We start from the raw sequence: 53,905 nt of genomic DNA, 5'->3' as shown, positions 1-53,905 counted from the left end.
AGGCCATACCAGGCCATGCCAGGCCACACTGGGCCACCTCCCCACCAAACCTCTTGCCAGGTAAAACCCCCACAGGCTAACTGGTACTCAGCCCACAGAGTCCCACTGTCTGGGCCCTGTCAGGTCTCAGAAAATAAACTTGACATACAAAACGGATTCTGAGGCCTGGGGGCCCCTTCAGTTTCTGTCCCTCGGCAGCTCCTGTGACAGGACCTGATGTGCCGGCAAGATGGACACGTGCGGCCAGACACCTGCAAGCCTGACGCCATGGTCTGCGCCTGCCTGGCCCCTCCCACGATGCCTGCACTGCATGCCACCCCATCCTCTCGGTGCGTTTTCTCCTTTAAAACCACGAGCCATTAGAAAGAGAGTTGGAGCCATTTTTCCTTTCCTCTTGCCAGCAGGTTTCACTGGCTCCTGCCTGCCTGCTCTCCCTCTGCTCTCAGTCTGTTTCTCTCTCTTTCTCAGTAAACCTATTAAGCTTTACTCACAGTCTCGTGTGGAATCCTAAATGATGCTGTGCCTAGCATAAATGGTGCCGAAACTGGGGCGCGGGTCTAAGGCTTAGCTTCCCCGCTCGTTGGGCTACAGGGGCAGCCTTCCAGCCACTCCGTTCTTCAAACTGGCACACTAACTATGGTTTCCATGTAACTGATGGCTTGAGTTTCCGGCTCAGACCACCTTAGCATGATGCCAGCTCACATCCACAGCCCTCAAATGCCTACAACCAATTCAGCCCTGGGTGAGTGATGCCTTTCAGCCTAGATCCTCCCCTGGAGAGTTTTGTGTCCTGTGGACAGCTGCCCTGTGGCGTTCGGGTCTGCTTTAACGTGGTTTCCCAGCTTGCTCCCCAAGCATTTTTTATTGGCCTGAAAAATCTAAGCACTTAGTCAAAACTCTCCAGCTTCAAGAGTGCTTTTCCCCATTGTAGCAGTCAAAAGTAACAGGGGATGCCCTGAGTGAAAGACTGCATGCGCTCTTCTGGTTCCAACAACAGACTGGGGATGCCTTCTTTGTTGTGAGTGGATCATAAACCTGGGCAGTTAGTCTTATTTAAAGCTGTCTTGGGTAGCTCCATAAGCCTGCAAGGAAGCAATAACTCATAAGCCTGCCACAAGCAAACCTCCATAAGCTTTCCCGATGGTCTTTAAAACAACACAAACGTTGCCCACAGGATGGCACTCTCCACTAGCAAATGGTCTGACAGTTCCTGCTGGCACTCTTGACACCTTCTCCCTCTGCCTCTATCGCTTTGCCTCCTTCATAAAAAAATATCCTAAGCCTCCTACCCCACTAATCACTTCTAAAGTGGTGTCATAAGTGTTTTATGTGGGTTTAATTGTTAAATAATATATTTGGCGTGTTAAATATTTAGTGCCTGTTTGTTAGCTACTGTGTTTGGTCTAACTATTAATTGGTATGTTCCTACATTTATATCAGCCAAATATTCATAACTGGTTACTAATTACAGAAATTCTTTTAAAAAGGGAACCTTTTGGCTGTATCAAAAATTAAAAGCGTTTTAGTTATAAATCTATAAAAAGGTTTTATTTCTGTGACATAATCTGGTCCTATTATGATTTAAAATTAAAAAACTACTATTATAGTTGAAGTTAAAGATGCTGTAGTTAAAATCACTTTGCAAACAGTAGAAATGGAATCAATCCTTTACTTGTCCATCTCAAAACTATTTAGTGAAATGAATCTAATAGTTTAAAATAGTTGAGGGAAAAGCATAAAAACTCTCAAAATTCCACAGCCCTTACCTAAAACTTTCAAACCCAAAAAGCCTAATATCTTTCTCTCTGTGCAACCAATTAAAAAGTTTTCCTAGATTTAAACTTGGGACAAATTCAATGAGCTCAGTATATTTCCCAGAACCTAATAGTCAATGTACTTTTAAAGTTCTTCACAATTTTAAAATATTAAAAAAACAATAAAAGGAATTGAATGATGAATTTTTGAACAAATGCAATTTTATTCTGCTTAAACGCATTCTCCTTAAATTTAAAGAAACTTACTAATAAATAAACTGATATTATAAGTACATTTTCAAAATTCCGCTTAAAGTAGCCTAACAGGTTGTATAAACTGAGCAATGTACCTAATAATTATAACACTTATATAAACTATAATAAAATTAAAAATATGCTAATACTTCAAATATTCTATTTAAAAAATCAAGTTCAATAAAATATGAATGGATTTTTTTAAAAAACTTTAAATAACTGAATTTTTAAAAATCTGACTTTGCTTACTTAGTCATTTGTTTCCTCAATATGTACAAGAATTTGAAGTTATAATAAGTTTACTAATTCCAGTCTGTCATAAATAAAAAGACATAAATCTTAGCTGCTAAGGGTTTATATTCTAGTTAAAATATACACCTATTAAGTGTATATTTTGTTATTACCATATATAAAATGGTGGTAACAAAAAAAAACTGAAAGAATTTAAAAAGGAAAGAAATAAAAAATGACCTAAGAAGACATCATAGAGATAACATATATAAAACCTTTAAATAAGAAGGCAACATTTAAACAAATAAAACTCTAAACTAGTTTTAAAAATAACTGTAACTTGATTCCATAAATGAACACATTCCTGGCATTATTTATTAGTTAAAAATGTTGTTAAGAAAAATTTGAGTTTTTTGCTAAATTTAATTAAGAGATTTAAAATATATTATAAAATAATCATTTATGTGTTCTTAATATAAAGTACATAAATGCCTGGCCATGTTCTAAACCCCAACATAAATTTCTTCTCTTCTCTATTATTATATAAATCTCTGGCTCTTCTTCCCTTCATAAATACTATTATTTAAAAAAAAAGTATACAGGTTCAAAAGCTTTATAAGTATATTATCAACTTTATTCCTGATTATATGACTATAGGTAAAATAATACAGAACACAATAAAGAGTTGAAAGAGATGAATTTTATTTGCTATAGTCATTTTTTTTTTTTTGCATGGGCAGGCCCCAGGAATCGAACCCAGGTCTCCAGCATGGCAGGTGAGAACTCTGCCTGCTGAACCACTGTGGCCTACCCTGTTACAGTCATTTTTATCATTATTTTTTAATTTTTTTATTATTTTTTTTCACATGGGCAGGCACCAGGAATCAAACCCGGGTTCTCTGGCATCGCAAGCAAGCATTCCTGCCTGCTGAGCCACTGTGGCCTGCCCATGTTACAGTCATTTTTAAGTATGAGTTCTGAATGATTGTAAAAGTTCATGAAGAAGTTGTTTATGAAAGTGAATTCTGTCTGTCATAATCTGCACTAACCAAAATTTAATAGGTCTGTTTATCATATACTAAAAAAAAAGGAAAGCTTTTGTGTTCAGCTGAGTATTCATACAAAACTAAAGTTTAGTTTTCTCTGTGTTCTATTAACATAGATTGTTGGTATGCTCTTAATATAAAGTATTTTGAAAAACATTTTTTCTTAATCATCCAAATACTGTGTCTAAAATATTTTACATCAGAATAATATCTTTATTAATGTTTATGCTGGCATTATCCTTTATTTCAGAAAACCAGTCTCCTCACTGTTAGGAAAAAATTGTTACAGATAATTTGTCCTTTCACCTTGTGTAAATAAGGTACTAAGGCACTAAAATAGCTTAACCTATTGCCTAAGAAGTATTTGAGACATATCACAATGGTTAAAAAGAATTTTCTATTTTGTTACTAATTAAATTTAAATATATTAAATATTCATATATTTGAACATTGTATAATACCTAAAACTTTGACAATAGTCTCACTATCAATGTTATATTCTGATACTAATCTATATAACATTAAGCAATGGTATGATGTTATTAATAATTTTATTTATTATTTTAAAAAGGTTACAGATCATAGAAGCAGCCAAATTGTCAGTTGCACTGCTTTGCTGTAATACTTCTCTAAAAATATATGTGCTCAACTTAAAAAGAAAAGTTAACAAATATATATATGATATTTTATCTGTTAAATAACATAACTCTGGTAAATGTGTAAAAATATAATAGAAGAAAACCTCTATTATGACTTCTTAATATAAAGCAACAGTCTAATGTTTATTTCTAAAAAAAAGCTTCATTTCAAAATATTTATACAAATTAAAGCTCAGATTATAAGCATTAACTATTATCATCAAATTCTGAGATACTTTACTCTTTATAAACTCAGTAATTCCCTGAAACTTAAAGTGTCTGTACAACATCTAAAACTCAAATTTAGTTCTCTGGCTCTGAAAGTTAGCATGGGTCCACACAGCAATGATTAAATAACAAGAAATCAAACTCCAATTAAGATGTAATGAAGCTGATATGGTTGAAACCAAGATAAATCAATAGACAAGGTAAAAAATAATATCATCTGTATTTTAAAGCTGTAACTTTTGTGAGAGCTTAAAAATGTTTATTTTGTCCAAAATTTGCACTATCTAATTTAATCTGTCTAGTAAATTAAGCAACCTAATTCATTTCTATTTTAATATAGAACCTGGAATAAGGGACAAAATCTTAATGTTTTGTACAAGTTAATGTTTTATACTCTACATTTCACAGTGTTTGGGGCAAAAAATGAAAAAGTGTGTGCAAAATCCCTTGAGGGACTGGGAAAAATAAAACTATTGGAAATTTCCCAGGTAGCCAAGGCCTCAATTTTAAGACTTGCCCTTATGAAACTTATTTCTATAACAGTAAACTAAACCTACTTAGAATTAGTGCCTTAGAGCCATCTCCAGAAGATCTGTGCTGTTGCTCAAATGTGGTCTCTCGAAGCTGAACTCTAAGCTTCCCCCCAGTGTGGGACATGTTTTCCAGGAATATAAACCTGACACCTGCAGCATGAAACATAAGCTCCAAAAAACGATCCTGCCCTGACATGGATGAACTGACTGAAGTGGGGGAAAGAAATAGCATTTCAAGGGCTAAAAGATTTCAAATTGAGTCGAGAGGTTGTTCTGGATGTTACTCTTATGCAAGCTTCAGCCAAATATTACAAACTGCCACAATATGGCAAACCCTAACCAACAATGTTCCTAAAAACCCTAAAAAATATCTAATGCTCTATAAAAATTTTACTTATTAATATTGAATTACTGAATTAGACTTCTCATCAGCAATGGTGGCATAACCCCATTAAAAAAAAAAGAACTGTTTCAAGTGACTTTGAAAAATATTGAAAAAAAAAACTTCAACCATTTTCTCAGTATGAACTCGTGATGTTTTTTGTCTTAAAAAAATATGTGTTTTCTAGCTCTCTACATTGAATAGCCTAAACATTTTAACCAACCTAGTAGCAATTAGCACCCAGACTATGATCTCTAAATACCGTTTCCCACTAGAAGGAAACAGGGCTCCTTGGACTCCTTGGAGAAGTGGCTGATTCCAAGGTCAGGGATAAGAAATGTACAAATTAAGTCTTGAACATCTCATAGCAGAAAAGAAGGCAGCTCAGAAAGCAGCCAGGGCTGCTATGACACATACCACAGACTGGCTGGCTTCAACAGCAGGAACTTCTTGTCTCTCGGTTTTGGAGGCAGGCATGGAAGGCATTGGCAGGCTGTGCCTTCTCCAAAGTCTGTAGCTGGTGGGGGCTCACTGACAATCAGTCTCTGCCTCTGTCACCTTTAATCTCCACCTCAGGCGTCTGTTTCCTTGTCCAAAATGACTGCCTGTACGCAAAGGACAGTCACATTGGGCTTTGCTCCACTCAACTTGGCCTCATCTTAATAGACTCTTTGAAGGTCCTGTTTATAGATGAGTCCACACCCAGAGGATGGGGGATTAGGCCTTGACAGTGGACCTCTAGAAGGAATCAGCCCTAATGCTCCCATTGATTTTAGCCCCATAAAGATATTTTTGCACTTCTGACTTCCAGAACTGTAAGACAATAAATTTGTTATAAACCACCGAGTTTGTGAAAATTTGTTAAAGTTGCCCTAGGAAATGAATATATCCCAGGGATACTAGGAAGAGCCTGGACAGGGGTTGCCCTTCCTGGCAATATCTTAGCTCTAAGTCTGGAAAAATGGGCCCCACAATACCTGGATGTCAGTCTGAAGCTGACGTACCCCAGAAAAGGCCATGTTATTATTATTTTTTTTCAGGTGCATGGTCCGGGAATTGAACCTGGGTCTCCCTCATGGAAGGTGAGCATTCTTCCACTGCCCCACCATGCACCCCATGTCCTCTTAGCCCATTCCTGTGAGTGTAGACACTGGCCATGTGCCTTCCCATGTGACCAAGATGTCCCAGATACTGGCAGCATTCTATTGGTGCCTTGAGTTGGACATTTTCATGGCCTAAGAAATGCAAATTGTAAGCTAATAAATCCCCCTTCAAAAAGTCAATCCATTGCTGGTATACTGCATTCCAGCAGCTTTAACAAAAACTGAAACAACTAGCACATATTGCGAGAATTAGGTAAACTACCCCACCCAGTACCTGGCTCAGGTAATGAGTTAGTGAATATTTGTTCCTCTGCCTTTCTTTGTCTCTTCCTTCCACCTTCTCCCCCTCCCCAATCTGTAATCACACTAATAGTTAATGAGTGTGTGTATTTTATACAAGAAAAAATATCCTAGAAAAACAATACCTTGGGTTATAAATCAAAGGGGGAAGAAAAACAGTGCTAACAGTCAAGGTCTTCGACGTATTTGTTAACATAAATATGTCATTGTTATCTCAGAGAACTGACCTTGACAAGATTATTAGTCCTTACTAATGCCAAAGGGTAAACTTTTTTTTTTTAGGTCTGTTTTTCTACCAGGGCATTTTCATAGCTATTTTTAGGTTGAGATTATCATCAGACCAATAAATTCACTCAACTGATATTTTTTCAGGTAGAAGTGAGCATTTCAAACTAACAGAATGAAAGTATGTTAAACTGGAAAATGTAGAGGGAGGGAAGAAAGGGAGAAATGAAGGAAGGAGGGAAGGAAGGGAGGGAGGGAGGGAGGGAGGAAGGAAGGAACGAAGGAAAGAAAGGGTAAATTTATCTAGAAGCCCTCAATTAAAAAAAAGTTATGTCAAGATGTAAAATCCTTCCCTAAACCCCACCCAATCTCCTAATTTCAATCCATAGCCTTAATTATTATTTATATAAAGCTGTTGACTTTTAGGAAAGTTTATAAATTTTTGAAAACCTGCACTTGAGTAATACATACCCAACATCTTTATTATATTATATTAATCTTTAGAGTTAGAGTCAGTGCTGTGGAGTTATTATTACTTCTTCTGTGAGAGAAGCTACTGATAAATGGAGCTCAAAATTTACAAGGAAGGGGTAACAAATTTGCAAGAAACAGAAAACAATAAAGACCCACGCCCTCGTCCCTGGGGCTCAGAGATAGAGAAAAGGGACATTAATGACCCAGACCAAAGTCCAGTGTCAGGGCAGGGCAACAATCCTCCAGATTCATATCACCAAGAAGTGGACAGAGGTGGACCAGGGCTGGCCTCTCGGCCAAGCTGAGACATGGAGAGACATCCGTGGTTCTGAATCTGAGATGAGGGACCTTGGGGTCCTCCCTGCCCCAGGAATCCTGGCGCCACGTCATTCCCCATTGAACGGTGGCATTGGGAGCTCCAGACAGTTTTGGCACGGAGTCGCTGTTGTCTAAGGGGTCACGAGGCAGAAGGAGTGGTGCTCCGGTTCAGACAGCAGTGGGAACAAGTGCTCCTGGGACTTCCCTTGGGGTAAGCGTCATTCTAGGGGTTTGGTGCCACTGACTGCGGCTCATGTTTATCCCAAGTTCCTGTCCCACGTCTTGGGGTGGTGGCCACAGGAGAGGCAGGATAGACTCCCGCTCACCTGCACAGGTGAGCCACTGTAAAGGTGCACTGCAGCCACCAAGAGAAATGCCTTCCTGCAGTGTAAATTCCAGCAATTTCCTCTCTGGAAAGAGGCGACTGACTTAAAGTTAATTGTGTTTTGTTTGTTTCTTGAAACTGGCCCTTCTTGTTTGCAGTGTTTATTCTGTTTGTTTACAGATCTTTTAAAGGTAAATTTTACATACAGTGAAAGTACAAGTGTACAATTCAATGGGTTTTGAAAAATGCATACACCCACATACCCAACCCCTGTAGAGAAATATAGAATGTTTATCACCTCAGAGTTCCACTGCTTCTTTCCAGCCAATCGCCACTCACCTTCAGAGGAAACCATTTTTCTGATGTTGTTGTTGTTTTTCTTATAGTTTGGCCTGTTCCAGAATTTCACATAAATGGAATCACACAGTATGAAGCCGTTTGTGTCTGATTTCTTTCCTTCAAAGTGGTTGTACTAATTTGTATTCCTATTATCAATGTATGAAATTTCCAGCCCACATTTGTCACTGTTAATCTTTTTAATCCAACCCATTTTGTTTATTCCGACCCATTGTGTTTGATATCTTTTGGTCTTATTTGCATTTAACTGGTGACTAATGACACCAAACACTTTTCCATGTGCTTATTGGCTATTTGCATTATCTTTTCTTTGTGAAGTGTCTGTTCAACAGAATTGCCTATTTTTAAATGGGGTTGTTTGACTTTTTGTCATCAAGTTGTATATTCTGGATACAAGTTCTTTATAAGATATATAATTTGTAAATATTTTCTTCCAATATGTTGCTTGCTTATTCATTTTCCTAATTGTCTCTTTGAAGGATAGAAATTTTAAATTTTGGTGAAATATAATTTTCCCAATATGTTGATTTCTATTTTCTAAAAAGCTTCTGGGATTATGATTGTGGTTGCATTGAATTTATAGATCAATTTATGGTCAATTGACATTTTAATGATACTGAATTTTTCCAGCCATGTTTTAGGTCTTCTTTAATTTCTCTCAGTAATATTTTGCAATTTTTTTCAGCCTTCTACATCTTTTATTGATTTTATTTCTATGTATTTTATGTTTTTGAAACTACCAGAAAACATATATAATTGTGTCAAAGAATATAAATTGCACTTGAAAAGAATGTGCATATTGCAGTTGTCTGGTGCAATGTTCTATACAAGCAATTAAGTAGAGATAATTGATAGTGTTGTTTCCATCTTCTATACCCTTTCAGATTTTTTCTGTCTATTATTCTATCAACTACTGACAAAGTAGTATTAAAAATCTCCAACTTTAATTAGAAGTTTTTCTTTCTCCTTTTAGTTCTGTAAGTTTGGGCTTCACGTGTTTTTAAGCTCTTTTATTAAGCACATACAGATTTTTTATTGTTATATTTTCTAACGAAGTGAACTTTATTTATCCCTGGTAATATGATGTGCTAGGTGTGGTTTTCTTTCTATTTATTCCCTTCGGAGTTTGCCAACCTCTTGAATCCCTTGTGCTGGTTTGAAGATATTATGTACCCCAAAAAGGCCAAGTTATTTAATCCTTTTGGTATTGCTTCTTTAAAATCTTTTTTATTGTTTCCATAGAGATGACACACCCAATTGTGGGTGGTAACTTTTTTTTTTTAATCATTCCATTCTACATATATAATCAGTAATTCTTAATATCATCACATAGTTGCATATCATCATTTCTTAGAACATTTGCATCAATTTAGAAAAAGAAATAAAAAGACAACAGAAAAAGAAATAAAACGATAATAGAGAAAAAAAGGTTATACATACCATACCCCTTACCCCTTGCTTTCATTTACCACTAGCATTTCAAGCTAAATTTATTTTAACATTTATTTCCCCTATTATTTATTTTTATTCCATATATTCTACTCTTTTGTTGATATGGTAGATAAAAGGAGCATCAGGCACAAGGTTTTCACAATCACACAGTCACACTGTGAAAGCTATATCATTGTTCAATCATCATCAAGAAACATGGCTACTGGAACACAGCTCTACATTTTCAGGCAGTTTCCCCCAGCCTCTCCACTACATCTTGAACAACAAGGTGATCTACTTAATCTGTAAGAATAACCTCCAGGATAACCTCTCAACTCTGTTTGGAATCTCTCAGCCATTGACACTTAGTCTCATTTCACTCTTCCCCCTTTTGGTTGAGAAGGTTCTCTCAATCCCTTGATGTTAATTCTCTGCTCATTCTAGGGTTTCTCTCAGCCCCCTGATGCTGAGTCTCAGCTCATTCCAGGATTTCTGTCCCACATTGCCAGGAAGGTCCATGCTCCTGGGAGTCATGTCCCACGTAGAGAGGGGGAGGGTGGTGAGACTGCTCATCATGTTGGCTGGAGGGAGAGGCCACATCTGAGCAACAAAAGGGGCTCTCTTGGGGGTGACTCTTAGGCCTAAATTTTAAGTAGACTTGACCTATCCTTTGTGGGGTTAAGTTTCATATGAACAACCCCCAAGACTGGGGGCTCAGCCCGTAGCTTTGGTTGTCCACACTGCTTGTGAGAAAATCAAGAATTCGACTTGAGGAAGTTGAATTTCTCCCCACTCTCACCATTCCCCGAAGGGGGCTTGCAAATACTTTTCCAGTCACTGGTCAAATCACTCTGGGATTCATCGGGGCATCACTCTGGACAAACCAACAAAATCTCATGTGCTACCTGAGATTCCAAGTGCTTATGACATTCAATCAAACTATCTACATAAGTTATATTAGGAAATGCTCTAGTCAAAATGTAAATATTGAAACAAATAAACATTTTTTGCCTTAGTCTCACACATAAGGTGACATTTTAAAATATTATCATCTATTTTCAGCAGCCTGCAATAATGACATTCCTTTATTCCTTCTCATGCAAAAACATTTTTAAAATTTGTACATTGTACATTTCACTATTGTTATACACTCTAGGCATTCTTAGATTATACCATCTCAATCTTTAACATCTATCTTTCTTTCTGATTTCATTTATGTCCCCAGCCCTCCTCCCTTTATCATGCTCACATGCAGCTTCATTCAGTGTTTTAACATAATTATATTACAGTTAAGTAGTATTGTGCTGTCCATTTCTGAGTTTTTATATCCAGTCCTGTTGCACAGCCTGTATCCCTTCAGCTCCAATTACCCAATATCTTACCCTATTTCTATCTCCTGATGATCTCTGTTACCAATGACATATTCCAAGTTTATTCACTAGTGTCAGTTCATATCAGTGAGACCATACAGTATTTGTCCTTTAGTTTTGGCTAGTCTCACCCAGCATAATGTTCTCAAGGTCCATCCATGTTGTTACATACTTCATAAGTTTATTCTGTCTTAAAGCTGCATAATATTCCATCGTATGTATATTCCACAGTTTGTTTAGCCACTCATCCGTTGATGGACATTTTGGCTGTTTCCATCTCTTTGCAATTGTAAGTAATGCTGCTATAAACATTGGTGTGCAAATGTCCGTTTGTGTCTTTGCCCTTAAGTCCTCTGAGTAGATACCTAGCAGTGCTATTGCTGGGTCATATGGCAATTCTATATTCAGCTTTTTGAGGAACTGCCAAAACTGCCTTCCACAGTGGTTGCACCATTTGACATTCTGTGGGTGGTAACTTTTGATTAGATGGTTTCCATGGAGATGTGTCTCCACCCATTCAAGGTAGGGTTGCTTACTGGAACCCTTTAAGATGGAACCATTTTGGAAAAGCCTGAGAACCAACAAAGCCCACACAGCCAGAGTCCTTTGGAGATGCATAAAGAGACTGCCCCTGGGGAAGCCATTGAAGATGCCTGGAGAGAAAGCTAGCAGACATAGCCATGTGCCTTTTGAGCTGAGAGAGAAACCCCAAGCATCATTGGCCTTCTTGACCCAAGGTATCTTTCCCTGGATACCTTAATTTGGACATTTTTATAGTCTTGCCTTAATTTGGGCATTTTCATGGCCTTAGAACTGTAAACTTACAACTTAATAAATTCCCCTTTTTTAAAACCCATTCTGTCTATGGCATATTGCATTCTGGCAGCTTTTACAAACTATAACATCCCTAAAGCTATGTTTTCACTAAATTTGAACAATTTTAAGCCATTGTTCTAGTTTGCTAGCTGTCAGAATGCGATACACCAGAAATGGAATGGCTTTTACAAGGGGAAATTTATTAAGTTGCAAGTTATATTCTAAATCCATAGAAATGACCAAATTAAATCAAGCCTATAGAAATGTCCAATCTAAGGCATCCAGGAAAAGATATCTTGGCTCAAGGAGACCGATGACATTCAAGGATTCTCTCTCAACTGGAAAGGTACGTGGCTAACATAGCAGCGTCTGCAAGCTTTCTCTCCTAGCTTCTTGTTTCATGAAGCTCCCCCAGGGGCATTTTCCTTCTTCATCTCCAAAGGTCTCTGGCTGCATGGGCTCTCGTGGTTCTCATGACTCTCAAGCTTTCTCCAAAATCAAGCTTTCTCCAAAAAGTTTCCTCTTTTAAGGGATTCCAGTGAACTAATCAAGACCCACCTGGAATGGGTGGAGTCACATCTCCCTCTAAACAAAGGTTAATACCCACAATTGGGTAAGTCACATCTCAGTGGAGATAATCTAATCATGTTTCCAACCTACAGTGCTGAATAGGGTTTAAAAGAAACAGCTGCTCCCACAAGATGGATCAAGATTAAAACATGGTTTTTCTAGGATACATAATCCTTTCAAACCAGCACAGCCATTATTTCTCCAAATCTTTTTTTCTGCCCCATTCTCTCTTGCTTGCCCTTTGGGACTCCATTTACACATATATAAGGCTGCTTGATAGTATCCCACATATCATAGAGCCTCTGTCCTTTTTAAAAATCTTTTGTTCTCTTTATTTTTCAGATCAGATAATCTCTAATGATCTTTCCTCAAGTTGTCAGATCATACCTGCAGCCATGTCCAATATTATGTTAAGCCCATTTAATTCATTTTTCATTACAGATGCTGTGCTTTTCATGTTTAGACTTTTCATTTGATTCTTTTTTATGGTTTCCATTTCTTTGCTCAGATTCCCAATTTTTTTTTCATTAATTCTAGCCATGTTTTCCTTAAAGTCTTGGACATACTTATAATGATAATTTTAAGGTCCATGTCTGCTAATTCCAATAACTAGATTATCTCAGATCTGGTTTTTAATGACTTCCTTTTCTCTACACCAGATGTCGCATTTTCCTGTGTTTGTATTTACAGTGATTTTAAAAAATTTTATACTAGATATTGTGGATGATATGTTTTAAGGAGTCTGGATTCTATCATCATCCAATACCAGAATCTAGTATCTAGCAGGCAGTTGGCTCATGCTTCTTCACTTAGTCACTGGGTAAGAAGACACAGGTCTTCTTGAGGTCTTGGCCTAGAGCTACAATTTCTCAATAGTTGCACTGGCCAAAGCCAAAAAAACAGTCACAAAGCCAGCCTGTATCCAAGGGGTGGAGAACTTGCACTCCATGGTTTGATGTGGTACAAAGTCCCGTCGCAAGAAGCATACATACGGGGAGAAGAATTGTAGCCATTTCTGCAATACACCACACTTATGTCGCTTTGGGGAGTGTCAATTGGTATCGATTCTTTTCAAAATTGTTCAGCTATAATCTATTAAAGCTAAACTTATGTGTTCCCAATGTCCCATCAATTCCACACCCAACGTATTCACAAGAGGAATCTGTGCTATGTCCACCAAAGGCATGAAAAAGAATGTTCATAGCCACTTTAATCATAATAACCCCAAACAGGAAACAGCCAAATGCTCATAAACAGGAAATGGATAAATAAAACTATAGGATATATATTTGATAGAATGCAAAACAGCAAAAAAAATAAAAAAGAGAGAGAGAGCAAATACTGCTATATGCAACGATATGTTGACTGAAAGACACCAGACACAAAAGGGTATATGTTGTATTATATGATTCTACTTATATGAACTTCAAAACTATACAAAACTAATCTATGGTGATAGAGGTTAGAAGAGTGTTTTTCTTGGTGTGTGTATACATGTGGGGGTGATATTGGCCAGTAGGGAACATGAGGGACCCTGATGGGGTGTGGGAAATGTTCTCCATCTTGATCTGGATAATGGTGTGTGTATAAAATATTCATCAAGCTGGATCCTTAAGCTTTATTTATTGTGAGTTGTACTGCAATTTTAAAATAATTTTTAATAAGCAGCTTTATTCACATACAAACTGTACAGTGTCTCTTCATATAATCATATAGTTATGCATCCACCACTACAATCAATATGAGAACATTTTCATTTCTTAAAAAAAATCTCATATCCCTTATATACCCCCGTAGTGATGCTTAGCTTTGGTATAATGCCTTTGCTACAATTGATGAGAGACAATGTCACTGTCAACTAGAGACCTTAGTTTGCCTTAACTGTTTTTTTTTCATATGCCACCTTATTATTTTAACACCTTGTAATAGTGATGTGCAATTGTTCTGGTTCATGTAAGAATTTTCTTCTGTTTGTACAATTAACCAGTCATCACACTGTATAGATTCTGCTATTCTAAGTCCCATATTTTATCCTGTAGCTTTTCTTCTAGTGACATACATGACCCCTGCCTTCCTCTTTCAATCATACCCACACTCAGTATTGTTAATTACACTCACAGAATTGTGCTTCCATCACGTGTTATCATGTTATCCATTTCTGTATAGTTATAATCAACCTTATTAAACATTCTTTACAGATTAAGCACCATCTCTCCCATTCTCTACCCTCTGTCTGTCTCCTATAACCTATATTCTAGATTTTAACTCCCAGAGTTCATTAAAAAAAATATTTTAAAGGCTACTGGCAACGAGAAATGCAAGTGACTGGGATTAAGAGGAGGGAGGGCACTGAGGTAGGTTCTGGAAGTTGTCTTTAGCTACGTGGAACTTAAACTTGAAAGGGAGGAAGGTTTGAATGGGCAGAGGGAAGGGTAAGCTGGGCTCAAATGTTCTCACATCCAGGTCTACACCTTATGCCAATTTTCCAAATCCCCTTGACTCCAACCTTGTCTGTTTAGAATGAAAAGAGAAAAAAATTATAGTGAACTGAACAGATAGGTTTTATATATGTGGCAGATTATATATATAATATAAAATCTATATTATATGTACATGACAAATATTGCCTAAAAGTATAAAAACATGTACAGTCCAGTTTAAGGCAGAACCAGTAGCATAACTGTTGTGTTTCAACAAATTCTCAAAGTCAGAGACCCTGCATCTTTATCTTGTTATCAACATGGTCTCACTCAATTTTGAAATGGAACCTCTCCTTGGTCACGTTTTTCTGTTGCTAATATTCTACGTCAACTAATTCGACCTTCGATTCCCAATTGAGATGGAGTCCTTATCTCTTCCTCCTCTCTAAATGCATATGTGCCTGTGTCTAACAAACATAAATTATTCCTTACCAACTGCTCTCCCTAAGACATGTCCATGTCTAACTAATTTCCCACTGAAGAATGTCCGGTGCTCTGGAGAGTTGATTGGATTGGGAGTTGGGAGACCTGAGTTCCAATCTCGACTCAGTCACTGATTGGCTGAATGAGCTGGAACAAGCCACACTTAAGTCTCTGAAACCTACTCTGTGTGTGTGTGTGTGTGTGTGTGCGCGCACGCACGTGCATGTGGTAAGGGATAGAGAGTGTACTGTGTGTGTGTGTGCGTGCGTGTGTGTGTGTGCGCGCACACGCATGTGGTAAGGGATAGAGAGTGTACTCTGTGTGTGTCTGTGTGTGTGTGTGTGCACGCGCGTGCATGTGGTAAGGGATAGAGAGTGTACATACAGGCTGGTAGATGGTTATAGTAACGAGATTGGGGAAACTGAGAGCCAGAGAACATGAATAGTTGAAGGCAAGGAGTAAAGGGACTTCATTAACATCTAAAGCTGGCATTAGGGGAGAAAGGAGAGCTAGAAGAGAAGATGGGCAAGACAGAGAGTGAGAAATGGGAGAAGAATGTTGAGATAGAAAGTCACATTTGCTGGCAAGTAACAAGAAGGCGTGATATTTATGAGTGCCTGCACTGGGCAAGGCATTACTATAGGTGTGAAACATGGCTTTTCTCATTTAAATCTCCCAGTCACCCCATGGAGCCCATGTGAAATCATCCCCATTGCACAGATGAGGAAAACAAACAGTAGAGCAGGTAAGTCACTTGTCCAGGGCCACACTGCTACTAAGGAGGAGTCAGGAGTCAAACCCGGTCTGGCTTCCCTTCCTCATTGCACTATACCGCTCTTCAGTAATCTACACAGCAACATCAGGAAGTTGGTATTTTATGGGGAAAGGTCCCATAAATCTGGACGTTTGGTGAAACTGTCTCTAGTTCTGGTATTCTATCTTCCTAATTCTCAAAGGCCAAAATATAGGGTTGTCCTCACATTCACTCCAGACATTGGAAAATATAGGGTTGTCCTCACATTCACTCCAGACATTGGAAAATATAGGGTTGTCCTCACATTCACTCCAGACATTGGAAAATATAGGGTTGTCCTCACATTCACTCCAGACATTGGAAAATATAGGGTTGTCCTCACATTCACTCCAGACATTGGAAAATGAAAGAGCTGAGACTTCAGGAGTACTATGAAGCTATGATGCACCCCAGGAAAAGCCATGGTCTTTTAGTCCATTCCTGTGGGTGCAGACCTATTGTGGGTGGGACCTTTTGATTAGGTTATTTCAATTGAGATGTGACCCACTTCATACAAGGTGGGTCTTAGTCCCCTTACTTAGTTCTTACTTAGTCCTTACTTAGTCCTTACTTAGTCCTTACTTAGTCCCTCACAAGAGGAAAAAGAGCACACGTAGAGAAGACCCAGAGATGCTAAGAGATGAAATTAAGAGAAGCTCACAGAGAAGAGCACCAGAGAAGATGGTGAGGGAGCCACTGAAGCCAGAAGCTGGAAGCAATGAAAACTGGGAGAGAAGGACCTGCAGATGTTGCCATGTGCCTTCCCATGTGACAGACGTGTTCCAGGTGCTGGCAGCCTGTCTCCAGAGTCCGGTTACCATCTTGTTGTTGCTTTGAATTGGACATTTTCACAGCCAAAAGAACTGTAAATTGTAAGGAAATAAATCCCCGTCATAAAAGCCAACCCATTTTTGGTATGGCACATTTCAGCAGCTTTAGCCAACTGAAACACCTAATCCTGTTCCTCTCGATAGTGTCTGGATCTTAGAAGAGTGAGTGTCGTTTGGACTCCAGCTGCACAGAAACCCAGAAGGATCCTCTCATGCTGACTGACGTCAGCCAAGAGCTGGCTGAGCCCTTGGGCCTGTTTCCCAAAAGCTTAATATTTGTGGCCGCCCAGCCCAGATAAACAGCCTCTTCAGTCTGAACAAATACAGTGGATTGGTTGGCTCTTTGAGGTCTCAATGGGGCAGGCAGTTCTTTTGGTTTTAATTGATGGGATATGTGCACACGAAAGAGAGATCATCAAGTTCAGGGCTGACATCACTCAATTTCTGCCCTCCCATAGAAATCTAAGCCAGGCAGTAAATCTTGCTGGTTGCTTAACAGCTTCAAGAGCTGCCCTAATGGAAGTCAAGGGCATTGGTAAAACTGTCTTAAATTTTATGAACTTCATAAGCATTTAAGGCAAAAAGATCCTTTCTAGCTTGCTCGGCATCTTCTCTTTCAAGGGGCCTGGTGTACCCGTTTTCCCACCCAGATTCCTGCTATGGAGCAGAGGGGCAAGTTAGAGCTGTGCTGGAAATACATTCTCCCTGCCTTTCAGCTCTGTTTGTTTTGGAGTTTTATCAATCAAGGGAGTGTGTGTGTGTGTGTCTGTGTGTAGCGCGAGGGAAGCTGTAATTGTCTGCTGAAGATGTCAGTCACATTCCCCTGGCCTTCCATCCAAGTGGCTCTGATAAGGGGACAGTCCTAGAGCCTGGAGACCCACAGGCACACTTGGATGATTCCTACAGGAATCAGCTGAGCCAGCTCAGATACCAACCCACCGGTTCCACAGCCACGTGCTCAGATACCAGCCCGGTGCTCGCTGCAGACAATGACCAACAGAACGGACGCCTCTGTGCCCTCCTACAGCTACGAGTACTACTTGGACTACTTGGACCTCGTTCCCGTGGACGAGAGGAAGCTGAGAGCCAACAAACGTGAGTCCTGAGCCGGGGAAGCCGACCAGGCGGAGGATGGGGTTGGCCCAGATGGCAGGGGCACCCCCAGACTTTGCCCCCATGCACTGACTGATTCTGACAGATGCCCTGGGCAAACAAGGATGTGTGCAGGGCTCACACGAATATAAATAAAAGGTGGGGGGTGGGGGTGGTAAATGGCACCTGTTACCCTCTATGATAAGTTTAGAATGACCCTCCTAAGATGCTTTTGAAGCAGAATATTCATTTCAAATGACTTTCTTGATAGAATGTAATTTGTTTAGGACTCTAACCAGCTCCAAACTGTAGATTTCATGCTTCCCACGGTCAGTATGCAGATTTGTTGAGAGGGTCACCTTGTCTGTCCCCTAAGATGGGAGGCTTGAAGAATATCTATTAAAATACCTACAGGTGTTTCTCCCTCATGGCCCCAGGAAATCCAAAGCAGGACAAGTTTAGCCTCCTTTTGTTCATCTGTTTCCTATTCTTTGTCTCTTTGGCCTCTGGGAACTTGAAACTTTGTGGGCACTCTTCTCTGATCTTTCCAGCCACTAAGTCAAGAAAACAAAACTAGCTGAGGAAATGAGGCTTGAAAGCAAAACGAGACCCTTGAATAATGGGTCTTGGCATCGGAAATCCATCCTCTGCTATCCCATAAAGAAGGGATGGGCTGGCTTGGGCGTTTCATCATTGTGATCACATAGAATGTCTGTCATAATAAGTAAATGTTGCTATGAATAACAGGGGGAACAAATGTTAAAATAAACTTAAAGTGAAATGCTGGTGATCAGTGAGGGGGAGGAGTGGGGGTATGGTATATATGAATTTTTTTCTGTTTTCTTATTTCTTTTTCTGAATAGATGCAAATGTTCCAAGAAATGATCATGATGATGAATATGCAACATGTGATGATATTGTGAATTACTGATTATTTATGTAGAACAGAATGATCAAAATTTACGAATGTTTGCATTTGGTTTTTTTTGGCATTTAAAAAATTTTTTTAATTAATTAAAAAAATGCTGGAATATTATTCAGCCATCAAAAGGAATGAGGTTGTGATGCATGCCAAAACATGGATGGACCTTGAAGACCTCATGTTCAGTGGAATAAGCTAGACACAAACAAGACAGATATTATATTATCTCACCTATGTGACATACCTAGAATAAGCAAAATTCATGAAGACAGATAACAGATTACAGTTTCCAAGGGTGGAGGTGGGAGGTGAAGGGGGAGTTATTGCTAATGGATGCGAAGTTTCTATTTGAGGTGATGAAAAAGTTGGGGTTGTGGATGTTGGTGGCAGTGGCATGATATTGTGAACATAATTAATACCACGTGTTATAAACTTCAAAGCAGTTAAAAAAAAAAAGGAACTTTCTAGTTGTGTATATGTTACTACATTACAATAAGAAGTTTTTTTAAAAGGTAAATTCAGCCACTAGAAAGAACTAGTTGCTTTTCGTGTGAAAAAAGAGTCTGTTATACACCAGCTTGAAACTGAAATGCCATTTGGATGCTATTATTGAATAAAGAGAGCCAGAGTCCTGCAAAATCCTTGGGTACAGGCATCTCCTAGGTTTTGTTAGATAGTATTCTTATTTCCAAATTTACAACCTCCAGAAGTCAAATGCAGGCACCCCTCTATTACAATGTATCCAGCACTGTACTAATGTGTTTGGGGGGAATGATAGGTCAGGTATGTGTTTTCTGATGCAGAATACACATAAAATGTGGAATTTTTTCACCTGCAACTCATAGGGAAGACATAGAATAGTGAGGAGAAAGTAACAAGATTGAAATAAAAGACCGTTTGTATATAAGTTCAAAACTTTAGCTGAAACTTCCAGATTGATCTAGACAGAATGTGGATTTGCATCCAGAAAGCCTTCGTCAGCTTACGCAAATTAAACTAAAATTCTGGGTCAGCTTCAGCTATTCCCATGTGTGTGCGTACCAGACATCTTGATAGCTCACAAGGTGAACTCCTTGTTTCTCCGTGCCTCTTTGGGTGAGGAGGCTCTTTATACCTCCTGACCTTAGACCCTACAATATCTACCGTCTGCCCTCCTTACCCACAAATGACTTCCCTTTCTGGGAAAAGCAGCTGATGCTCCCTAAGTTGTGGGAGGTTTGAAGAGAAGTTCTTTCTTGTACACGTGAGCCAGAATTGGAAGTTTACAGTCTCTTGAGCAAAGAAACTTCACAGCACCTGCCTCCCCAAACTCCCAAACCCAATGAAAATCATCTCAATACAGAAATGTTGCCATGGAGAATGCCGGTCAGTGGGTCTCAGACACCCCAAAAGTCAAGGGCCTGTGATATCCACAGGAAGAAGTGCTCCTTCCCAGTCTGCTTTATTTTTTATTTATTTATTGATTTGTTTGCATGGGCAGGCACTGGAAATCGAACCCAGGTCTCCGGCACGACAGGCGAGAACTCTGACTGCTGAGCCACCGTGGCCCGCCCCTGCTTTATTTCTTATCTCAAGGGTCCGATCCTTGTGTCTTATCTGAATTTAACTTCTATTGTTTTCTGGAAATGAAGTTGGGGACTAGACAAACTCCTGCCCATCCACACCTGGATGTTTAAGCCTTGGACAGGTAGCTATCTAGTTTTTCCTGGGAGACTAACCAGGAGGCAGCAGCTGTGTCCGGGGTCCATACCCCAGAGCCAGACTGGTGGGATTTGCATTTTCACTCTTGTGACTTACGAGCTGTGTGGACCTGGGTGAGTTGTGCACTCAGTTTCTTCCTCTGTGAAAGGGGGAGGACCACATGACATCCTCCAGCTTGCTGCGAGGATTGGGTGTGTTAGCCTAGAAAGCGCTCCCACATGTATAGTAACCCCTGGGCCAGGTTATGAATGACCCTGGGTATGTTTGAGATCAGAGAACTTTGCTGTGACCAGGTGCCCTCATCGGTTTTTCATTTCCAGGGAGAAGGGAAAAGGGACAATTTAAAAGTTAGTAAGAGGGGTGCAAGGGTAATTCAGTGGTAGAATCCTCGGCTGCCATGTGGGAGACCCGGGTTCAATTCCTGGTCCATGCACGTCCCGCCCCCCCCAAAAAAGATTCAACAAATGGTGTTGCAATAACGGCATTCTCACATGGAAAAATAGTGAAATATGATCCCATCCATGCAGCAAAAAAAAAAAGTTAGTAAAAACATGAGGGATAATGAAAACACACACACACACTGTTTGACTTGGGAAGGGAAATGGAATCTCATACGCGTCACCCACTTCCCCCCCACCCCTCTGCCCACACATACACACAACACAAATACATATACAGAAACACACCTCCATGCACATCACACACAAATGCCCCACAATGTGCCACCCACAAACATCTCACTCCATCACACACCCGCATCCACTCTTCACACCACATCACACACTGATATACACACACTGCCCACATACCACTAACCACATATACACACCACTCACACACATGCATATAAACAAATACGCACATATATAGCACATACACATCATACACACACACACACACTGCACACACCATCATAGCACACACTGTTGCAAGTGTACCACACCCACCATACACACGCACACACACACACACACACACACACACTCTCTCTCTCTCTCTCTCTCTCAGCCTTGCTATCCCAGCCCTGGCTCCTTCCTGACCTACCACCTGAGGGAAATCTTGAGTTCCCAAGAACAATAACAGAGGACAGGCTCTCTGGGGAGGACACCCCACAGTTACGCATGGACACATGGACCGGATCAGAGGCACCAACCCCATGTGTTCGTCTCCCCCTTCTCCTTTGTCCCCTTTCATTGGCTCTAACAATGCACTTGCATTCCCGCCCCTGGGTTGACTCATTGTCCTTTGTCTCGTGGTAACTTGCCCCTTTCTCACAGGAAGGTTGGGGCTCTAACCCAGCACGATGTTTACTCAAGGGGGCATGTAAGGGTCGGCCTCCAACGCCAAGCCCATTAAATGTGTAATTCCGGAGTCCATGACCCTGTGGATTTCCTATAGTTATTCATATCAGTACTAAAAAGAGCAGCTACTCCCTACTGAGGGCCTATTGCAAGAGGCATGGCACTAAATGCTTTACATACCTTGTCATTTAATCCTGACAATCCCTCTGTGAAGCAGGTGTTTTTCTCACCCCCATTTTAGAAAGAAAACTGGGCTTAGGCAAGTCAGGGATGCCGTTTGACCAAGAGCCCAGAAGGGATCACCCTGGGCTTCAAATGCTAAGTTCTCAACACTGTGATTCCATCTCTTGGTGGCTGGCCGATCGCACAATGCAGCTAGAGCTGGCCCTTCACACACTCCTCCAGATGACAAAACCACAGCCAAACCAGCGTTAGAAACTCTGCTGACAGCCACAAGACGGGTTGTGTGAGGGTGGGGGCTTCCAGGGCTCTGCCCCTTTCTGTGGGATGCCAGGAAATCTTATGGCAGACACTTCATGAGAGTTTGGACGCAGTTGCATTCATCCATCCATTCATTCAACTTACTGACTCCCTGCAGTGTGCTGCGGTCTGTAGTTGATGCAAGGGATAAAGCAAAAAACAAAATAGATAAGCACCCCTACCCTCATGGGGATTATAGTCTCATAATAAAAAATAAACAATGTTCTGGTTATCTATTGCTGAGTATCACAATGTCACAAAACTCAAGGACAAAAACCTTTTTTTTTTTTTTTTTGCTCATGATTATGTGGGTTAAGATTTGGGCAGGGTGGGCCATGGTGGCTCAGCAGGCAAGAATGCTTGCCTGCCATGCCAGAGGACCTGGGTTCGATTCCTGGTGCCAACCCATGTTAAAAAAAAAAAAAAGGTTTGGGCAGGGCCCAGTGGGGCACTGGGTGTTGGCTGGCAGTTCTGCTGGGGCTCTAGGTGGGAGCTTCTTCCTCTTCACATGGGCCTCTCTAAAGTGCTGCCTAGACTTCCTCTCAGCATGGAGGCTGGGTTCCATCGGATGCTTCCTGAAAGGGAATGCCCAACAGTAACCACTCCAAGAGACCCATATGGGAGTTAGTCTCAAGAGTCCTAGAACATCTTTTCTGTTACATCCTATCCATCACAGAAATCTTTAAGGCTAGCCCAGATTCAAGGGGAACCAGAACCCATTTCTCAACAGAAGGAGTGTAAAGAATTAGGGGCAGTCTTTAATCCACTATAAGCAAGAAAAATATATCAGATGCCAATATATGCTCCAGAGAAAACTGAAACAGGAGGGGAGGCTAGGAAGAGCTGATACCCAAGGAAGGAGTGCAACCTTAAATAGAGTGGTCAGCCACGGCCTCCCTTTGAAGAGGTGAAAGTTGGAGAGATCAAGCCTTGAGGATCTCTCAAGGGAGATCCTTCAGGGAAGGAGCATTCCCATATCAAGAACAGAAAACGGCAAAGGCTCTGAGGCAGGAGGGGACTTGGGATATCCAGGGAACATCAAAAAGGTTGTTCTACTGGAAATATATTTTTTCTCCTAAATTGGAAACAACAAATACACTCAAACACCCTGTCATGGTCAGGTTCACGTGTCAACTTGGCCAAGTGGTGGTACCTGTTTGTCTGTTTGGGCAAGTGCTGACCTGTCTGTTGCGATGAGGACATTTCATAGAATTAAATCATGATCATATCAGCTGCATCCACAGCTGGTTCCATTTGTAATCAGCCAAAGGGGAGTGTCTTCTGCAATGAGTTATGCTTAATCTCATCACTGGAAGCCTTTTAAGGAGAATTCAGGAGAGACAGGTTCTTCCTGCTTCAGCTGGCAAGCCTCTCTTGTGCAGTTCGTCCAGATCCTCCATCAGAATCGTCGGCTTCACAGCCTGCCCTGTGGATTTTGTACTCTGCGTTCCCATGGTCACGTGAGACACTTTTATAAATTTTATATTTGCGAGTGTTCCCTATTGATTCTGTTTCTCTAGAGAACCCTAACTAATACACATCTCTACCCAAAATTAGAATTATGGACAAAGAATATGAAAAGGAAGAGGAAATTCAGATGGCCAATGAACATGAGGAAATATTAAATTCCACAAGTCACTGGAGAAATGCATTGAAAAAGAACAATATAATACTATTCTATATGTTTTCAATGAGCAAAAAATTAAAGATTGATATTCAGAGTGTTCAGGAAGAATGCAGACAAGCTAGAACTGTCACATGCTGCCAATGGAGGTGAAAATTGGGTCCAGCATTTGGAGAGGAACTTGGTAAGGATGAGAAAAGTTGAAGATGCTCTCAAGTCAAGTCATAATTCAGCAGCTCCTCCTTCTCAGCAACTGCCTGGAGAAACTGCCCACAAGGAGACATGTATTAGGAGGCTTTCGACATTCCCTGGTCAAAGTTAATATAGGCAAAAATTGGAAAACACCTGATTTGGTTTGTTAAAGCTGCCAGAATGCAATACACCAGAAATGGATTGGCTTTTACAGTGGGGATTTGTTAGTTTACAAATTTACAGTTCTAAGGCCATGAAAATGTCCAAAGGAAGGCATCAAGAAGATGTACCTTCTCTGAAGATAGGCTGCCAACATCCAGGTTTCCTCTGTCACATGGGAAGACATATGCCAGCATCTACTGGTCCTTCACTGCCAGGTTTCACTGCTATCAGTGGCCTCTTCTCTGAGCCTCTGTGGGTCTTTAGCATCTCTGAATGTTTCTCTAATCTCTCTCTCTCTCTCTCTGTCTCTCTCTCTCCCTCGGTGTTTCTACCTCTCACGAAAAGCTCCAGTAAAGGATTAAGACCCCCTTAACTGAAATAACCTAAGCAAAAAGTCCAACCCCAATAAGTCTGCACCCATAGAAATGGATTAAATATATATAGTCTTTTCTGGGGTATATTACACTCCAAACTACCATACCACCTAATACCAATTGACAGGAGATAGGATAAATAACATTGTAGTTATGTGTATATACGTGTGTATAATAACTAATAACACATTATGATTATAATGCATGAATCAGCTATTCTACCTATGTCAATATGGATTAATCTCTAAAATGTAATGAAGGAAAAAAGCAAGTTGTGAAATTACATATTCAGTAGAACTTATGGTAATTGTGAATTACCACTATACTATCATAATTACATTTAAAATTATAAATGAATTTACTGTTATTAATTATATAATTAGTTTTCATTAATTTTTAAATGCAAAAACCCACAGTATATTGTTAAAGGAGATTCCCATGTGTAGGAAAGTTTAATTGCACACAGCAATTTCAGGATAGTAGTTTCCTGGGGGAAGGGGAATGGTGAGATAGTGGAAAATTCCAGCTCTATTCATAAAATTTTAATTTTTTGTTAGTATTTAAAACAAATATGGCAACATGTTTTATGGACCTATAGATTTTGTTGCATTTTTCTCTATATTTTTCTGCATATTTGGACTATTACATAATTCAATTTTTTTAAACTATCTTTTTGAAAGGTTACTATGCTCTTAGTAAAAGATTCAGATAACAAATGACTTCACTTTACCACTCAGGGAAAAAAATCCATGTTAACCTTTCAGTGCCTAGTGGATGAGTGCTTTGTTGTGTCCATATACCCATATGCACACACTTGCACAAGCATGTGCATGCACATACACGCAAACATACACTCCCACACTCATATGGACGCTGCTGCACATTCTCTGTGTGATAACCACCTGTAGGCACTCTGGATGGGTCACAAGGACGTACCATCTCCCCTCTCCTCTTGGGCCTGTTTCGGGGCAAACACCCACCCCCTGTAGCAGTGGGACAGGGACAAGCACAGCTGAGGAGGGAAAGGAAGGTGACAATAACTCCACACTCTGGGTGCTTGGAAAAAATTTCAAACATCTTGATTCAGTAGCTTGAACAACGTGGTCATCAATCAAGGACTATTAGTGGTGGCAGCGGGAGGTGGAAACCTCTGGGTCACCGGCACTGCAGCCACAACAAAGCAGGTCATAGAAATGACCAACATATGCAGAGCTGAACCACCACATGAGCCCAGCGTGGAGCAGACACATCGTCACTTCGTCAAAATGCGGCAGTGCTCTCCAGGCTTGCCTCCTTGGAGGAGAGCCTGTGCCTCTAGGATCTCTCTCTTCACCAGGCTCTTCCTCTGGGTCTGAAACATCCATCCGTCTGCATCCCCACTGCATTCTTGGACCACAAGCCCAAGTCTCTCCCATCTGGTGGCCAGACTTCTTGGATGAGTGGCCACGGTCACTGCCACCAGTTCCCCCTCTACATTCACCTTCTCTGGATCCCTGCAATTAGGCTTCTGTGCCTAATTACTGAAACCATCTCTTCAGAAAACTTCAACCTGCAATGACCAGTGTCATATTCCCCCCTGGCTTCTGTGACACTCTGACTTCTGCCACTCCTGATCTTTTTCTTCTTTCCCTTTTGCATTCTCCTTAGGACAAACATGCCCCTGGGTCTGCCCAGGACTGCCCCAGTTTTCGTATGGAGAGTTCCACATCCTGTGAAACCCTTCTGTCCCAGACAAATCAGGATGGCTGGTCACCCCATGTGCCATCCTGAAGCTCTTCTGTACCCCAGAAAAGCCGTGTTCTTTTTCCTAATCCAATCTTATAGAAGCAGATCTATTGTTTACGGTGGGAGCTTTTGATTAGATTGCTTCCACACAGATGTGACCCATCCAATGGTGGGTGGGGCCCTTTGGTTAGATTACTCCATGGAGATATGACAGGCCTGATTGTGGGTGTGGCTTTTGGTTAGGTGGAGATGTGACTTGGCCCATTCAAATTGGGTCTTGATCAATTTACTGGAGACCTTTAAAAGGGGAGACATTTTGGAGAAAACACAGTTGCTTCAGAGCTGACACAGACAGAGGCATTTGGAGATGCAGAAAGAAAACATCCCTGAGGAAGCTGTCTGAAATCAGAAGCCAAAGGACCAGCAGATACCAGCCGTGCGCCTTCTCAACTGACAGAAGAGTTTGGACACCATCGGCCTTTTATGAGTCAAGGTATCTTTTTCTGGATGCCTTAGTTTGGACATTTTTATGGCCTTGCAACTGTAAACTTGTAACATACTATTAAACTTGTAGCATAATAAATTCCTTTTTAAAAAGCCATTCCGTTTCTGGTATATTGCATTCAAGCAGCATTTAACAAACAAATACACCTTGATTCTCCTCTTTCCTCAAACTCCATAAACAGAAGTGCCACTAAAGCGTATCTTAGAGAAAATTAGAAAAGGGCTTTTCCATGTGACCCACATAGATCCTAAATTCAGCTGGGATCCTTGGGCAATGCACAGCTGTGTAACTGTTCATGATGTCACTGTGTGGAGTGACTCCAGACTCAACCTACAGTCCCACAACTCATTTCCCTATCCCACCTCCACCCCCACAGTCTCATCCACTTTCCCACCTTCAGATATGTCCCAATGATGCTTCGATCATCTCTTTCTAAACATTATCCTTTTCATTCTCCCAAGTGTCCATTACAAATTTTCCACCTGCCTAACAAACATTTCTGTGTCAGTGCTTTGCTATGTCTTCAAACTCTTTATGTTTGAACTCATTCTCATTCTCTCCCACATCCCTGAAAATGTCATTCCCTGCATCTATTTGTTCCCGAAGGCATCCCTCCCCTTAATATTCTGATGCATCCCTAAGTCCTAATGATTCTTTCTTTAAAATATGGATCAATCCCACCCTTACATTTCCACAGCTACTGCCCTCAGACAGCCTGACCTGTCATATCTGGCTGTCAAAAAAGCCTCGTGGACGCACACCCCAATCCCTCCCTTCCTTCGCCTCTCCATTCCACCTTGCCTACCACAACAAGCTGACTGACCTGTCATCCTTTGTCAAAATGTGCAGCAGAACCTTTTAATGCTTTCCCAGTGTCCTCCTTAGCCAGTCCCAGCTCCCAGGCTAGCCAGTCCCAGCTCCCCTCTTCCTCTTTGTAGTCCCTCCTCGATTTGATCCTGTGGAATTTAGGTTTTCATTCTTCCCAATGAGACCCACTTCCTCTCCGTGCCAGAAACATACCAGACTGTTTCCGTCCTTCATGCCTTTGCTCAATTTAACAACCAACATTTTGTAAGTGCCTGTGCAGGTCAGGCATTGTGCTGGCAGCGGGAGGCAAGAAGGCACAAGACTAAAAAGAATTTTTTCAAGAACACTTTTATTTGATCACTATCTATTTTATGAAAATCTATTTTCAAGTAAGATTACATGTTCCTCTACCAAATACTTCATTACAAAATTTAATAAGGACATTTCACTACGCAGCTTACCTAACACTACTAGAACACCTAAAACATCTCCATAATCATTTCCTAGTATCTTCCAGTAGCTGATCCATACTGAACTTTCCCTAATTCCCCCCAAAATGTACTGAAGAGCTGCTTTGTCTGAGCCACATTAGTTCCTGTTCCTGGTTATGTCCCTTTTATTCTAGAACAGACCCTTCTTGTAGATGACACCACTTTGATGAAAACAGCAAACATTTGCTCTGTGTTTATTCTCAGCTGTCCGGCAGGTGGGGGGCACGAATCATTAGGGAGCTGTTATTCAGTCAATGGCATTATGCCAGAGGTTGGCAAATGTGTGCATGCAGCCCACAGAAGGACACCCTGGAGGGGAAGTAAGAGGTCTGGGAAGGGGAGACCAGTGGGGCTAAGGGAGTCATCATAGGAAAAATGCAGCTAAGCTGAGTCTTGGGAAAGACATGGGAGTTTGCCTGATAGACACAGGGCTGGCATGGGCCAGGAAGGGATGGAACAGTTACACTTCTATATCTAAAGGTGGAAGGGGGGTTGGGGGAGGAAGATATGGGGGTTCCTGCCGGAAGAGTGACCCAGAATATGCTTCCAGAAAGAGCCACAGGGGATGTGCTGTAGACTACATGGGGGCCGGATTCTAAGGGAGCCACCCCAGAGATTGTCCTGTAAGCTGTGGAGAGAGGAACGCAGTGTGGTTTGCTGCTGAAAATACCCCTCTAGTGTGAATATAAATTTAGAGTAGAGGGTGGGGGGAGGTGCCACCGGGTCAGGAAAATGGGTGGAGTGCTGGAGCAAGAAATATAAAGCTGGAAAAGATTTCCACCACTGAAAACTTCCAGCATAGAAAGGAGAAGCAGGCACACATGGTTGGGTGTGGGTGAGTGTGCTATGGATCCAGGAATAGAGCTACAGGGCACGGGGCAGGGGGTGGTGGTGTTGCAGGGCCCAGAGATGTCACATGCCTAGGTCATGTGCACCCAGTTGTTGGAGCTGGGACTTAAATTCCAGTGTCTGATTTTAAATTCCAGGGTTTCTCCCAGCACACCTGGAGTGACTCATGGGCAGCTTCCTCCCAGAACAAATGACACAGCAGAGCAGGGAGCTTTGTCTGCCTGGCTCTCCCTCCCCACTGCCCAAATTGTGCCTGGCACGTGGTAGGCACACAGTCAATCTTCGTGCAATGAGTGAATGAATAAATGATGTGAAATAGGGCAGCTCTTGCACACATTTTCACGATGAACATCTGTGTCAGTCATCGACGTGTTGCCTCTCAGCTCCCAGTGCACCCTTCGTACAGGCTCTGTGATAATCGATGGGATCCCTTTATGCATTTCTCCTTTCAAATTGAGCATGCATTCAGCTTCCCCAGGACTGGGCTCTGGAGGGGTGTTGCTGGGAGGGGCTGGGGGGCTGCGTCAGCAGCGTGGGTGTGAGGACATCTGGGGAGCCAGCCCTGCCACCAGCCTGGAACGCAGTCCCTCTGGGGTCTGGAAGCCTGGGTCTGGCCATGACCTTTCCACAGCCCTCTTGACATAGAAACTGAAGCCCTCCGTGGCCTGTGCATAGCCACCTGTGACCCCGGGGCTGCAAGCCCTGCTGGGCCCCGGCTCTGACTCCCCTTCTTCCATCTGCTTTATCCAGGAGTTCCTGGCCAGCTCTGACCTGGCTAAACTTACCACACTCCCCTGCTATCTGCTATCCACACATCTTCTCCAACAGGTCTGAAACCTGAGTTTGTCCTTCCGGGGTTCTTAGACCTACAGCACCATGCAGAGTTTCCTTACATCTCAGAGTTACTCTTTTATCACAGTTAATAATACTTTATGTTAAACTTCTCCCATTAGTCTACTGAGTGGCTTGTCTCCTAATCGGAGCCAGCTCTGCTGAAATGCAATGTCCTTCCAGTATTTTTTTCTTCTCCATTTATATAAATACAGGCACCAGTACATTGAGTGAGTAGCCTTCATATAGTGCAATCAAATGCAGCTCTTATTTTTCTCACAATCATCTCTGCAAAGCTACTTCTGGGCATGATTCTTTCCCAGGGTGAAATTCTGATCAGGCCCGCTTTGCTTCACCGCTCCCTTTTAAATTTGAAAAAATGTCCTCCAAACACTTCAGCTACCAAAGAAAATGTCCTGTGGAATAAATTTAAAAGTTTTTTTTTCGTGAAAAAGAAACAAAACACAACTTTCAAATTGAATGTGAAGTTAGAATGTCCTCTGCCCGCAGCTTGGGGAAAGGTCGGCTTCTCGTGCCATTGGCTGGTGGCAGCTCCTTCTGTTCCCAGCCACCTGCCCCATCCGGTCTGGTGACCAAGTCTTGGGTTGGAGTGAGAGGAGGGAGGAGGCGAGGGGGCAGGGAGGGCAGTGCTTCTTTGGCATTGTTCCCAGGTTTGTGTCCTCCTGCCGGGACAGAATCGACCTGGCTCTTTCTCTACTGATAGACACATATGACTGCCCTCAGAGCCCTGTCCCCAGAGGTTAGCCCCCACCTGGACTGTGGGATGCCCACCACTCCTCTAGGTGGGTAGTGGTCTCACACTTGATCCCTGTTAGGGGTTGTTTCGGTCTGCCCAAGCTGCCAGAATGCAACACACCAGAGACGGATCAACTTTTATTAAAAGGGGATTTATTATGTTAACAATTTATAGTTCTTCAGAGGAAAGACAGCTAGCTTTCATCTGAGTTTCTCTGTTACATGGGAAAGGCACACGGCAACATCAGCTGGCCTTCTCTCCTGGTTTCTGGGTACCACTGGCCTTCCCTGGGGCGATTTCTTTCTGCCTCTTCAAATATCTGGGCTGAGCCTTGAGTGCCCATATGAGGGATGCTGAGCTGCTTGGGCTGGGCTGTGTCAAGCTCTCTTCTGACCTCTCTGTTTTAAGCCTCCAGCTAATTAAATTAAACATCACTCACTGCAGAAGGCACTCCCCTTAGCCGACTGCCGATGTAATCAGTCATAGATGAACTTCACATGCTAATGATTCAAGTCCACTGCAACAGAACTAAGGGGCATCATCACCTGGCCAAGTTGCCAGCTGAACCCAACTACCACAGAGCTTGAAGCATGTACCCCAAAAAGATGTGGTGCTGTCGCAGCCCCCAGGCCCTCATTTTTTGGAAAAGGGTCATTGCAGGTGAATGAGTTGCATATTGACCTTACTCCAATATAACTGGTGTCCTTATGAAAAGAGAAGATGCCAACAGACAGACAGTGGGGAGAAAGCCCTTGGAGATGGAGCACGTGGAGATTGGAGTGATGTGTCTACAAGCCAAGGAATGCCAAGGATGGCCAGTCACCACCAGAAGCTAGAAGAGGCCAGGCGGGATTCTCTCCTACAGGTTTCAGAGGGAACTCAGCCCTGCTGAAGCCTTAGCTTTGGACTTCTGACCTCTCAAACTGTGAGACAATGAACTTCTGTCATTTTAACCCATGGGGTTTGAGGTATGTGATTACAGCAGCCCTAGGAAGCTCAGACAGGTAGGATCAGCATGATCCATGTGAGGATGGATAGAGTCACGATGCAGAATGCAGGCGACCCCTCTTGCTGGCTTCTTTGCTGACCAATCCAGCTTTCTTGCACTGTGCCAGTTCCTCCATGTGGGGTTCCTCTCCAGGCATCATAAACCAGTTCCTCCACCCCTCTCTGCAGGGAAATTATAAATGTAAAAACATTTTTTACAATGTGAAGGAAAAAATCAAGGCTACTGGAACGCAGCTCAATGGTTTCAGGTACTTCCCTCCAGCCACTTCAATACACCATAAACTAAAAAGGGATATCTATATAATATGTAACAACAACCTCCATGATAACCTCTTGACTCTGTTTGAAATCTCCCAGCTACTGAGACTTTATTTTGTCTCATTTCTCTCTTCCCCTTTTGTTCTCCAGGGGTTAGGTCCCATGTTGCCAGGAAGATTTACACCCCTGGGAGTCATGTCCCATGTAGGGGGGAAAGCAGTGAGTTTACCTGCAGAGTTGGCTTAGAGAGAGAGGATACATCTGAGCAACAAAAGAGTCCTCTGGAGGTGACTCTTAGCTACAATTATCAGTGGCTTAGCTTCTTTGCAGGAATAAGCTTCGTAGGGGTGAGCCACAAGATTGGGGGCTCAGTCTAATGAACTGGTTGTCTCCACTGCTTTCGAGAATATCAGGAATTTCCCAGAAGGGGAAGTTGAACAGTTCCTCCTTTCTCCCCAGTCCCCCAAGGGGACTTTGCAAATACTTTTGTATTCTTTGCCCAAATTACTCTGGAATATATCAAAGCATCAATCACACTAACCTATATAAATCAACAAGATCTCACACCCTGTTCAAGATTCCATGTAATTATGATGTTCAAGTAAACTGACCATACAAGTTAAATAAGATAATATGCTACCCTAAATGTAAATTTTGCACCAAATAAACATCTCTTCCTTTGGTCTTGCACAGAGGTTGAAGTTTGAAAATATGAAACATATCATTCTTTACCTAGTATTCTAATTTATTTTAGTTCTATCCAGATCAGCTTCATTCATATCTCCAGACGAAGTCTGAATGAACCCTTTTTCAATTTTTTTTAACAGTTGCTGAATGCTGAATTTATAGCATCAGTGCTCTGAGTCTCAGGTGTCATATATATATCCAAAATTTCAGGGAACAACCAGGTTACATACAAATAGCTCAGTATCTCAGAATTTATAAATATTAGTTACAACTCCTGTATGTGCCTGCTATAAGAGCTTACAGTCTTGGGTCCTTTACAATAGACCCCAACCTGATAACCTGAGCTCTTGACTTCAATTCTGAGTTTGTATATTATAGTTAATCCATAAGCATGAGGCATGATAATGTTTTTCTTTCTATTTCTATTTTATTCAACATACTGTCCTTAAGGTTCATTCGCCTAGTTGCATATCTCACAACTTCATTCCTTCTTGCAGCTGCTCAGTAGTATGTTGTATGTAAACACCACAGTTACCCTTCCATTCCTCAGTTGTCGTACCTCTAAGCCACCTCCATCCACTGCAAATCTGGAACACTGCTGCCATAAACACGAGTGTGCAAATGTCCGTTCATATCCCCACTCTCAGTCCCTGCCAGTATATGCACAGTAATGGGTTTCCAACATCGTATGCCGACTCCACCCCTAGCCTCCTGTGGAACCCCCACACTGCCCTCCAAGAGCATTTCCTCTCATTTCCCTACCAACAGTAACTAGGCACATCTCTTTTTCCACATTTTCTCTAGCACTCATTTCTCTCTGTTCTTCAATTTTTTTTTTGTATGCTGTATGGTGGCAGTCACATTGTATTCTTTTTCTGTGTTACTATCCCATTACTGCAGCACCATTTGTTGATTTTTTTTTTCAAGGAAATGCATGGGTCAGGAATCAAGCTTGGGACTCCTGCATGGCAGGCAAGAATTCTACCACTGAACTACCCTTGCACGCCTTCTCTGTTCATTTTTAAACAATTTTATTCACACATCATACAATCCAACCTAAATAAATAGACATGCCTTCACCACCATAATCTATATGGAGACATTTACTTTTCTTCCGCATAGAATCCCTACCCTTCCTCCATGCCCCTCGCTTGTTTGCATTTAGTTTGAATAGCCTTGATTTTTAAGGATGATTGTATAACTATATAGCGATTACAGTGATCGTGTGATTGTGAAAACCCTATAGCTGATGCCCCCTTTATCCAGGGTATGGACAGATGAGTAAAAAGTAAGGACAAAAAAATGAATAAGTAGGGGAGATGTGAAAAAAAAAGGGTAGATTGCAATACCAGTCATATATGAGAGGGAGGGGTAAGCGGTATGGAATGTATGTTTTTCTTTTTATTTCTTCTTCTGGAGTGATGCAAATGTTCTAAAAATGATCATGGCAATGAATACAAAACTATGTGATGATATTTGTGAGGCATTGATTGTATACTTTGGATGGACTGCGTGGGCTTGGAGATCTCTCAAGGAAAATATTAAAAAAAAAAGTTAAGTTCTCTCTCAGATCTCACTGGAAGGGTTTGAAATGTGGTAGGCTGAGCTAGGTTCATCTCTTGTGCTGAGTAGATAGGGAGGCAAAATAGAAGTCAAACTACCCAGGGCTCATTTGTGTAACCAAATAAGCAGGAAGGAGTTTAAGATTTTAGCATCTGTGCCATATGCTGGAATATATCATCTGGGTTGCACAGACTAGCTGGAAGCATCTAGGAATCTATGTATGTTTTTATGTGGAACCAGTGTTAAGTTGAAGGCTGCAATGGTCCTTTACCAGGGATGGTTCAAAATCTAGTGTGATTATGTTACAGGGACTTCACAAGGCTTTTAACCCTGGTGGCTTCTGACTGTTTCATTGAAAGATTAAGAATCTTTCCAATAAGGTGAACCAGGTGGAAAATGCAAATCTGTTTCCTGAGGTCCGGGCCAATCTGACCAATAATATGTCTGCTCAATCTACATCCCTTTTTCTGAGGCTAAGCTTAGAAGAAAACCAAGTCCATACTCCAACCTTACAGTAGCAACGCAGATGATTTGAATATGATGCATCACCAGATCCTGTTCTAATGTTCCCTCCTAGGGACTGTAAGATGCATTGATTTCCCTCGAGCGGTGCTTGGTTTTAATGCCATCGCTATTTACCTCTTGGGTCAATATGTCTCCTTACATGTAATTATGTATTATAAAGAATTGGTCATAGTCCACATTGACTTCTGCCAGTGTGCTGTTTCCAGAAGCTTCAATAATAAGGCAATTTGTTCATCTGCTGCTCAAAGAGCCAGGAGCACAAAAACAAAAACACATAATTAACCAATCTCTCCTGAACACACTATAGAGAACTCAATATACAGAATGAACAAGGGATTTGCCTATAAATTTTTCCTTTTGTTTAGAGCAATTTCAGGATCGTGGCTTTAACTATGATTCTAACTCTTCAGCAAAAGGCTGGTCCTATGTGCACGACATAAGCAGTGAAAGTTATTTTTAAGCAAAGGGTGTTCCGAATGACGTGAACACATTTCCCATCAAGGCAGCCCTGGGGAGAGGGGTGATGTGATGCTTGAATGATTCTGTTATTGCTCAAAAACTTCTTGAAACTCTTCTTTTGGCACTGATTTTATGACCATGGCACATTCTATGAAACATCCGCAGTGACAAATTATGCATATCTTTTGAGGACGGATTAGCTTTTTGAAAACAGTTAACAATCATCCAAAAACAAGTCCAGTGAATGAAACAGATGATTAAGCTGACTGAACCATCTGGGTGACAAAAGTGAAACACCACGTTATAGAGTAATAAAAATGGCGTGCGCGTGCGCAAGTGTGTGTGTGTGTGTGTGTGTGTGCATATGTATTCACAAACTAATTCTTCAAGGTCATTCCAAAATAGACATTCCAAAATGTTTGACCAATAAATGTATTTTCAGAAATTAAGGCTCTGGGGGACAGAGGAGGATTACTTCAAAGGTCAACATTCATTTGAATTTTTAAGTTTTGATATAATCATTGAAAAAGTCCGTTTCTTTACTGATTCTAAAAGGAAAATTGATTTCGGTGAATAGAATACCAAAATGACAATGGCTTAATGAAATAGAAGTTGGTAGCTTTCTCATGTAAAAGTCTCCAAGGCTGGAGTGGGGAGTCTTTCCATGAAATCCTCAGGAGCCTAGCTACCTTCCAGTCTGTCGCTCTGCCATCCTGATCATCACTGTAATCATATTTTAGAACATTTGCATCACTCCAGAAAAAGAAATACAAAGAAAAAAGAAAAACCTCACACATCCCATAGCCCTTAGCCCTCCCTCTTATTGACCACTAGTATTTCCATCTACCCAATTTATTTAACTCCTTATCCCCACTATTATTTACATACTTATTTTTCCTTATTATTATTTTTTTTTACCAATATGTCCATACCCTGGATAAAGGGAGCATCAGACACAAGGTTTTCATGATCACACAGTTACACGATAAAAGCTATATAGTTATATAATCATTTTCAAGAATCAAAGCTACTGGATTACAGTTCAACAATTTCAGGTACTTCCCTCCAGCCAATCCAGTATGACATAAACTAAACAGAGAAATCTATATAATGCATAAGAATAACCTCGAAGAAAATCTCTTGACTCTGTTTGAAATCTCTCAGCCACTGACACTTTATTTCATCTCATTTCTCTCTTCCTCCTTTTGGTCAAGAAGCTTTTCTTAATCCCTTGATGCCAGGCCCTGCTCATCCCAGGATTCCTGTCCTGCAAGGGTGACTTACACCCCTGGGAGTCATGTCCCACATGGGGGAAGAGGGCAGTGAGTTTGCCTGCTGAGCTGACTTAGAGAGAGAGGCCACATCTGAGCAACAGAAGAGGTTCTCTGGGAGTGACTCTTAGGCATAATTATAAGAAGGCTTAGCTTCTCCTTCTGTTTGGGGTATCTTGTCTTGGGGTGGTCTGGTTTGTCTGGGATGAGAGCTTTATCCACTGTAATTACAGTTTTTGCTGTGTGCCCCCAGCCATAGGAGAACCAACCTTATTCCAGCAGTCCCTTAGCAACCAGCTGAATGTTCATGAACTGGGCCCCAGAGAAAGACAACTCCTGACTTGTCAGGTTCTCCCCAGGGCCCATAGGAGGCTAAGCATGCTCCCTGGTTTCCCCTTGCCCCTTTGGCTTCAGGCCACAAATACAGCCATAGTGTTTGCAAAAGTGTTTCTTCCTTCCTGTCACTGCCCACCAGGTTAGCCTTTCTGATTCCCTGATCTGAACAGACTGGCCAAGGATGGCCTTGGAGAACTCCTGAGAGGTCAGGACCTTTCGAGGGGACCCTTTGGCACTGAGGTCTGGTGCACATCCTCCTTCTAAATCAATAACTCTTGGAGTCTTCTAAAGCAGCTCTTAATGGGACCAGTCACCAAAGGCCCCAGGTGGGTCCCATCTTGTTACTTGGAGCTGCCCACAGCCCTTTTTTTCCTCCTCCCTCCCTCCTGGGTGAGAAGGGAAGGAGGGGACCCCACCCTTCAGGACTGTTCCTTTGAGCAGGAGTGGCAGCCAAGGAAGCAGGCCCAGGGGCACCCATGATTTCCTTTACTGCTTTTTCCCCTCATCAGACAATCCCCTTAAAGAGACCCAGTGGCTAGCTGTCCCTGAAAAAAACCACTTCTTTAGCTCCCTCAGTCGTTCTGAGGGTATGTTAGAGGAAAATCTTCCCAATGGTAAGAAGACTTCAGAGGCCAGAAGAAGAGAGAACACCACACCCAGGACGCTGTTTCTGCTCATTTCACTCGCTGTTGTTTTTGTTGACATCAAAGGAACTCTGGAATGTGTCTTTCCCTCCACAGACTTGGTCATCATTGCCTTCTGGGTGAGCCTGGCTGCCTTCGTGGTGCTTCTGCTCCTCATCTTGCCCTACATGTCCTGGTCAGGCTCCCCACAGGGGAGGTAAGGAAGGTGGGGTGCCGGGTGCAGGTGACTCAATACAAGGGGCTATTAGTCATGTAAAAGAATGAAGCACTGACACATACTACAACATGGATGAACCTCGAAAACATGACGCTAAGTAGGAGCCCATCATGAAAGACCACATTTCTTATGGTCCCACTTATAAGAAATGTCCAGAATAGGTGAATCTATAGAGACAGGAAATAGACTAGTGGCAGCAAGGGGCTGGGAGGGAGACAGGGGAATGGAGAGTGATGGCAGATGGGCAGCAAGTGTCTTTTTGGAAAGATGAAAATGTGCTAACATTAGATTATGATGATGGTTGCACAACTCTGTGAATACACTAAAACCACTGAATTGAACACTTGAAGTGGGCAAAATTTAGGGTATGTGTATGAAATCTTTATAAAGCCATTCAAGAAAAGGAAGCCAAAAATTACCTCATGCACCAGTTAAATCTTGCCAACAAGCTTGCCAGGAAAATGAGGCCTTCACCTAAGACATCTGGGGCTGTTACCTCTTATTGAGTGCCTGTTGTGTACCTTAGCAGCTACACTAGGGGTAGAAATTATGAGATCCAAGTGTCAGTGCAGCCTTAGCTCAGTATGTGTTAATTCTCCTGTGCTAATTCTCAATTGGCCTGCAACATCCATTCTCCCTCCAGCCACTGCCACCCTAATGCCCATTCTTACAGAGAGCCCATCACCCCTTTTGCCCCGCCATTAGCTGATGGGACCAGGAGAGGTTACTTGATCAAAAAAGGGCCCTTCCAGAGGCTAGCTGTATTAGTTTGCAAGCTGCCACTACACGATACACTGAATCTGGAACAGCTTTTAAAAGGGGAATTTAATATGTTATAAGTTTATAGTTCTAAGCCTATAAAAATGCCCAAACTAAGGCATCCAGGAAAAGATACCTTAATTCAAGGAAGGTTGATGGGTCAGGAACATTGCTGTCAACTTGGCAGTCCCATGGCTGGCATGTTGGTCCCCTCCTCCTGGGTTTCATTGCTTTCAGCCTCTGTTCCTGTGGGGGTTCCTCACTTTGCTTCTCCAGGGCTGGCTTTAATCTCTTGGCTTCCTTTGGCTCTCTTCAAGTTCTGGCTTGCTTAACATCTCACGGTGATGTCTGCTGGGCTCCAATCATCTCCAAACATCCATGTCTCTGTTCTCTGAAGCAATAACCTCCAACCGTATACATCTGCTCTGTTGGCACTGAGGCTTCTGTCCTTTCTCTCTCCAAAATGTTTCCTCTCTTGATCCCACTAAACTAATAAAGACCCACCTGGAGAGGGTGGAATCACATCACCATTTAAACAAAAGGTCACACCCACAGTTGGGAGTGCCACGTCCTCATGGAGATAATCAAATAAAAATTCACAACATACATCATTGAATCAGGATTAACTGAAAAAGCCCCTCCACAAGATTGAATCAGGATTAAAACATGCCTTTTCTGGGCTACATGATATTTTCATACGGGCACACTGGCCAATGCCTTGATGTACATGCCTGGCCGAAGAGCTGGGGACAAGCAGATTACAATCTTTGGAATGCGGAATCACGAAAATGAGATGTGGGTCCAGGAGACTGTGGAAGCTTCTCTGAGTGGTCCAGAAGGAAAGCAGCAACCAGGAGTAAGCACAGAGACCAGCAGAGCTGCTCAAAGAGGCAGAGATGAGGGGCCTCAAGGCTGGCCCCAAGCCCTGATGGGGTCCCAGTGCCAGTTCCCTTGGGGATCCAGTAGATTTGTGAGTTTACAGAGCTACCTCGGAGGGACCTCTGCTTCTTCTCCACCCCACCCGCACTGCCTCTGCCTATAGCTCCTCACCCACAGGCCAGAACTCTCCTTGCCACTTCTGGTTTCCTCTAGCAGTCATGGAAGTGTCATCCTTTTCTTACTGTTTTTAGAACTCATGTGGAATTTCCACAGGTTTTTGCCCCCAAGGGATAGCTGGGGGATGAAGGGATGAAATCACCTTTCTGCTCTGCCCTTCTGAGGTAACATGTAGGAAGCCCAGTGCTAGGGACAGTTTCCATGGACAGTCAGCTTCCCTGCTGGTGGAAAGCTCCCAGCTCCCTGCTGAGGGGGCTTGTACTGTCCTCAGGTGCCACCCAGTCTGGCTCCAGTTGGTGGCACTGCCCTCCTGGGCTGCAATTTCACAGGGTGCTGCACACCCTGGTGGCCCCATGGCCCGCTGAGGACAGTGCATTCCAGTCACTTGGTCAGAGGCATGGAAGGCTCGGTACCATCAACAGATGCTCCAGGTTAGGAGAGGGTCCCCAGGGAGTCACTCATGTCCTGCTGAAAATAAGAAAAAGAAAAAAGAAATGCAGGGCCACTTCCTGCTGACATCCTTGGAAGGAGGGCTCTGCTCCCAGGCTCCCTTCTTGGTGGCTCTTTACTCATGTTAGTACTCGAGCCACATTCCAACAGTGTCCCCAACTGAGGCAGCAGGGCCTCCCCGCATCTCCTCCTGATGACAATCTAGGAGGCTAGCATCCTGTTTTACCGATGGAACTGAAGTCCGGCAGGTGGGGTGGAGCTCACACCAGGTAACCGTGTCCACTGCCCCCAGCACCTCCTGGATTGGAAGGATCCATCCAGGGCGGGCAGGTTTCTGTATCAGATACAGGTGGGCTTGAGGTGTGGAGATGGAATGAGCTGCACTCAAGTCCATGGGTAAAGTATACACACCCACACTGCCCTATAAATGAAGTCTCACCCTCATGAGCTGGCAGTGACCCTCCCCACCCTGGGTTCTCTGCTCATGGGGTCTTCCCCATGGACCAGGCAGGCAGGAGTGGGCGACCGGATAGACAGTGAGTAAGGATATGTTCTCCGGCAGGTTCCTTTGATGCTGCCTCCCATTCTGCTCTGTCCACAGGAACCAGCCCCAGCTCCACCAGACATGCTGTGGGGACAGATCCTCAACTCCTGCTCTGGGTCTGGAGACACCCCACGCACCCGAAGGGGCCCCGGGATCTTCCCAGGTAGAGGACCAAGGGAGCAGGGGCAGCTCTGCCCCTGACCAGCGGCTGGAGGGGGGCCCTGCTTCACCCTCCAGGCCCACCTGCTCTGCACTGGGACTTGGCCCACAGGGGGGGCTGCCCCGGCCTCAGCAGACATCAGGGATAAAAGCCTGGGGCCTTCCTGAGGCAGAACCTCTCCATGGTAGTATTGACACCAGGAAATTACACTCAGAGCTGAGCCAACCGGTGAATGAAAACCAACTGGACACACACATGCCTTTTCCATGCCCATTTCCATGGAGCTGAAAGCACAGCTAGATCAAGAATAAGGAGACTGGGCAGGCCACAGTGGCTCAGCAGGCAAGAATGCTTGCCTGCCATGCCAGAGGACCCAGGTTTGATTCCCAGTGCCTGCCCATTTAAAAAAAAAAAAGAATAAGAAGACTAAAAAAAAAAATGCACTCATCAAAGTCTTGCAGACACCCTTGTAGCATAGGAAAGTTGTCCCGAATATTGCTGATTTTATTTAGCAGTTAACGAACCTGCTTATTTATAACTTCTGTTTGCTTTGTGAATGGTAGGAAAATAAAATATATATGAATAAAGACTTTCAAAAACTTTGCTAATTTTTACTATGCCACTTTTCCAGTTAAGCAGTTGCTTCTGTAATGTTTCATTGACCCTGAGCTTCACTTGGCAGTCTGTTACTTTTTGGGGGAGAGCCCAGGAAAGGCCTGTGAAGTTCCCCTCCTCCCTCCACTGAGGCCCCTGCTGACCAAGAAGGGCCAGTGTCTCCCCTGTGAGAGCTGGGCCACTCCTCCATCCTCCCTAAAGCCTTTGAAAGACAGAGCCCAAGTAGGACTCTGCCCTGGAGGGGAATGGCCAATACCCACCCCAGCCAAGCCAGGTAGGTGGGGCCTAACCCTAAGAAGGGAAGCAGCCTTGAAATGCTGTCACAGCACATCTTAAACTGGCAGAAAGGGTTGCATTCTGCATATGACTTTATGTGACCCCTGATCTAAGACCCCTGAAGGATCTTGTCCCCAGTTCCCAATGGCCCTGCCCAGGTGGAGGGGACAGCCTCACACTAGGGGACACATTAAACCTTCACCCCCACAGCATTCCAACTCAGAGCCAGGATGGGCGGGGGGTGGTTATTTTTAAAATAACTGTGTTTCGGTTTGCTAAATCTGCTGGAATGCAATATATCAGAAAATGGGTTGGCATTTGCAATGGTGATTCACCGGCTAACAAATTTACAGTTCTAAAGCCGCAAAGAATGTCAGTTCAAGGCATCAATAGGAGGATACCTGGACTCGGAAGACAGGCTGCTGGCATCCAGGACACCTCTGTCACATGGGAAGGCACAGGGCCGGCATCTGCTAGTCCTTCTCTCTGGGGTTCTGTTGCTTCCAGCTTCTGGCTATGTGTTTCTCTCTTTTAGCTTCTATCTCTCCAAGCTTCTCTAGGTGTGTCTTTGTCCCTCAGCTTCTCTGGGGCTTTTTCTGTGTGTTGAGCTTCTCTCAACTTCATCTCTTTTAAAGGACTCCAATAAAAGGCTTAAGACTCACCTTGGGCAAACTCCTCAATTGAAATAACCTAATCAAAGGTCTCATGCACCCACAGGAATGGATTAAAATGACATGGCCTTCTCTGGGATACATACAAGTGGAAACTACCACTTTCTCCCTGTGACCTGGGCACTTACAATATTTATAGCTTAATGCTCTCCTGTTATGTTTGCGTGAAGAAGATGTATGATTTCTTCTCCATGGAATGAGACTCTCCTCCCAGACCCCAGGTGACTGAAGATTCTATGAGGTGAGGGCCAGACTCAGGCAGTGTGGGTTTAGAAGACAAGTTTCAGACTGATGAGCCCGGGAGACAAGGAAGAGGGAGTAAGTGCTTTAAAATGTGTCATTTCACTGAGCTGAATCCCAGCTCTTGACTGCTTGTTACCATTTGACACAGTGTATGTCTTACTTGGTTTTGCTGTGTGTCACCCACAAGAGCCTGTGCCCCAGGAGGGAAGGAATTTGGTTTTGTTCACTGCAGAGAGGAAGGGATGTCACACTAACTAGTGGTGCTTGGACACTGAGGGTAGGAAGGCCTGATCACTGGGAGTTTTCATTTCCTGGCTGCTGAAACAAATACACAATGGGTCGCCTTAACAACCGTAATGTATTGGCACATGGTCACAGAGGGTAGAAGGCTTGCTTCCTTCCAGGGTTGCAGTTACTTGGCTTTTCCATCACATGGCAGCACCTTTTCCTTTTTCTCCATGTTCTGTTGACTTTCAGTTTCTTGCTGCAACCTGTGGCTCCACTTGCTAATTCCAGTTTCCTTTGCTCATAAGGACTTCAGCCATATCTGGGCACAAATAACTTCTTCAAGGGTCTATTCACAAATGGATTCATACCTGCAGCACAAGGGGTTGGGACATGACTATGCCTTTAATGGGGCAGATGATTCAACCCCCAACAGCTGATCTGGGGCACTGGGGGCAGGAAACGCATCAGCAGTGGGCTTCTTGGGCACTGCCTGACAACCGCTCCATCCTGGGATTGGGGGTGGGGTGTTCAGGTTAACAGGATTTGACCCTACCCTAGTCAAGCAGGCAAATCCAATTCTCTTCCAGTCACTGAGACTTAAGAGTCCCATGAGATCCAGAGGCCATTATGATACAGCCTCATCATGGAAACCTACCCTTACTGGTCTCCCATAGGCATGGGATTCAGTGATATGTCCCAGGACAGCCTGCTGCCCATCTCCTTTTGTGCGTCAGCTATTCAAAGTAGCCTGTAACCAAGGGAATTGCAATATACATGCAATGGAGAGTGTTTTAAGTTTGCAAGCTGTACCAATAATTAGTTGTAAAACATTTCAGAGTTTGGTATGGGTTACAATTTCACAATTTTAGGTTTTCACTTCCAGCCATTCTAAGATAATGGAGACTAAAAGATATATCAATATAATGAGTCAGCAATCGTACTCACTTGTTAGACCCTCTGTTCTCTATAACTCCACCATCACCTTTCATTTGGGCATAGCCTAAAGAGTGGGAGAAAGACCAAGGGTGTACATGACTTTTCTTTTAAATCTTTTTTTTTTCATTTTTATTGCTATATAATTAACATACCATACAATACATAATTTTAAAGTGTATATTTCAGTATTTCTTAGTACATGTTGTGCATTGATCACCACTATCTTATTCCAGAATATTTTACCACCCCCAAAGTACACCGTATTCACGTTAACAGATACTTCCCCTTTCCCCCTGTGCTGGTTTGAAGCTATTATGTACCCCCAAAAAGCCATGTCTTTTAATCCTCATTCTGTACTGCTGGGAGGAATCTTTTTAAAAAATATTTTATTGATAAGATTTAACATACAAACATTCCATACATGGTGTACAATCAGTGGCGCACAATATCATCACATAATTGTGTATTCATCACCATGATCATTTTTTTTTAGCATTTGCATCACTCCAGAAAAAGAAAAACTCAGATATACCATGCCCCTTACCCGTCCCTCTCACTGACCACTAGTATTTCCATCCATACAATTTATTTTAAGATTTGTTTCCCCTATTATTGTTTATTTTTTACCTATATGTTTTACTCATTTGTCCATGCCCTAGATAAAGGTTTCTGCATCAGACACAAGGTTTTCACAATCACACAGTCACACTGTAAAAGCTGTATCATCATACAATCATCTTTAAGTATCATCTTTAAGAAACAAGGCTACTGGAACACAGCTCTACAGCTTCAGGTACTTGCCTCTAGCCACTGTAATACATCATAATCTGAAAAGGGGCTCTCTATATGATGCGTAAGAATAACCTCCAGGATAACCTCTCAACTCTGTTTGAAATCTTTCAGCCACTGACGCTTTATTTTTCCTCATTTCTCTCTTTCCCCTTTTGGTCAAGAAGGACATCCCTGGATTTCTGTCCCACATTGCCACGGAGATTTACACCCCTGGAGATGTGTCTCACGTAGAGGGGGGAAGGACAGTGTGTTCACTTGTGATGTCAGATAGAGAGAAAGGCCACATCTGAGCAACAAAACAGGATCTCTGGGGGTGACGCTTAGAAATAATTTTTTCGTTTCTTCCCCCCCCCCATTTATTGTATAATATAACATATATACAAAACAAAGGAAGAAAAAAGCAATGGTTTTCAAATCGCTCTTATACAAGTAGTTACAGGACAGATCCCAGACTTGTCATAGGCTACCATACCATCATCTCAGGTATTTCCTTCCAGCTGCTACAGAACATAGAAATAAATATTTTTTTTATCATCACAATAGAATTCTTTCCTTTTTGGTGAAAAGTAACATATATACAAAAAAGTAATAATTTCAATGCACAGCACTACAATTAGTTGTGAACAGATTTCAGAGTTTGGTAGGGGTTACAATTCCCCAATTTTAGGTTTTTACAACTAGCTCCTCTAAGATACTAGAGACTAAAAAAGTATCGATTTAATGATGCAGCAATCATATACGTTTGTTAAACCCTACCTCTCTGTATAACTTTACCATCACCTTTGATCTTTCTATCCCTCTCTTTAGGGGTATTTGGGCTATGGCCATTCTAACTTTTTCATGCTGGAAGGGTTTGTGAGAAATATGGGGTAGGAAGATGGAACTAGCTGATGTTCTGGAGAAGCTGGGCCCCCTAGGTTTCATGACTTATCTGGTCCTGGGACCCATCTTGAGGTTCTAAGTTTCTGGAAAGTTACCCTAGTGTGTGGAACCTTTGTAGAATCTTATATATTGTCCTAGGTGGTCTTTGGGATTTAATGGAATGGTTTTGGTTGGGGTTTGGTAAGTTTTGATGAGTAGCAGAGTCTAACTGAAGCGTGCATAAGAGTGACCTTCATGGTAGCCTCTCAACTCTATTTGAATGATCTCAGCCATGATACTTTATTAGATACACTTCTTTTCCCCCTTTCAGTCAGGATGGACTTGTTGATCCCACGGTGCCAGAGCCAGACTTATCCTTGGGAGTCACCTCTCATGCCGTCAAGGAGTCCTTCACCCCCGGGATGTCATCCCACATAGTGGGGAGGGCAATGGTTTCACTTACAGAGCTGGGCTTAGAGAGAGTGAGGTCACATCTGAGCAATGAAAGAGGTCCTTCAGAAGTAACCCCTAGGCATAACTATAGGTAGGCTAAGCTTCTCCGCCACCTTCATAAGCTTCGCAAGAGTTAAGCCTCAAGATCAAGGGCTTCGCTTATTGATTTGAGTGCCCCTAATGTTTGACACAGTATCACCGGATTCCCTGTGGTAAAGTTTAATAGCTCCATAATTTTTCTCCCATCCCGCAAGGGACTTTGCCAATACCTTTTGATTATCTGCTTAATATATTCTAGGATGTATCCAGGCTTACATTACACTATACAGGACTAAAGGACCTCTTTCTTATACTGGACTCCCAGTGTTTCAATTGTTCAAAAGAGCTGTCCAGACAGGTTGAGTTACATTATGTGCTACCTGAAATTTAGGTTGCAGACAAAATAAACTTTCTTCCTTTGGTCTCAAAGAGTAGATGTGGTTCTAAAATACAGACGATGTCTTCCTTACCCCTGTGTTCTGAATTACCTTAATCCCAACCTGATCGCCTTTATCTTTATCTCTAAATACCATGTTATACATATATAAAACAGCCTCTCAAAATCCAGAAGGAATAATTACCACTCCAGACTAGTTTAAGTCTGGTAGAAGAGCTTAAAATCTAGGCCCCCATTTTCTTATAAGCATTTTCTAAAGGAGACCACACAATAATTGTTCTTTTGTTTCTGGCTTATTTTGCCTCACCAAATGTCCCATAGGTTCATTCACATACCTGCATGCCTCACGGCTTTATTCCTTTTTGTAGCAGTACAATATTCGATCAAATGTATTCACCATCATTCACCAATCTACTTTGTGGTCAGTGCATCCTTCAGCCACCTGCATTCATTAGGCATCATGTATAATGCCCAAAGTCCACAGTCCATCAACATTCTCCATTTTAGATAATTTCATTGTTTCCTAGAGAAAGATAACCAATACATACCCTCACCAAATAGGACATCTAAACCTCTCCTTAACTCTTGTCCCTCCCCCCATTATTTACCCCTGCTGTTGCTATGGTACTGCTGATGTTTTCCTGTTAAACATAGCCCATAGTATGCGAAAGCAGTTTTCCTCCTGTACCCTGAACTCAAAACACTCCTTGTACAAGAAACAAACCTTTGAAATAGTTCTTACAAGAACTAATTAAATTTCTAGTGTTCATCAGTGGGACACATAGGTCTTTACAACCCCTTTCAATCATCTTCACTTGCAATATGATAATATCACCTATTAGACCCACTACAGAATTGCCTTCACTTCTATCTATTCTCTTACTCTGGAGTTCAAACTCATTCGGTAACCACTCACCTATCTGTAGCTTCTATGTATGTCTAAGTCCCCTATATTCTGTATTATAAACCTCAGATTTTACCTTTATCATTGCTGTAAAAATGGAGTCCTGCAGCTTCTATCTTTTTGTGTCTGACCTATTTCACTCAGCATCATTTCCTCAAGGTGCATCCATCTTGTTTTGTCTTATTGTTGCGTAATATTCTGTTTTGTTAATCCACTCGTCTGTTGATGGACATTTGGATTGTTTCCATCTTCCGGTGACTGTGAATAATGCTGCTATGAACATCGGTGTGCAAATGTCTGTCTGTGTCACTGCTTTCAGCTCTTCTTGGTATATACCAAGTAGTGCTATTGCTGGGTCAGAGGGCACCTCAATATTTAGTTTGCTAGGAGGGTACTGCTGACTTTCATAGCTACAGAGCTGTGAGTCTCAGGTGTCACGTAAGTACCCAAAGACTCTGGGGTGGACCATGTTATATATAAACAGCTCAGCATCTCCAAATTTAGAATTAACAGTCACACCTCCTGAATAAGTGACTGCTGTAAGAGCTTACACTCTAGGTCCTTCTGCAATAAGCCCCGACCTGATAACCCATGCTCTCGACTTCAGTTCACTGAATTTCTAACATACTTAGTCCAAATGATTGAGGCATGTTAATATTTGTCTTTATGCTCCTAACATTTCATTTAACATATAGCTCTTAAGGTTCTAGTTGCATGATTCACAACTTCATTCCTCTTTGTAGCCACTCAGTATTCCTTTGCATGTATACGCCATACTTCCCCCTTCCATTCCTCAGTCCTTGTACTCTTAGGCCACCTGCATTCACTGCCCCCCCGAAACACCAGTGTGCAAATGTCCACTCATGTCCCCACACTCAGTTCCTCCAGGATCTGTTGAGCAACAGGGTTTCAGGATCATATGGCAACCCTACAAGTAGCCTCCTGTGGAACTACCACACTGCTCCTCTCATTTCCCTACCCACAGTGAATAGGTATATCTCTTTACCCACATTTTTTCTAGCACTTGCTTCTCTTTGTTCATTTTTAAGCGGTTTTATTCACATATCATACAATCCAGCCTAAGTGTATATTACTGTGCTACAATCAGGTAGTATTGTGCTATCCATTTCTGAAGTTTTACAATCAGCCCTGTTGCCCAATGTCTATTCTATGTCTATCTCCTTATAACCTGTGTTTTTAACTTCTTCAAGTTCACTCATTAACGTTAGTTCATATTAGTGAGGCCATACAGTATTTGTCCTTTTGTTTCTGGCTGATTTCACGGCATAATGTCATCAATGTCCATCCACATTGTTACATGCTTCATGACTTTGCCCTGTGTTATAGCGGTGTAACATTCCATCCTATGTATGTATCACAGCTTGTTTAGCTAATCCTCTGTTGATGGACACTTGGACTGTTTCCCTTGCTTGGCACTTATAAATAATGCTGCTATAAACATTGGTGTGCAAATGCCAGTTTCTTTCTTTGCCCTCATGTCCTCTGAAAAGACACCTAGTAATGGGATTCCTGGATCATATGACACTTCTGTACTTAGCTTCCTCAGGAAGCACCAAACTGCTTCTAGAGCATTGTGCCATTTTACCTCCCCACCAACAATAAATTTGCCTCCAGGAATCTGACTGAGACCCACCTAAATGGGCGTGGTCACATCTCCCTGGAAACAGCCTGTTGAAAATGTCCGCCCAACAATAGGTCTGTCCAAACAAGACTTTATTAAAAGAACACAGTTTTCTGGGGTGCAGAACAGTTAAAAACCAGCACACTAACTTTAAGATGAATTCCTATACATTTTTACAAAAACTGATTAGCAAAATATCTAATAGATTTCATTATTTGTTAATAATAAAGGGACTATTTATAAGAATTCTTTTCTTAAAATTTCCAACTTGGGAAACAATTAGTTGATTATTCATATTTAAAGAATCCTTACACAATACTAATAAGTCATAATTGCAGATTCCATAATACTACAGAATACGGAAAATACTATAAGTATTGGTTGACCTCCCATAACCTGAAAGTCCTAGAGACCACAGCATGAAACGTGGACCTTCTCTCACTGCATTTATAATCGAGGAATGGGTACAAATGGGGATTCTAGCTGAAGAATTTAAGAACTGTCAGGAAGTAGCATTTGAGCTAATATTTCAAAGTCAGGCACAAGCATGGTGATGCGCTGCAGGTATTTAGACAGAGCGTTAGCAGAGGACTGAGTGTAGGAACTTTTGTCTAGAACATGGTTCCCTATTTCAGGAAGAGCTAAGTCATCATGATACAAGTAATTGCTCTTGAAAAAGCACTACACTTCTCATTTATTTATACTAGACAGTACGATGCTATTCTAAATGTACGTTTATATCTAAAGAGTTTTTGAGATTGTACTAAAAGAATAGTGCTCTGTGTGTGTTTTTTATGTATCTAAATGGTATTCAACTTTGGCAATTTTGGCCACTAACATTAGAAATTTGGGGCTTTGAAATCTTCTTTAAATGCAAAGCTAGTAAGTCAATCTCATTATGGTAAGCAGAATCATCTGCTGCTCTGGTTACGCCAAATGCCTATGGTAATTGAATTGGGCCACTAAAGTATATGTGTGCTGTTGTTTTCTGCAAGAGCTAATGGTATATAAAAATTAAAAAATCAAAATTAGTATTGCTTATCCATTCAAGTGAGTTACGATCCCCATAGTAGACAGATTCTATAATGAACTGCTAAGCTCATGAAAAACACTTATTGTTAATTTCTTTTAGACATTGTATTTAGTTTCCAGTTATATGGCATGTGTGTATATTTGTATGTAAATTCAAAACATCAGTAACTACAAAACATCACAATATATGACTGATATCCACAGAAGTTTAAAATAACACAAACCTCATAAGGTTGCATTTTCCAACTGTTAGTTTACCTGTGTTACAAAGAAAAGAGAAAAACGTCTTTAGCTTTTAAGACATTAGTTGATCATGGCAGATTTATTTTCGGTTTTCAATTGCTTTGCCATACCATATCTGATGATCTGAAAGATTAAATCATCTCTGCCACTAGTAAAACAGCTGCTCTCTTGTTACAACTACATGAACTAATCTTGGAAATCATTGAGATGATTTCCACAATTATTCCAGCCCATGAGAAACAATAATGCGTTCCACTCACCTCACACCGGTATTTTTTTTTCTTGGAATTCTCTCTTTTCCCCTGAATTATATCAGTACAAGTGAATATCTTGGGAAATCAAGAAAGAAATTGACTTTCATTAAAGGTCTCTTTTTACTCTGGCAAGTGCTGATCCCCATTCTCATTTGTTGGCCATCCCTTCCCACCCACCCCCAACACAGAAGGGAAACACATTTTTCTTTTTGTCTTTACAGCTCACTTCTCATGTTATTTTCCCTAACATACCACACACTTTACAATCTTGTAAACCTAAACCTTGAATTTAGGTTTGATGTTTACTATTAGCAGTTAGAAAATTTTATTTATGCAGGAAACTGACGGAAGATATTCAGATTCAGTGCTCTATGTCTCATGTCGCATGAATAATTGTAAGCAGACGGAGAATATAAAATGAAGATTTTAAATGGTGAGGACAGCTATTACGGTTCTTGGTGTAGGAGAGTGACTTAAATCCAACATAAAAGAAATGGAATTAACTGAAAAGATTTAGGCCTTTGTCATGAAACCCCAGTTTTCATTGCATTTTAATTAGTGGCCTGTGTTAAAATACATTATATTTTATATGCCATATGAAATCCATGAAACTGTTACATTAACAAATTCTTGGAAGTCTCTAGTATACTTATAACCTAGCAAAAGAGCCAAGAAGTGCTTTAATTTTCCACTTTATTTTTGCCCTGAGATGCATGTATCCCTAGCAGGTGAGCCCGGCCTCTGTGGAGACGATGGGGTGTTTTGGGGGAGGACAGTGGTCCTGCCTTGAGGTGACAGCTGGGGTGACAAGGACAAAGGGGGCTGCATGACAGGGACAGCTCACAAAGGGTCGCAGAGTATAAATAGGGCTGGGCCAGGGGTGAAGGCTGAGTGGGAAATTCTCTTGCCAGGAGCGCGTCAGTGAACCTGTCAGGAGCCCACTCTCAGTCCTTGTGACTTAGAGCAGATTCGGGTGAGATTCAGAGCACCTGCGACATCCCCTGTGCCAGCAATCCGCTGAGCCCCCCACTCCCCACCCTGCCCTCTGGGAGGCTCTGGGGTCCTGTGGGGTAGAGCCAGTGGAAAGAACATCTGGAGAGCCGCCACCGCACCCCGGTGTGCTGCTGACTCATCGCCCACGAGGCCAAGAGAGACCCAGCGCCCCGCCGTGCCAGTGCTGCCGCTGCCACTCAAGTGTCATCATGAGCGGTCGCGGTGAGGTCCCCTACTACATAGTGCGGAGTGGGCCTGCAGCGAGCATGTTCAACATGCCGATGGGCAAGCTGCAGCGCCACCTGTCCGAGGGGGAGTACAATATGTTTAAGTACGCCCCCGTATTTGAGAGCGACTTCATTCAGGTCACCCGGAGGGGAGAGGTGATTGACATGCACAACCGAATCCAAATTGTGACCGTGGGCATCGTGTGCACCAGCCCCCTCCTGTCCCTCCCCGATGTCATGCTGCTGGCCCAACCCGTCACCCGCAGGGGCCAGACCACCCAGGGGAGAGGCCACCAAGCTGAGAAGACCATGGAGCTCACCAGGCTGCTGCCCTTGAAGCTCATCAGGCTGTCGGTTCACAACCGGGAGAAACAGCAGCTGCGCCTGAAGTTCGCCACCGGCCGCTCCTTTTACCTGCAGCTGTGCCCCAATCTGGATGCTCAGGAAGACCTATTCGTGCAGTGGCTAAAAATCATTTACCTCCTGCACCCACCTGTGGAGAGTAACAGTGGTACTCATGCCGTTCCAGCCTGGGATATGATATGCGTGCCAGAGCTGGAGGAAGAGGACCAGGCCAGCACATCAGCTGAGTCCCATGGAGAAGGGGATGACATCAGGAGCCTCCGCGTCATCTCTGACATGTCTTGGGCCTCCTCTGCAGGTTTTGCTGGGGGTGAAGGAAGGAACTATAGAGAGCCCAGCAGGCCTGCCATGACCACCCTCAAACCGGCACAGCCTGCAGCATCCTGGGCAACAGCAGGGGCGGCAATGAAGGGCAGTGCAGCAGGCGCCGTGGTGAGCGTGATGACATCTATGTCTGCAGGTTCTGCGCAAAATACCGTGACAGGACCAGGAGCTGCTTCCAGGGCCCAAGAGGCAAGAGCCATGTGGCCATGGCAGGTGTCATCAGCGTGCCTGCGAAGAACATCAAGGTGGCCAGTGCTGGGGCGGCAAGCAAACATCCGAGTGGACCTCCAGCACAGCAGCATTGGCCAGTCCTCTCCTGAGGGCAGCACGAGCATGGCGATTGCCAGGACATCCACCATCAAGAGCATCGTAGAAACAGCTGCAGTCCCAACAGCAGCAGAATCGCCCATCTCCAGCTCAGTGAGCCAAGGCCAGAACACTGGACAGGAGGCAGGCCGACGGGTCTCCCAGGCCAACGCCGCGGCCCGGGAGAAAAGGGAGAGGGAACAGAAGACCAGACACCAAGTTGACCGACAGTCACCAGGCCGGTCCTTCTCTAGCCACAGATCCACCAGGAAAGATAAGCAAGAAGGACATCAGGGCAGTGAGCGCCCTTCCCTTAACCAGGGCATGAGCCGCACGCCCCCTGCAAAGGACTCCAGGTCTTCTGGGAAGTCCAGGACGGGTGGATCCACTGCCAGTTCGGGCTCCACAGAAAAGGGTCCGAGCAGGCTCACGTCATTCCTGAGGGGCCTGAGAGCCAGGTTAACTATATCATCGTCAGCCCACAGAACAGATGTGAGCCTCGTCGTGGGGTCAGCTGAGCGTCACCAGGGTGCGAACATCAGTGCCCTGACTTCAGTGACCTCCGGGGAGTATCCCCAGGGAGACTATTCCACTTGATATTCAATAAATATCAACATGTCATGCTGTGTTGTGCTGTGTTCTGCTTTAGCCATGTCCTGCAGACTGGTAGCCACCTCAGTGTTTTGTGATGTCATGTGCTGCAGCCACGCCCAGGGAAAGGGAGCCCCTCTCACTCATGCTCGGCAGAGCTGAAAGTTGGGAGAGCAGGCTGGGATGCTCCATTATGCACCCCCTCCGTGTTACAAAGTTTTGTTCCTTCATAACAAAGCAACGGCAGGACTCATACTCCCTGGATGGTCGGGGAAAGAGGGGTGCAGGAGCATTTGGTACAATTAGAACAGGCAAGACAAGTAATTTCACCCCTAGGTCTGTATCACACAGAAACTGTAACCCGTGTCCTAGGAGACAACTATGAGAAGGTGCAAGAGAAAAGAGGGGAAGAGCCCAAATCTCCACCCACAGAACTGATACACTGGGAATGGCAGCTACACACCTGGTGGTGCAGGCAGGTGCCCTGGGTCCCTGTGGTGTCCCTGTCTCCTTTGTTTGCTTTGCCCACCTCCATCCTCAGGCAGGGCTTTACCAAGAGCTGGGCTGGTGTGGTGGCTCACTCTTCTGCCGAGTTGCACTGTGTGACTCAACCAAGTTATGTTCTCTGAGCTTCAGTGTTCATGAAGTGGGGATGTCATATAACCAAAGGTTCTTGTGACAATTTATCTAAAATTACAAGTTTTCATAGCTTTAATTTTGGTCATACATCACACTTGTGCCTTAGAGAAAACTGAAAACATAGCCAAAGGACATATGGGAAATAAAAGGACAATTTCAGAGATGTTAAAATATGAAAAAAAACCCCAATAATCTATGCCGTTCAGTTTGCTTAAGAAATAGAACATTTTGAAACTCTTGAAGT

General features: G+C 42.7%; 1 protein-coding gene and 3 long non-coding RNA genes across 5 annotated transcripts in view; 3 read left to right on the top strand and 1 right to left on the bottom strand.

Moving 5' to 3' along the window:
- The window catches only part of LOC143648714 (uncharacterized), a 7,475-nt gene extending 6,119 nt beyond the window's left edge, over positions 1–1,356 (top strand). Inside the window, exon 3 of the long non-coding RNA XR_013158738.1 lies at positions 182–1,356. This is a non-coding gene — a long non-coding RNA (uncharacterized LOC143648714). The remainder of the gene's footprint in view (positions 1–181) is intronic.
- A 21,485-nt stretch (positions 1,357–22,841) lies between these two features.
- On the bottom strand, positions 22,842–46,849 carry LOC143648713 (uncharacterized). Of its 2 annotated transcripts, none has more exons than XR_013158737.1 (3): positions 46,479–46,849; positions 43,611–43,665; positions 22,842–22,953 (listed from the first exon to the last, which is right to left on the bottom strand). It is a non-coding gene; the product is annotated as an uncharacterized LOC143648713 (long non-coding RNA). The 2 variants fall into 2 exon arrangements; XR_013158736.1 differs by lacking the exon at positions 22,842–22,953 and adding an exon at positions 43,320–43,413.
- On the top strand, positions 37,552–41,221 carry LOC143648712 (uncharacterized). The gene is made up of 2 exons (XR_013158735.1): positions 37,552–37,642; positions 40,530–41,221. It is a non-coding gene; the product is annotated as an uncharacterized LOC143648712 (long non-coding RNA).
- Positions 46,850–51,066: 4,217 nt separating the features above from the next.
- On the top strand, positions 51,067–53,028 carry LOC143647754 (Golgi-associated RAB2 interactor protein 4-like). The gene has a single exon (XM_077117512.1). The coding sequence runs from the start codon at positions 51,421–51,423 to the stop codon at positions 53,026–53,028; it is 1,608 nt and encodes a 535-aa protein (XP_076973627.1). The 5' UTR covers positions 51,067–51,420.
- Positions 53,029–53,905: the final 877 nt, after the last annotated feature.

This window comes from Tamandua tetradactyla, chromosome 10 (genome assembly GCF_023851605.1).
Source record: "Tamandua tetradactyla isolate mTamTet1 chromosome 10, mTamTet1.pri, whole genome shotgun sequence".
NCBI classification, from domain to species: Eukaryota; Metazoa; Chordata; class Mammalia; order Pilosa; family Myrmecophagidae; genus Tamandua; species Tamandua tetradactyla.
This window is presented reverse-complemented; position numbering and strand designations above follow the sequence as displayed.

Excerpts from the sequence above, each read along its gene's own strand:
- LOC143647754 (XM_077117512.1), top strand. The coding sequence starts at position 51,421 with ATGAGCGGTCGCGGTGAGGTCCCCTACTACATAGTGCGGAGTGGGCCT.